The 71,510-nt window shown below is 45.4% G+C and overlaps 2 protein-coding genes across 2 annotated transcripts; one reads left to right on the top strand and one right to left on the bottom strand.

Moving 5' to 3' along the window:
* Window positions 1-22,985: 22,985 nt before the first annotated feature.
* LOC128974451 (homeobox protein NANOG-like) lies at window positions 22,986-28,971 on the top strand. The gene is made up of 4 exons (XM_054391087.1): window positions 22,986-23,166; window positions 26,228-26,502; window positions 27,902-27,991; window positions 28,609-28,971. Exons 1-4 carry the CDS (start codon window positions 22,986-22,988, stop codon window positions 28,969-28,971), a joined length of 909 nt encoding a protein of 302 aa, XP_054247062.1.
* Window positions 28,972-35,810: 6,839 nt separating this feature from the next.
* On the bottom strand, window positions 35,811-38,427 carry LOC128973534 (homeobox protein NANOG-like). Its single transcript, XM_054389871.1, has 4 exons — window positions 38,256-38,427; window positions 37,440-37,708; window positions 36,637-36,726; window positions 35,811-36,230 (listed from the first exon to the last, which is right to left on the bottom strand). Exons 1-4 carry the CDS (start codon window positions 38,425-38,427, stop codon window positions 35,811-35,813), a joined length of 951 nt encoding a protein of 316 aa, XP_054245846.1.
* Window positions 38,428-71,510: the final 33,083 nt, after the last annotated feature.

Here is a 71,510-nt window from a genome sequence, read left to right as displayed (position 1 = left end):
AGTGAGAGAAAGCTGTGAGAGAAATGCTTTCCACCTTCCTTATTTCATGCCACAGACAAAACCTTTGAAGACAAAAACAAATTAGCAAACTGAACCAAAAACAACCAACAAAAATTTAAAAAAACCCAAGAAGCTAAAGCAAAACAAACAAACTCCAAACGAACCAAATACAAGGATCTAGAAGCAGTGGTAGAGAGAGGGATATTTTTCCCTGCATGTTGAAATTCCACCTCCTCCTTGGCTATGTGTGTAAGGACAGAGTCACTGAAGCAGAGACGCTGACTGGCTAGAAATGAAGCTTTGGCAAAGACTCAATGTACAGTGGTGGGTCATGAAAAGGATTTCCTTTTTTTTCTCCTTGGCAGGGACTTAACCTTTTGTTAGATGAACTGAGCTGAGAAAGCATGGTTTCTCCTGAGAAGGAATGGTCAGGATGAATTAGTAACACTTTAAAAGCAGAGATGAGGAAATTCTAAAGCTTGTGGCAATCCTTAAAGACATAAACTCTGCTGAGAGGCTTGGTGGGATAGGAAAGTTGGGACTTATGCCTGGAAATGCTGGCAGCTCTTGATAGGCAGGGTTCTGTCACTGCACCCAGAACTGGGCTGGAATAGCAGGCAGGGCATGCCTAATTTTCTTGAGATCCTTTGCTGGACTGCAGGCCAGTATGGATACGGGAACAGTCACACCCAAATGCACTCTTTTGACACCAGACGCGCAGACACTGGGTGTACTTGCTTGTGCACTGCCCTAATATGAAGGAGTCTGTGCAGGTATACCATAACTTGTGGTTCATCATCCCCTTAGAGTCACAGAAGCATTAAGGTTGGAAAAGACCCCTAGGATCATCAAGTCCAACACCACCGTACTCAATAAACCATGTCCTAAATTGTCATGTCTATATGTCTTTCAAACTCCTCCAATGATGGTGACTCCACCATGCCCCTGGGCAGTCTGTTCCAATGCCTGGCCACTCTTTGAGTAACAAATTTTTTCCTGATATCCAGTCTAATCATCCCCTGGTGCAGCTTGGGGGCATTTGCTCTTAGCCTACCACTAATTACTTGGGAGAAGAAATCTACACCTGCCTCGCTGTAGTCTCTTTTCAGGGAGCTGTAGAGAGCAAAAAACTCTCCCTTTATGTTACCTGGCATGGAAGGGCATGATGGAGAAAGGGGCAGAAAGGAAGATTGTTGTATTGTCCCTGGTGCCAGTTCAAAGGGTTACAGAGGTGTTGGGTGATTGGGAAGATCTGGAAGCGGAGGTGTCCTGTTTCCTGGCTCTCACAACTGGGTGCTCCCAGCAAGGTTTGGAGCACAGCCATGAAAACTTCATGTTTGGTGTGGCTTCCCACCAATACTTCAAAACCCAGCTGAGGCTCATATTAGAGGCCAGGTCTTTCTTCTGAGATAGTTTTGTTATCTGATGTGTGGTTTGTGGGTGTGAACACTTTGGTTGCACACATATAGTGTGCTTGATTGCTCAAGGTAAGGCAACAAAAATGTAGACCAAGGTAGTTGGGACATAATAAGTTCCTGTGTTTCAATCAGACTTCCTCTCGCAGTTGCTTAAATAACATCATCTGAAGATATGTTCCTCTGTCTGCCTTTTTGATTCGCATTGAAACTTTGACAGATATATATGAAACATTTAGAAGTGGCTTTATCTCTTTTATTACTGAGCTCTGGACATTGGCAAGTGCTAAAATCCTCTTGGAGGAGGTCAAAGACATGCTGAGAGACACAAAGACCAGCTTCATGTATCCCATTACAATCCCTCCCAGCTTTAGTGCCAACAACACATTGTTAGGGTTCAGTGTTGCAGACGGCTGTGCTGTGACCAGTAGTCTCATGAGGAGAGAAGGACCCAGGGTGTGAGGAGGGACTGGACCTGAGTTCTTAGCAGCTAGGTCTGGTCATGAAGAAAAGTACTGTCTTTGGAAGGGAAGTTTAATGGACAGATCGTGGGGGTTTATTATTGAATTTTGGGAAGATCCTGATAGAAGGTCCTGAAGAAAAGGACTTCTGGTCCTGGTGCTGGTGGATGAGAAGCTCAATATGAGCCATCAGTGTGCACTTGCAGCCCAGAAAGCGAATCACATCTTGGGCTGCATCAAGAGAAGCATAGCCAGCAGGTCAAGGGAGGTGATTCTCCTGCTCTGCTCTGCTCTGGTGAGACCTCACGTGGAGTACTGCATCCACTTCTGGAGCCCCTGTTACAGGAAGGATCTGGATGTGCTGGAATGTGTCCAGACAAGGGCCATGAGGATGGTTAGAGGGCTGGAGCTCCTCTCCTGTGAGGACAGACTGAGGGAGTTGGGGTTGTTCAGTCTGGAGAAGAGAAGGCTCCGAGGAGACCTTATTGTAGCCTTCAATCTTAAGGGGGCCTACAAGAAAGCTGGGGAGGGACTTTTTAGGGTGTCAGGTAATGATAGGACTAGGAGGGATGGAAAAAATAGAAATGGATAGATTCAAATTGGATGTTAGGAAGAAGTTCTTCACCATGAGGGTGATGAGACGCTGGAACAGGTTGCCCAGGGAGGTAGTGGAAGCCCCATCCCTGGAGATTTTTAAGGCCAGGTTGGATGTGACTCTGAGCAACCTGATCTAGTGTGAGGTGTCCCTGCCCAGTGTTGCTGTGCTCTCTTCTGTTCTCTTGTCCTTGAGGGCCCTTTCCCAGAGGGTCCTACTGACTAATTCCTTGAAGACATAGAATTTTGCTTTCCTAAAATTCAGGGTCCTGTCTTTACATACATCCCTCAAGTCTGTGAACTTCACCAGTGTGTGATCACTGCAGCCCAGGCTGCCTCCAGTCTTGACATCACTGATTAGCTCACTTGCGTTGGAGACCATGAGAGCCAGCATCACATTCCCTGTGTTAGGGCTGGCTATTACCTGACTTAGGTAGTTATCCTTAGTGCCTTGAGGATAGCATGTTGCACTTCGCCTTTCAGCTTCACGCTGTCCGACCCACCTCTTCTAGTATTTCTCTAGCCTATTCCACGCCCCAGTACCCGGAAAAATTATGGTCAACCTGCATGGACTATCTTAGTTCCTACTTCTAAAGCATCCTGCTGATTGTCCTCCCATGTCCAGCACTGTACTAGAACAGGCTAGCAGTCCCAGCAACTTGTGCCTAAATAGATGCATTGTTGAATTTTTCTTAAGGAATAGCCTGTGACCATTATGCATGAGCTGAAACTAGTGTAAAGATTTTCTTCCTTGCTCTGTCTCCCTGGTTATGCATTCTCCACTGACATATCTTCTGGTCTCATGGAGCTGCCAAATGTTTCATGGGCAAATGCACCTCTACAATGACATGCTCAAGAAAAAGATAATTTAGTGGAGGTACATCAGCAGAACACCAGAAGTATGTGGTGACAAAAGATGTTAGATGCTTTCTCCATTTCAAGATATTGCTCATGAATAGGTTTGGGGAAAATTGCTAATATTTTGCCAGTTGATTATGACTTTGTATAGTCTACCTAGCTTTTCCTCTGTCTCCAGTTCAACCTCCAGTGCACAGAATATTTTGTTGGGCAATCAGCTGGTGTAAGGTGTTATGCTTAATCTTTTTGATGTGTCAGGATGTTGAAGAGTGTGATGGGTTGCTCAGGGCACTCTTTGGACAGCGTCACATTGCCAGGACACCAACATGGAATTAGGAAGAGCTAGTCATTCACCTTCACTGAGTGGTGGTGTCATTCACCTTCACTGGGATATTTTACATTTTCTTTTATCCCAGTATGGCAGTGCCATACTTTCTCCTCCTTCCAAAGAAGTATGATGTGTAAGACAGTCCCTAAAATGCACTCATGTCAAAGTACCTTACATCACCTGCTGTTCCCTAATCCATATAACCAGTCCTTCCATTTTAAAAGGCAGTTAGTTTGCCCTTGTTAAACCAGTAACAACTCTTCCTAATGGCACTCTTGTCCTCTACACATCTGGCACTGAGTGCCAAGAGGACATAGTACTAAGATAGAATGGTTGCTCTGGAGTTCCCGGAGTCATCCTGCTTGCTTTCTCTACAGCTAGATACAACCTTCCCCTTTTTTCCAGCTGTTGGGGGATGACAGATGAAAGACTTCAGTCTCACAGTCACATCAGCAGCGTTGGATGTATCATATCCACTGTGATGTATACAGCCTTTCTAAATAGTCCCAAGCCTGTTGCTAACCCACTCCTGGGTGTCCCTCAACTTTTCAAACCATTATGATACATTTGGTCATCTGGGAGCAGGCTCTGCCCCTACAGACTGTTGCAAAGAAGGCTTTGAATACCTCAGCCTCTTCTAAGGCATCTGTCACTGGGTTGTGCCCCATTCCTCAAGATATATGTATTTTCCCTGGAGTAGCTGATAGGATAATTACAGAATCCCTCTTCTCACTTCGTCCTATCCCCATGAAAATTTTTGCTCTAGCTGGATTCTGAGATCCCTTTCTGATTTTGTCCTTCAGTACCCAAGTGCTTTCCTCCTCCTCCATTACCTATTTTTTTCCCCCACCTCTTATATACATATAGAAATTTGAATTCACTGTGAAACTCCTTCCTTAGCCAGGATAGCTTTCATCCAAAATTCCCAGACTCCTTGCACAACAAAATGGTTTGGAGATGCTGGCTTTCATTGCCCATCTCCTTGTACCCACCAAGATCCTCCTAGATGCCATGTTGAGGCACATGGAGGACAGGGAGGTGATTCAAGACAGCCAGCATGGCTTTACTAGGGGCAGGTCCTGCCTGACTAACCTTGCAGCTTTCTATGACAAAGTGACTATGTCAGTAGATAAGGGACGACCTATGGATGTGATCTGTCTGCAAGGCCTTTGACACGGTCACCCACAACAAGTTGGAGAGATACAGACTTGATGGGTAGACTGTTCAGTGGATAAGGAATTGGCTGGATGGTCGCATTCAGAGGGTGGTGCTCAATGGCTTAAAGTCCAGAGCAGTGACAAGTGGTGTCTCTCAGGGGTCTGTACTGGGATCTGTACTGTTTAATATTTTTATCAATGACATAGACAGTGAGATTGAATGCACCATCAGCAAGTTTGCAGATGACACCAAGCTGTGTGGTGTTGTTGACACATCAGAGGGATGGGACCTCATCCAGAGGGACCTGGACAGGCTGGAGAGGTGGGCCCAAGTGAACCTCATGAAGTTCAACAAGAGCAAGTGCAAGGTTCTGTACTGGGCCAGAACAATCCTTGCTGTCAATACAGACTGGGGGATGGGGTGTTAGAAAACAGCCCTGTGGAAAAGGATTTGGGGGTGCTGGTGGAGGAGAAGCTGGACATGAGCAGGCAGTGTGAGCTTGCAGCCCAGAAGGCCAATCACATCCTGGGCTGCATCAAAAGAAGCGTTGCCAGCAGATCCAGAGAGGTGATTCTGACACTTTACTCTGCTTTTGTGAGACCTCACCCGGAGTACTGTGTACAGATCTGGAGCCCTCAATATAGGAAGGACATGGACTTGATGGAGAGGGTCCAGAGGAGGGCCACAAAAATGATCAGGGGGTTGGAGCACCTTTGCTATGAGGACAAGCTGAGGGAGCTGGGTTTGTTCAGCATGGAGAAGAGGAGGCTCTGAGGAGACCTGATAGCAGCCTTCCAGTACCTGAAGGGGGCCTACAGAAGGATGGAGAGAGGCTGTTTACAAAGACCTGCAGTGACAGGACAAGGGGCAATGGCTTCAAACTAGTGAAGGGCAGATTTAGATTGGATATGAGGAGCAAGTTCTCTACTATGAGGGTGGTGGAACAGTGGAACAGGTAGAGCAGAGAGGTGGTTGAGGCCCCTTCCCTGAAGATATTCAAGGTGAGGCTCAACGAGGCCCTGGGCAGCCTGGTCTAGTTTCAGATGTCACTGCTGACAGCGTGGAGGTTGTACTGGATGACCTTTGGAGATCCCTTCCAGCCTGGACCATTTGATGACTCTGAGATGTTATTCCAGGGCAAACAGTTGCTTATGCTTTGTCTCTGTCTTTATACAACTCTCTGATCCTGCAGATCTGTGGAAGAACAACTGACAGCACAACTGGAACTACAGATTTCTGGGACACTTAAAGGCACCAAGCAAAAACAGTTACATACTTTCCTTCTCTGGTGTTACATGCATGTGGACAAAAGGGAGGCTTTCCATTCTGGGGGATAACGCCTTCCCAAAGCCTAGCCAGCAATTTCTGCTGTCTCAAAGCAGCAAAAAGATACATTGGACTCAGAGAGACAGTACAGAACTGGTGGAGCAGTGGCAAGGTCGAAGTGAAACTGAAGGTGATAAGAGAACAGAACAAGAGGAAGCCAAGGAAGGATGGAACGGAGTGAATCATTGAGATCATGCAGCAGAAGACTTGGCAGAGACATCAAATGTCTCCAGAAGGGAGTACTATAGCAGGCAGGAGGTGGTTACTGTAGTGAACCAGCCAGAAGGATTATCATACACCTAGAGAATGTCTCTTGATGGTAGTATTTTCAGCAATTAAAGCTGGAGACAAGAGGAAGCTGTGTATGATAAGGAGAGAGCACAAGTATTAAGTGATGAATGGTCAGGTATTTGAAAGCAAAAGTGATCAAAAAGGCTTTATATGGGACAAACCTTGAAAGCAGTGTGGCTGTGGGGAAAGCTGAACAAAGTGAGGTGGAGTAGCTGCTAGGTAGTCCTAGGTGTTTCAGTAGCAGACCCTACTTTTTAGTCATGGGATCATAACTATAAGGTGGATTGGGAGCAGGCAGCTGCAAGGCGAAGGATATAAATAAACGGTAGTCTGTAACCTTCGAGAATGTGCAATTCAGCACTTGCTGCCCCCTAGAAATCTTCATCTTCTGGGTGCCATGCTTCATCCAAAACAATCTGTCATGGCCATTCACCAGTGCTCTGTGGGCACAAAGAAATGGCTGCCATGCACACTGAGGTGGTGAGAATGAACAAAGACATGCAGTCAGTTTCGGATTAAGGGGTATCCTGAAAGCTAATCTTGTTTTTCACAGCACCTAGAAACAGGACTTGGTGTGCTTCAGTCCTCTTTATCCTGTGGATAAAGTGGAGCCTGCCAGCAGTTCATAGGAAGAGTGTGAAATGCGTTGGCTATGCAAGTGTAGCATTGAGTCTGCTGGTTACAAGCAGACAGCAACAGTACATGACACAGCACTTGTCTAGAGTGTCTGTGCACTTCTGGCACCTTTGAGATGAGAGGCAAGGGAGGACAGGGAGTGGGCAGATGTAGATAAGGAGAGGAGTGGTGGCTAGGTATTTTGGGTATAGGAAAATATTGTGCCAATGTATGTTTTCCATTCTGGGCTTTTGATCCAAGCAACTTCATTGAACAAAGGAATAATCAGAGTGAAACTTTAGCAAACAGAACAAAGTAGATTGCTTAGGTCTTATTATGGTGTGGTGCTTGGCATGCAGAGATGGAAATGTAACTGCTGGCAGTGCCATCTCCTGGTCAGAGCAAGGCCATTGAGCTGAAAAGCTCTCATCTGGTGCTGCTGCTGCTGCTGGCCTGAGCCATCTTGAGCAAACCACTTCCCCTCCTTGCACTTAGGTATTTCATGAACAAAATGAGGGCCCTAAGGAAGTTGGTGAGCAAAGTTCATAGAATAATAGAATCGTTTCAGTTAGAAAAGACACCAAAGATCAAGTCCAAACATTAGCTAACATTACCAAGTCTGATGCTAAATCATAGAATCATTCAGGTTGGAAAAGACCCCTGGGATCATTGAGTCCAGCCATTGCCCTTAGTCTACAAAGTTCACCCCTAAACCATATCCCAAATCACCACATCTAAACAACCTTTAACCATGTCCCTCAGCACCATATCCCTGACTCTTTTAAACACCTTCAGGGACGGGGATTCAACCACCTCCCTGAGCAACCCGTTCCAGTGTTGGCAAACCCTTTCAGTGAAGATGGTTCTTCTAACATCCAACCTAAACTTCTCCTGGTGCAACTTGAGGCCATTTCCTCTCATCTCATCACTTGTTACTAGGGAGAAGAGAATGACACCCACCTCACTATAACCCCCTTTCAGGTACTTGTAGAGAGCAAGAAGATCTCCCCTCAGCCTCCTTTCCTCCAGGCTAAACAACCCCAGTTCCCTCAGCTTATCCTCACAAGACCTATTCTCCAGACCCTTCACCAGCTTTGTTGCTCCTCTCATGCTCGTCTAAATGAAAACGTGACATTGTCAAATAAAAGTGCAGTTACACATGGGTTGACAGTCTCTGCTGGAGGGAGGATAAAAAAGGCTAATATTGTCTGGGATTTTCCACGATGATGTTACTTAATTTCCACACAGAGGCACGACATATGTCTTGGCTGTGATTCTTTTTATATAGGGGCTTCTTAGTGGACCTGTCCTGCTCCTGTTCTCCAGCCACAGCTCAGTGGAGTTTGTCAGCATATTTGCATCATATTCCCACAGAAATTGTACTTGATTTGATAAATTCAGTACTGTCAAGTTTTGACAACCACTACTAACAAGGAAGCTGTATATGGGGGGAGATGATGGCCTTTAAAAATTTCTAAGCACATCATGGCTGTATTTTCACCAGGTTCTGAAAGCAACACCTTCAAGACTGTGTCTTACCACCCATGCAGTACAACTGCCACACTGGATATGAGCAATCAGCCTCTGCAGAAAGTTAGTCACATCCTGCAGACTAGAAATAAAGATGCCCGATTGTCTGCAGAATGAGATTTTTCACATGAACACAAAGAGAAACATGACCAAAATATACACTTTCCACAAAGCATCAGCTCCTGGAATTTATTGTCAGTTGCTGTTCAGAGCTACCTGCATAAAGGGCTCAGAGCAAATGAACAAATTCTCAGGAGCTCTTATGTGCCAAGGCCAGGGAAAACTGGTGGACACACAAAATCTGCTGGCTCAGCCAGACTGAGGTTACCAGAGTAGCATATCAGAAGTGGCATGTTCCTAACTGTGTCAGGTAGTGCAAGGTCCTGACAAACAATCAGTCAAGACCAATGCCAGCAAAGCCCAGTTTGGACAGATACCACTCCTGGACTGGAATCTACAGGGGCTCATTGATGTTAGAGAAATGACCAGTGCAGAAGCAGTGAGAGAAATGCTTTCCAGCTTCCTTATTTCATGCCACAGACAAAACCTTTGGGGAGAGATGGAGTAACATCACACAAACCTTTACTGCTTGATCTTTTCCTCATTCTTTCCCAAGAACAGTATTTGTGTGTAATGCTTTAGTCACAACAAGAAACAAGGTAATAACACTGTATTAGTATAAGGCTTCAATGTTTCCAAGCACATCACCTAGGTTAATTCTGCTGTGTGAGCAAGACGGATTTCTTTATCCAAGTTCAGTGGAAGAAAAACAAACAAACCCAAACCCCAAAACCAAACAACAACAACAACAATCAGCCAACTTGGCAAAGACTTAAAGTATGGTGGTGGGTCTTGGAAAGCAATTCCTTTTTTTCTGCCTTCATGTTAGCTGAACTGAGCTGAGAAAGCATGGTTTCTCCTGCGAAGGTCAGGATGAATTAGTAACACTTTAAAAGCAGAGATCAGGAAAATCGAAAGCTTGTGGGAAGCCTCAAAGGAGTAACACACACAAGGTAAATAGACACCAGGTGTATTTACTTGCACAGTGCCCTGACGTGAAGGAGATTGCGGAGGTAAAGCACAGCTTGTGGTTTACAGAATCACAGAATCATTTCAGTTGGAAAAGACCTTTAAGATTATCCAATCTAACCATTATCTAAATCTGCCAATCATGCATCATGCCCTTAAGTTACCTGGTATTGAAAGGCAAGGTGGAGAAAGAGGGGCAGAAAGGAAATGAGTTGTACTGTCCCTAGTGCCAATGCAAAGGGCTGCAGGAGCTGCTGGCTGACTGGGAAGATCTGGAGGCGACCTGTTCCTGGGCTCTGAGAGCTGGGTACTCCGAGAAAGTTTTTGGAGTGTAACTGTAATGACCATATACTTGGTATGGGATCTGTGGGTGTGAGCACTTTGGTTGCACACATGCATCATATTTGATTCTCCCCAGTAGTGTAATGAAAAGAGCAAAGTGTCTGCACACCCAGACATCTCTGGGGAGGCCTTTTGAGAGCCTTGATCACAGCTTGCAAAGCTGAATCACTGTAATCATACAGCCATGCACATATGCCTGGCTTTACAGCAGAGAGAATCAGGATTTTTGCTCAGTTCCAGTGGTTACATAGCCCTCATACCACACCCCTGAGGGGGGTCTCTGTGGCAAGGGTGCCACAAAATTGCAGCCAAGCCTGTAATTCACTTCTGATGTACACAGTGATTGCAGGAAGAGTGCAGTGCAGTGCCAGTGTCTGTCCCAGTAGAAACCTGTGCTACTAGAGTTGTAAACACTGCGTGCTCCTTGCTAACACTGTCTTAGGTGATTTGTCTTCATCAGAGATCACAGACAAAAAACCAAACCAAACCAACAAACAACAACAACAGCAACAAAAAAAAAAAAAAAGAGGGAGAAATAGCACAGTGAAGGTGGTGAAGGCTCTCCTACCATTCAGTGGAGCAGAGTCTTTTCTCCAACCTCACAAGCATTATCAGCGACACTATAATCTGAACATAATGCGTACTTCTTACCACCCCTTTCTCTCTTTTCCATGATCTTCCAGGGCCTTCAAATTAGCTAGAATTTTGCTAAACTACTCCAGTAGTGACTCTTCATGCTCCTGTCATGGGTTGAGTTGAATCTGCTATTGATATTCAATACCATGCTGTTCTCATAACAGTTTCAAAATGAAAGTGCTGGGTGGAGCAAAGTATCATGGGGCTTGAAGTTCAGATGGTAACATGAGAGGCTTTCTGTTCCAGTTGCTGCTTCCAGTTTCCAAATTTGGGGCACTGGTCTTTTCGCTGGGCTGGCTGCTGGTTGCTTTCTCTCACTGACTGTTTCTCTGCCATCCATGAGCCCCTGCACATTCCAGTCCAGGGGTGGCTTTGCTGACATTGTTCTTGGATGGTTGGTTGTCAGGACCTTGTCTTGAGCTACCTCACGCAGTTAGGAACATACCTCTGCTGTGGGTTTATGGAAATGCCACTTCTGATATGCTGCTCTGATAACTTCATTTTTAACACCCACCTTCAAGCAAGCAGAATTCAGACTTAGTGGATGAAGAAGTGAGGTCCCACTGCAAGGAATGCTGTAGCTCTGACAACTATTCGTTGCAGCTGCAGAGGTACTTATGAGTGCTCGTAGTGGAGGAGGCACCTGTATTTCCCTTTTCATCAAGAACCAAGGACATCTTTCTTGCCTGTGAGTCTGTGGCAGATGCAGCTGACCCCCTTTTAACCAAAGCAGCAGTTCGGCTACAGTTGTACCAGTTTGGTCCCAAAAGAGGTCAAGGCCTAAGTCAGAGCCAGGCCAAGAACTCCTCCAGCAAACCCACAAAGGAGCAGAGTGAACAAAGGCAGCTGTGGGTATAAGGACTCTCGTGAATGCCTCTCCCACCATATGGAGTCTGACTACCACCACTTCATCCCACAAAAAATGAAAGGCAAAGGAGCCTTTTCTGAGCTCTCCCAGCTTGGCAGCAGGGCTGCATGATGGTGATCTCTAGCAACAAGACCAATAGATGGCTGGATGAGCCCACTTGGAATTCCCCCAGAATGGCAACTGGACTGCCCACCAGGAAGCTCTTCCCTGAGCAGGGACACATCTCAGTGTTAAGAGATATTAGTCATTAAGCTTAAAAAGGTAAGCTGAAGGAATCACTTCAAGTTCTATGACTGATGTAGTGTACTGTATGCTGAGCTTCACTTACCCAGCATTAGCAACTCCATTTGCTGAAGCCTGAGGCCAGAAGCTGCAAATTTCCACTAGGATTTACTGACCACGTACCTGCTTTGACCAAACAGAAGCTGCTGCCTAAATCAGAAGGCTATGCCTCCAGCAGCAGGTACACCTGGACAAGACAACAGCATGTCTGGAGACAGTGATGAAATTCACCACGGAGTCAAAAGATGACACCAAAATAAGTTTTTGGACCCCATGAGAAACAAGTATACCCCAAATCCAACTATTACTGTTGAACCAAACTGTCATGTGAGGGGTGGGTGCCTCGTCTGTGAGGGATTGATTTGCCCAGATGGGACCTCTTTCTGGAAACTCCTGAGTGAGCTCACCCTGCTCTTCTAGCACTCCATTAAATAGTTCTTTTTATCAAATCCAGTGCCTGAGAGTCTGCTTTGGCAAACCCAGGATTTAAACTTCAGAGAAAACTACCTCCAAGCACCCAAACTGAAGAGTTCAAGCTTCAGAGAGAACTACCACAGTCACCTGGGTGGATGGTCAGTGATTTGGGAAATAGCATGCTGAAATTTTGACATCTGAGTTAAGTGATAGAAAGGACTGAGTGAACACATGGAATCCTTTGGCCTTAAACACATGATCCCTTAAATATAAACTGCTGCTCAAGCCTGGGACTAGGACTGGACCTGGACACATCTAGACTCCTCTCTGTGAAAGACTTTAAAAAGCAAGGGAGGGTGTCCCTTACCTTTTCACATCTCCAGTCTTTGCGTAAATCATTCCCAACTGCTTCTGACTTGATTTCCCCCTACGCATTTCCTCCATGCACTAAGTAGTGAGTGAATCTGTTAAGGTGTATGAAGTTACACTTTCACAAATTTTTTCAGTGATCTGAAACATCCATCAGTGACACTCCCCCAGACTGATTACCTTTGTGCCATTAATTGCTTCCTTGTTCCTGACATCTCTTATACATGCTGGAGCACAACACCCAGAGGAAAACACAGGATACCAAGTGCAACTTCACAGGAGGGTACTGGCTCTGCGCTATCCTATGCATAGCATGGAAACATGGAAACAGGCCTAGTCATGTGGCTATACATTAGCAGCATGGGTGGGTTTCCCAGGTGCCACATCGTTAGCAAGTAGTCCACATAGTTCTCATCTACTCCACCCCTTCCCTACACCCATTGGCCACCCCACAATTCTCCTTGCAAAACTTACAATATAATTATCTGCAATATAATTATCAGTAGCAACTTTTTAGAGCAACTGGTAGCTCATAGAAGTAAAACTGACATGCCAAAGCATGAGGCTATTCTGAAACCATGAACACCACACCAACCACTCCACAAGACAAGCAATCACTTCTCCTCCCCATTGCTTTCAAATCCCCAAACTCCAAAATCCAAACCAAACCAGACTGCAACTCAGCAACACTTCTGTGGCTCCTGATGTGCTCCTGAGTTACAGAATTCGAAGACTAACTCTCCTGCAGAGTTGACAGTCTTGCTTCTGGGGGAACCAGACCCATTAACATTGTTTATTAAGTTCCAGCAACGAACTTGGGTGAGAGGAAATGGCCTCAGGTTGTGCTGGGAAGGTTTAGATTGGATATCAGGAAAAAATTCTTTACTGAAAGAGTGATCAAACATTGGAACAGGCTGCCCAGGGAAGTGGTGAAGTCACCATCTCTGGAGGTGTTAAAAAATATGTAGATGCAACATTTTGGAATACTTTTTTTTCAGGCATTGTGGTGTTGGGTTGACAGCTAGACTTGATAATCTTAGAGGTCTTTTCTGATCTTAATGCTCCTATGATTCTAACAAGAAGTGGTGCTGAGGGACATGCACCAGACTTGATAGAGTTGGATGAACTTAATGCTCTTAAAGGCCTTTTCCAGCCAAAACAATTCTATGATGTGACTGATGGCTTCTTGAGGATCATCCCAACAATAACTGTTACTGATCACGATGAGGCAGAGAACCAGACCAACTTGGCCCTCTGGCTCCAGCCTGTTACAGAGTGGGATGATGCACAGGTGAGATGATTGTAAGGAACTGGTGGAGCTGAAGCTTTATTTACTTTCATCACAGCCCCATCTCTGGCATTGTGTCTGTGAGTTCATTCCTTACCTGCTTGGTGGCAAGGGCAAACTTGAGTGGAGCTGGCAGTGTAAATGCCTTCAGACAAGACAGGTATCCCCCTACATGTAAACAAAGATCAGATCCACTGATTGCTGAAAAACAGAAGATGAGATACTGCAATTCTGCTTTGATACTTGCTTGGGAGACAAAACTGCATTATAATACTCCTGTGCCTGCCACTCTTCCCTGCAGCCTTCCTCTCCTTCACTTACTCCCTGTTTTATAGGGCACACAAATCAAATGGAACCTTCTCTGCATAATCTCACCATAACTCTGCATAACAGTGCTCTTCAGCTCTAGGACACAAGATTTCTGTGTTGACAGCTTGGTGTTTCTGCCTAGCCAACCTGTGGCCAGTGCTGCGCAATAATAGATGATTCACAGAGCCCATGTGGTGCTTGTGTTTCTCCATCCACGAAAATGATGGATCTTCCTCAAGTGCTTGCATGCCTGAAAACAGTATTGCTGTTGCAGGAATTTGGTACACCTCAGACGGCAAACATACTTTTTTGTTTTGGTTTGGTTTTTTTTGTTTGTTTGTTTGTTTTCCTCCCCATGCTTTCTAGACATTTGCCTTTGATTACTTACCCTTGGGATTCTTTCTAGGTCCATGACTAGTCCCCATCTTTCCTTCTTCCTCCCTGCCCGAGCAAGATAGGTTCCTTTTGCATAACTTCTTTGTTCTTTGTGGTATTTGCAACACCCTCCCTGTCATGTATCACCTGTGAATTGCATTCCTCCTGGTTGTGTTTTCCCTGGCTTTGCAGTACCTAGAATGACCAAGCCTTTTGTACTGCTGTTGCTGCAATTGAACCTCATACTTGAAAGGAGGAGAAAAGGTTGGAATAAACTGCTCTGGTGATTCATCCCCGAGGCTGAAAGATTTGCTTCTCTGATATCAGTCCCTTGATCAGAGCTCTGCTATGTTATCTCTGTTTGTCTGAGGAGACTTAATTCCTGGCACATTTAGGGTGGTGGAATCCCAGATACCAGAGCATGTGACTGGAAAAGGAGCACACTGCATTCTTCTCCCTGTTTTAGATGTCAGAGAGTCTGAAAGGTTGATACAACTTTTGTCTGCATTTAATGTAACTGAGAAATCCCTAACTTTCTTCTACCTGCCAAAATGAATTATCTACTTATACCCCTGAAAAGGCGTCCCAACACAGTGTCCTTTTCTTCCTGCCTTGTTCTGTGGGCATATTTCCCTATCAACTCATCCTCTCCTTGTGTGCCACATGCTCACAAGATATTGGCAACCCTTCCACTATTCCTTTCTGAGACTGCACAGTGATCCACTTGTCATCAAGCAGGATGAGAGAAAACTATAAAAGGAGTGTGGAAAGGCTAGCTCGAGCTTTGTCTGCCTCAAATGTCTCAGTCAAAAGCTTAAGATCAAAAGAACGGTTGGGTAAGAATCATAGAATCATTAGGGTTGAAAAAGACCTTGAAGATCATCAAGCCCAACCATCAATCCAACACCACCAAGAAGGATGAATTCCCAGTTACTGGTAGTTGAGTTGCAAGAGGGGCCATGGAGACCCATAGTTTTGCTACCTGGTCTTAAGTGGGAATTCTTTGGAAGATTTGCCTAGGAATAAGCTGCAGGGGCATCACATGGGGACCACATCTCTGTAGGACCAAGTGAATTTTCTAGTGGAGGGAGCATGTTTCTATGTTTCCATTTTGGACAAAATGCTCTGCATTATATGATATGGTTAAACATAATTTGAGGTTTCATACCTCAGACAGTTTGGTGTCATGACAGTAACCATCATTCAAAAAAAAGAAAAAGTAAGCATTGGAAAATTCCTCATTCCTGCTCTTTGTAAGGAGCAAATATACCACAGATAACACTAACCACAGTTAAGATCCATTATTCTAGGAGAGTTAGTCATGACAGACCTGGAACATAGCCATGCAGTTACTTTATATGCAAACTTCTCTCTTCAATGATAAAACATGTGTTGAATAAGGAAAAGAAGATCACTGAAGAAGAAAAGTGAACCCTCCGTTTCTGATGGTGGTACACACATGGTGTGGACAAGCACTATGAGAACTGTGAAACACATAGCAGCATCAGGCTGACAGAGAATTTACTGTACTGTACTTCCACGCTACCCATAAGATTGTAACCGTACAGCCAGAGAAAGTGCTTTGGCCAGTAACCACAAATGCCTTTTAAACATGAAGTTAAGACAGAAGTTAGACTGAAAAAGCCTTGTGAAGGATGAATAAGAGCAGAGGAATCATCCATGATATTTCCAAAGATGTTGGAATGAGGCTAAATGTGGTAGATGTGGTGACACCGTTTGGGGCCTTCTGTCCTGCCTACTCTGATCACTTGTTTTAGCAGACTGGAGAAGTAAAATCCTAAAGGTGAGACTCAGGAGACTGTGGGAGTGATGCCAACACTGGCAGAGTTCTTCTGATTATACCTTCTTCTTGGCATCAGGGTCAAAACACTTCAAAGGACCTCATTGTGTGAAGGACTTCAGAAAGGCTGTATGAGCAGAAAAATATGGCAGAGTGTGTGCATATGTATATGTATATGTATAATCTGTGTGTGGGGCAGCACAGAGTTGCTGATTTCTCTCAAACATTTTGCACTGTGAAATAATATAGGCTTTTTTTACTCTGAACTATTTAAGAGAAGAGACCTCTGCAGACTTCATCAACCAAAACTGCTTAAAATGGGAAGCTGACTCCTAAATTACATTCATAGAAGAAAAAAATGAAAAGTAGCAAGGAAATCCTTCCCCTGGTCTTTTTTTTTAGGCAAATGTAATCTCTTACATCTTCCAGCCCTGAGAGGCCTTAACTTTTTGTATCTCTGGATGGTTGTTATGTACATTGAAGTACCATCTCGGGCCCTATTTGGGTCTAAGGCCTGAAGAGCCTAAGGAGAGAAAGGGAATCCTTTTCCTTTTTCATCACCCAACTGAAACTTGGATATATTCCCTCATTGGGAATGTATTTTTCTCCTGTCAGGATTTTTCAGCCCACCATCCCACACCTTATTTTTTGTGTTTTCCACTGCTTATCCTAATTACAGCAAAACTGTATGTGCTGGGAAAATAAAATAAAAAAAAAACAAAACACAACACTCCTTTTCTCTTACAGGCTGCTTAACAACATATGCAAGGAGGATGAGGCCATTGTGAGAGCAAGCAAACACATGTATCTGACTAGATTACAGAACAGCCTCACACCAAAGGAAAACGTATAGAAGAAAAACAAAGAAAAACATGTCAAAAAACAAAGAAAAACATGTAGAGAAAAGAAAAATTTTTGGAGAAAAATCTGGTGCTTCAGGAGGAGCAAATTCAGGTTCAAATTACAGCTAAAGAGTTAGTGGACTCATAGAACCATTAAAGTTGGAAAAGACCTCTAAGATCATCAAGTCCACCCATCAAACCAACACCACTATGCCCTCTAAACCATGTCCCAAAGTGCCATGTATACATGTTTTTTGAACACCTCCAAAGGTGGTGACTTCATCACTTCGCTGAGCAGCCTGTGCCAATGCTTGACCACTCTTTCAGTAAAGAAGTTAGTTAACATGTTGAACTAAGTGGTTAAAAGGGGATCAAGCGATGGAATGTTGCAGTGTGGAAATGTTTTAACTACTTTGCCTCATATCATTCAAGCTGGGTTTTTAACTTTTTCGCTTTTAAAAATGTCTTTTAGATGAAGCCATTACTATCAATGCCAATCCCAAAGCCCATATTTTTTTAAGTCTTCAAAGAAAGGAGAAATACTGTGAAACAAAATGATAAAAATCTTTTTCTTAAAATAATTGCAGTAACTAGCTTTAAACACTTAAACCAAACCACATTCATCCAAATTTGAGGATTAAAAGGCTTTTTTTTTTTTTTTAAGCCAGAATGTACAGAAAAAAAATGCTTGTTTGTCAATGTTAAAAGTCAGATGAAGCGACTGTAAGGAACCCAAAAAACCTTCAGAGGGTTATCAGGTTCTCACCTGCTAGCATATTCCTCTGGGGAAAGGTGCTTCCCATGCATCCCTTGAGTGGGGTCTGCTAAGGCCAAGCCTCCAAGGAACTTGGTGTTTTCCCAGTATAATGGTAGCAATAATTATTTCCAAACTGTTACAGTCCAAACTCAGGTCACACCAGGAGAGGCTTAGATTGGATATCAGAAGAAAATTCTTGACTGAAAGGGTTCTCAAACACCGGAACAGGCTCCCTGGGAAGGTGGTTGAATCTCCACCTCTGGAGGTGTTCGAAAGAGGCAGAGATATGGTGCTGAGGGACATGGTTTAGCACCAGATTTAGTAGATTTAGATAATGATTGGACACAGTGAGCCACAGAACTGCTAGCTAAACAGATGTAGCAATAGTCCTGTTGGTGGCACCTACACTGAAGAGGGTGTTGGGCAGAGCTACATCAAGAAGAGGGGAGCCATAAGGGCTCAAGCTGGGACTGAATATATAATTCTACTCAGGATACTGTCGGCTTTAACTTTTAGTTCTTGCTCTCTTATATCCACACTGTACACATTAAGCCTTGAGTGTTAGCTGTCATGGGACACTTTGCCAGAACACAAACATCTCAGAGTCAGGTCCGTCCAATCTCTTTAGCCAGATCTGAGCTTTCTATTTTGACTCTGTCTGATTCCTCCTTTAGGAGAAAAGAGCAGCAACTGTCAAATCAAGATGTCTGGAAGGTAATTTATTACCTATAACTTCAGTAAAAAGCAGACACAGAACTACCAAAGCCCCAAACCCCCAAAAGCTGTTGCCTGGAAGGACAATTTTGTTGAGGTCATCCATGAAAAGTTGTAGGAGTTGTTGAAGCAGTGATCAAACATGGCTAGGCAGAGATTATCATAAGAAAATAAGGTTGCCAGGACTGTATAGACCATGCCAGGGGAGGGACCTAGTCACAGAAATTACTTCCATGAGCATGTTCTCCATCTTCTGCTCTGCTTGAGCACCTCTTGAATGATGCCCCTAATTCCAGTGCAGTTTTGAAGGCTGTTTTTTAAGCCTCTTCTGCCTTTCCTGTCACTTGATTTACCTTGCCAGGACCACCTTTGTTCTCTACTTTGTGGCTACCTTGGGCAATTCAGCATGAGTTACATCCACATCATGGAGGGTATGTGGGACAGAGAATGAGGAGTTTTCCACTTTCCTCCTGGTTTCTTTAGCTATTAGTCTTATCTTACTTCCTTTATGAAAGTAACCTGGTTATTTACAGGCTCCTGTTTCATTGTTGTGACTGTTGCAGAGTTATAATAATAGAATAGTAGAATCATTAAGGTTGGAAAAAACCTCTAATATCATCAAGTCCAACCATCAATCCAACACCACCATGCCCACTAAACCATGTCCCACAGTGCCATGTCTACACATTTTTTGAACACCTCCAGGGATGGTGACTCTGCTACCTCCCTAGGCAGTCTGTTTCAACCTCCTTGGGCAGTCTGTTCCAGTGTCTGACCACACTTTCAGTAGATAATTTTTTCCTGATATTGAATCTAAACCTCCCCTGGCACAGAGGACTCAATGCCACTTCAGATAAAGCAAAGGATGTGGCTGCTGCTGCAAGTTAATGTTATTATCATGCCTCTGAAGCATTTATCCTCTTTTTATTTGTGTTTGATTTCAGCTTCATGGTATAGAAGAGCATGAACCTGGAAAGGTTTTCTGTGGAGATCATTGTGAGATAAGAGCAAGCATTTGGGCCCAGCATGGAATAACACAGTACCAGCCTGATGCCAAGCCACATCTGTCAGCTGCCTGCAGTGCTGTATTTAGGAAGCTGCTGCCTGTGCCACAGGAAAGATAAATTGCTCTCTGAGAGGTAGGTCTGCTCTGAAATCATGGAGCCTGAGGCCCTGAGGCTCCTTCAGCTCCTCTGACTCTCAGTTCCCTTCCCACCTACAAGGAGGTGAGTCTCTCTGTGCTGCACCACTCACTGGCCCAGATGAGCAGGTGGCTTTGCTCCCAGGAGCAGCACCTCCTCCCCAGCTTCTGCCCAGAGGGACTTTGTAGTGCAGGTGACTGTGCTAGTTTGTCATGGCCTCTGGGTACTTTGCAAGATCCCAGACACCTTCAGAAGTAGCTGAAATAAAGGACATCAAGTGTGAAGTGCTCAGTCAATGAGACTCCCAAGAAGTACAAAGATACCCACTGCCACTAATGCAAGCACTATATGCCATGTTTTCTGCCAGTTCTTCAGATTAAACAGTTTTAGGAGATGTGTTGATATTCTCCAGGTCTGCTACCTTGGTTTCTTTTTCTGACAGCAACTAAGGTCATGAAAACTTGAACACCAACTTATGGTAACAGGTTGGACATGGATAAGGATGATGTTATCACAGAATCATAAAATGGTGGGGGTTGGAAATGGCATCTGGAGATCATATGGTCCACTCCCCCTGCAAAAGCAGGTTCACCTAGAGCAGGCTGTACAGGATTGCAATGTCCAGGTGGGTTTTGAAAGTCTCTGGAGAAGAAGACTTCACAACCTTTCTGGGCAGCCCGGTCCAGTGCTCCAGCACTCTCAGTAAAAAGTTTTGGGTTTTTTTCCTTATGTTCAAGTGAAACCTCCTGTTTGTGCCTATTGCCATTGTCCTGTCTCTGGGCACCACTGAAAAAAGCCTAGTCCCATCCTCATGATGTCCACCCCTTAGATATTAATATCCCTAACTGGTCGCACTTGAGCTGCTCAGAGGCACCCCAAGCACTGTACAGCTCACTTCATTGCTGTCTGTCCCTTTTGCTTAGTCAGCTAGGGCCTGAGGACAAATAATGAGGGATGCTGATAGCAGCTCTTGTGGCACTGCAGCTCTGAAATGTGGAATGAGGAATGATTGAGAAGTGAGGTATGACCCAAAACCATCGTGTAGAGGCTGTTGCAGAGGAATTGCCATATGGAGGATGTTCTTGGGCTTCTAGCAGGCTAGATGTGCTCAAAAACCCTCTTTTTGTCTTTACATTTTTCCTTCTAGTATCATATTTAAAACTACATTTCTTATGCAGAGACATGTCAGTCCTCTCAGCTTGCAGGCACAGAAATGTGCTTTCTGCAAACAGGAGACATCGTATTAAACGTCAAGTCAAAGAGAGCATATCCAGACCCTTAGTGCCCACCAGTCTGCACCTCATGGAAAAGTGGATAGTCCTGAGACAGCAGAATCAAGCTGTAACGTGGGAGGTGAGTTGAATGGTCTGCCTATGATGGCTCAGGATTGATTTACAGGTCCACCCACAGCCCACTCCTGCAGTTCTTTTTGATTTCCATGCAGGCATCTCAGAAGGCTCCCAAGCTGCCCCTGCTCTGCTGACAAGGAAGCTGGGACTAGTAACTTGCCATAGGACAGAGCAGTGGCAGAGGTATTGCTAGAATTGGTGTTCTACATCCTTTTAAGCCGAACTAATTCCCATGTCTTGCTCATTTCTACATATTTCTTCTCTCTGCTGACACTTGAAAACTCCTATAGCAAGCAGGTTCTGTCCTCTGGCCTGCTGGGCAGGTAGTATAGCACTGTCTTGGGAAGAAGGCTATGACAAGCACCTGTGGAGCAATGAGGTTCAGAGGGGTGCAAGCATGGTTCAGGTTAAATCCACTTCTGTGGATCTGCACCCTCAGCTTTGAGCTTCTAATATGAGTCATAAACACATTACAGTGTAAAGGCAGGGCTGGCTTTAGGAGGAAACATGTGAGTGAAGTCTGTCTGTGCATTGAGAGCTACAGGTGTTAGCTGCAGATTTGTAGTGTCTTTTAAGATTAAATTAATAGAATCTCCCTAAATGTAGGCAGTGAAAAACCTCCTTAGGAGAAGAAACTGGAGCATGCCAGTAATGCAGGCCAACCTGCAGGTCCACACCTCCGTTCTGTGGCTCACACACTTACCTCTAGTTATTTAATGAACATCTCTGCAGGTGTCTGCCCCCCTTGGCTTGGCCATATGTCAAGCAAACATCAGCTAGTCCTAACTTAAAGGAAATTCTTCATTCTCTTTATTCCAAACAGCCTGTGACACCCTAGCAAAGGCCACAGCCAAGACTGCACAAATGAAAGGATGTGCCTTTGAAAGGCCATGGGGAGAGCAAATCTTTCAGCTGTGGACCTCATGTGTACTAAATCTTTTCCTTCCTCCATGGTGAAAATGTCTCTGCTGATTGTCCTTCTGTATACCAGCCAGCTGAGATTTCTGAGTCTGCTCTGCAAAATGACATTTGGTGTTAGACATGACATGGCCAGTGAGTTTGGGCTGGCACAGTCATGTGGAAGATGGGAAAGACATCTTTGGGGCTGGCTCCCTCAAATAGCTATATGAAGGAAGTTCCTTCTCAGTTTCTAGCCCCCATGTCTGATCCTTGCTTGTTTTTACCCTTTTCTCCATTTCTGACTTCTACACCATGAATATTGCAAGTGCTGCCAGGTCAGGAAAGTGTGCATGTATATGCATGGGTCTTGTGGGGATGTCAATACTACACAAGCCACAAAGCAATGGTCTCAGAACCCTCTCCCTGGAACCCAGGGCTTAGGTTTGCCTGGCATGGTAGTGAGCAGCTCAGTGCCACTACCATGTCTACTTCCATGTGGTGGAAATGGGTTGGGATTTTTCTCAATGCAGTGAACATCTGTCTTTTACAGAACATGCTCATGGCCTCATTGAGCCCAAATAAGAAAGCAGGAGGAGGTTGTCTTCAGCTCTGGATCAGACCACTGCTCAGGCGTGACTGTGGAACCTGCAGAATGGGAGGAATTCAGGGGGGATGTATTTTAGAATTGATGCTATGTGTGGTTTTCCCTTCCCCCTCCCTCCCTCCCCTCCCCCCCCTCCCCCCCACTTCCCCCCCCCCCCCCCCCCCCCCCCCCGCTCCACCCTGCTCTGTCCCCACCCCACCAATCAGCCTCTTTAACATGACAAAGAGCCTCCAAGACCAGACGATGGTGAATATTGCAGTCCCAGGCAGGGCAAAGTCAGGTATAAAGGCCTGTCTTCATTTCGGGGCTATCTCAGCTTGCTGGTGAGACCTGCCTCCAAGGAAAGGTAGCATTTAGTAAAAGGTGTGGAACCACCTTGTGTCCTACCATGAGCGCACACTTGGCTCTGCCTTCCTACCAGACTTACCCCAGTGGGACTGGCATGGGGTACCTGGAGTTTTACTGGAACTCAGCAGGCGAGGTAGGACATCCCTCCACTTCAGCTGGGCCAGCAGCAGTCACCAGTGCCACTTTGTCTCCAGAGGCAGGAAGGAAGAGGCAAACGATTGGTAAGATATTTCAGCTAAGTTCTAGACATGATCCCCTGAATGCTTCTGGGCCCAGGTCAGCCACTTGCTTAACAATCTTGAGCAATTTTTTCTCTCTCCCTTCCTTTGTTTCTAATATGTGAGCTGGGAAAAGGAGGATGTGGTAGCAAAGGAGGATGAGAAACCTTGGGGCAAGAAAGCTGGTGAAGGGTCTGGAGAACAGGTTTTGTGAGAGAGTGGCTGAGGGAACTGGGGTTGCTCAACATGGAGAAAAGGAGGCTGAGGGGAGACCTTCTTGCTTTCTATGACTACCTGAAAGGAGGTTGTAGTGAGGTGGGTGTTGGTCTCTTCTCTCTAGTAACAAGCGATAGGATGAGAGGAAATGGCCTCAAGTTGCACATGGGGAGGTTTAGGTTGGGTATTAAAAGAAACCTCTTGACTGAAAGGGTTCTCACACACTGGAATAGGCTCCCTTGGGAGGCAGTTGAATCCCTGTCGTTGGAGGTGTTTAAAAGAGGCAGAGATGTGCCAAGGAATGTGTTTGTGATAAACTATGTGCTACCAGACTTGGCAGAGAGAAATAATGGCTAGACGTGATGATTTTAAAGATCTTTTCCAACTAAAACAATTCTATGATTCGATGACTCTATCTTTCCATGCTAGTATACTGTGTGAACAGTTTTCCTAAATTTCAACAGGGCCTGTGATAGTCCATGGCACAGGCCAGTGTGTGCTGCAGGCTGAAGGTGACAGCACAGTGTTATGGAAGCTCATGGTCCCCTGGGTAGGAATGTAATTATAAAATCATGGAATTGTTCTGGCTGAAAAAGACCTTTAAGATCATGATATTTGTGCCACCTTTTAATAAAATATTGTCACATCTGCTATGGAGAGAAACAAATCCTGAAGGTAATTCAGGGATGCTTGTGGCATCATCCCTTTTACTCTTGCAAACTCCTTGCACCCTTCATGTGCTCATTCCACTTCAGCCAAGATGTGCTGTGAACCACTGGGAAATCTGATCCTTTTAAGTTCAACTTTATTACTCTTTGCTTCTTGTAGTTTGACATCTTCCTCCCTCTATTTCCCTCTCCTTTCCATGCTCTATTTTCTTTGCCTTTCCTTCTTGGCAAAAAAAGAGCCCCAGGACTCACTACTGGCATTCCCTCTCCCTGTGATTACTCTCTCACCCCAGTGAATGGCAATAGTTGACGAAAGCAGGTTTTTGCCCAGTGCAAGGTATGGTCAGCAAGGTAACACTCTTGTGAGGATGATGGGGTAGGAGGAGAGTGAGCTTTAGGGGTGCTGGTTTCAAACTGTCAGATGCTATAGAGAGTTACAGGCTCAGGCAGAGTGACTAGTAGCCACTTGCCATGAGGCTACTTGCCACATAGTTTGGAGAAAGGCTAAAGCTCTCTGCATGCTGCCTGGATTAGGCTCATTTGTGTCCCCAGTGGGTCTGGTATATAGACTTGAAACCCATCTTCAAACACTCTCCTCTGGTACAGATCTCTACAGAAAAAGCCCAGTTGTGATAGCAGAGGCATACAGAGGCTTGTGGAAGTGAGTTTCATGTTTATGTCTATTGCGCTTCTGGCTGTGTTTTTTGCTTTTTCTTTCCCTCACTCTCTAAATATGGAAAAAGGAGTACCTTTGTCTTGAACTTCTCCTACAGGTGGGAGATTACATAGCAGTTTTGGATGACAGGCCATGATGAAAGAACTTGCAGGAGCTTTTGCTCTGGTTCCTGTCTAACACTTCCCTGTTTTCCAAGCTTTTGCTGCACAGCCTGCAGAAGCCAACTGTCCTATGGTCCCATATGAAATTTTAGTTTCCCATACATCTATGTCACACACGTTCAGTTTTCTAAGGCTCTGCAGCCTTGCTTCATGCACATAACATCTAACAAGAGGTCCTTGCACCTCTTCTATTGACAACTCCTTTCTCCTTGTAGGAGGAATCTCTTTGTAGTCCTCATGGTCCTGGTCCCCAGTACCAGAAACCTGCCTTACTACACACTTGTCTCTTCTCACAGCTTGGTGGTTATCATTTCCTAGGGATAGGAAATAGCCAAGTGCAAGTAACCCTAGAGTGGCAGGCAGCATTAGAGTGGCAGTACCTCTGTAAGGAGTGTAACAAGGGAAAAGATACTGCAGGCATGGCCAGCTTTCTGATACACAGGATTAACTTAAGGCTTTGGAGTGGATTGCTTAGTAGTGTTTCAGTTTAGGGTAGAAGAAGGAAGGGTTCCTCAGAAAGGCATTGGTAATTTGCATTGGACATGCATTTGGGAAGGTGTCTCAGTGGGCTTCAGTCATAATTCTCAGGGTGACTAGCAAGGATATTAGGAGCTATTGTTTGGGCTCAGTAGTCAGAGGATGTGCACCAAAAATGGCACTGTTACATTCACTGTGCCATGCCTCTCCTGAAAAGTCAGTAGTGGAGCAGCTGGAGGAAGGAGGGATGGTGTAGGGGGGAGACTGCTATCACAGCCTGTTAATCAGGGTCTCAACCTCTCTTGCAAATCCCAGCAAGAAGGCATCTGGCAGAAAGGTGCTGGGGTAATCTCTCTCTTTAGCATTTCCCTATTCAGGCAGCCTGAATGCCTTTGCATCTTGGCAGCTTTTGTCTGGACTAGTAGCCCAGATTGTTTAGGAAGTTTTTTCTTTAGATCTTTATCTTATCCTTAACAGACATCCCTTAAGTTATGTACCAGGAGAAAGGACTTGGACATCTTCCTTTGCACTCTTGAATTTTGTCCCCCATGTCTCAGGTACACCTGTCCCACACATCGACCTTTCTTCTCTCCCTCCCGACTTCAACATCAAATTTCTCTTCTTGATTCTTCTATCACCAGAAGCCCCCCTCAGAGAGATAGGTGCCTCCATTGGTACACGTGTTTCTGTCAGCAGATTTGTCTATGCTCACAGATCCATGAAGAAAGGAGGGTGGCATAAGCTTTTGCTTCCAGAAAGCCCCTGTCTGGAAGGCAAAGAGAACCACAGCAGGCAGGGAGCATGCTCATACCTCTACAGCTGTGCATTGTGTCTTGTATAACTTTTCTGGTTGTCTTTATTTCTAGAAGTATCCCCTGTTTCATCCAGTTCTGGGAACTTCAGCCACTTCACACCAGATTCAGCTACCAGTCCACATTCAGCATCCTCATCTCCACAGCCCACAGTTAAGTCCCAAAAGGGCGGAGAAGATGGCATGGAGGGGGTGAGGAAAGCCAAGAGCCGCACAGCCTTCTCCAAGGAGCAGCTGCAAACCCTGCACCAGCGGTTCCAGAGCCAGAAGTACCTCAGCCCCCAGCAGATCCGAGAGCTGGCTGCTGTCCTGGGGCTTACCTACAAGCAGGTGAACATGGGGACTTTGACCCATACCTGTCCCATAGTGACTGAGTGGTCACATAAGGCAGTGACAGAATGGCAAGATGAGTTCCAAGTAGAGCACACAGACAAAGGTGCCAGCTAACAGTTGCTCCTTTGCCTCTTCATGGCCAGAGATCAGAAGGACTTCTTGGGGAAAGTCAGTGGCACTTCACTGCTGCCTCTCCAGTGAGGGGTGAGTTAAGGGTACTGCTGCTAACACTTGTAGTAGAATTGCAAACACAGTGATGAATACGCTGCTTGCTACAAACAGCCTGTACCCTGGGCTTGGCAGCACTTCACAGACTCTTTCAATACACTTAAGGAACTTCACAGAACCATAGAATCGTTTTGGTTGGAAAAGACCTTTAAGATCACAAAGTCTGTCAACCTAACACCATCATGGTCATTAAGCCATGACCAAAGTGCCATGCATCAACCCTGGCATGCACCAGTTTTCTGAATCCCAGGACTGCAAGATGCTGAAAGCTATTTCAAGTAGTTCCCATGGCTAACCTTGCCCAATATCTAGTAACATCCCACATTCAGAAATGTCTGGCTGCTTGACACTTACTCCCCACTCCACATGAGTACTGATAGGTTCAGACATGGCAGCTGGTCATGGTCTCTGCTGATCTCTAGGTTGGTTTGTGTAATAAATTTGTTCTGTCTTAAAGGATGCCTTCCTAAAGCAGTGGAGGCTGGGCAACAGGGCACAAGTGTTTGCAGTTACAAGTCCAAAATCAGCCTGTAATTTGGATCTCAGAAGCAGGGCATAATGGCCTGGATGCCCCATGCACCCTGGGGGTAAAAATGTTATATATGCATTGTAGGTGCGCACAATGAAACTGGTTCAGTCAGGAATAAGAACAGTGTGACAATCTGCTCTTTCCTTCAATCCACATCCCTGCAAAGGTTGCTCAGACAGAGCCCTGGGGGGAAACAGCTCTGGAATTCACCTCAGCAAGGAGCTTTGAATTTAGGAACTGCAGGGTACAAGGAGTAAGCCTTTCTCTTCTCCAGTCATGAGTGTGCATAAAGAGTGTCTTAGAAGTTTGCATGTACCACAGGGGCTTGTCAAGATCTTGGTGGGTCAAATTTGCACCAAGTAATTAATTTTCATGATTGAAATGAATCAATTTGTGCAGATAGAACTACCATGTGGATATAACACTGCCTTCTCCCCCCACCATGCAGATGAACCAGCCACCTGCTGAGGCTGCCAGACAGATATCTCCCCTTGGCAACAACCCCAGGGAGCTTTTCAAAGCTTTTATCTACTGCTGCCCATGTATCTATGCCATCTGGTCACTCTCCCCCTGGTTCTTCCTGCTTCTGAATCTGATAACATTTGCTGATGGCTTCTCTGCTCTCCTTTCCCTATTCAGGTGAAGACATGGTTCCAGAACCGGAGGATGAAGCTGAAAAGGTGCCAGAAGCTCAGCCTGTGGACTGAACGGGCTCAATGCCTCATGCAAGTAAGAACACAGCTCACCATAACCTTTCACAGAATCACAGAATAGTAGGGGCTGGATGGGACCTCAGGATATCATCTAGTCCAATCCTCCTGCTAAAGCAACTTCACCTACATTAGGGTGCACATGAACACGTCCAGGCAGGTTTTGAAAGTCTCTGGAGGAGGAGACTCCATAATCTCTCTGGGCAGCCTGGTCCAGTGCTCCAGCACCCTCACAAGAAAGAAGCTTTTCCCTATGTTCAGATGGAATCTCTTGGGCAGATAAGCCCAGTGATCCTCCAATGGGGCAAATTAAGTATACAAGTATCAGTGCACTCTGCCTTCTCCTTTGTTCAGTGCAGAGGCACAGGTGTGGCAAAATCCTCCATCTTCTGGAGGTGGCATAGCTGACTATGCCACTGAAACGCTTCCAAAGAAAAACTCTTTTCCCTATATATATACATGACTGCATACCCTTCCCTGAGCTATGGGGATGGAAGTGATTCTTCCTTCACTCCCATGTCATTGCTGCTGATCAAAAGACAGTATGAAATGTGATGGAACAGAGCCTCAATATATGTCAGGCCTGTGGACACCAGTGCAGAAGCTATGTTCTGACTCACTGTCTTTCCCTTGCAGAGTGGCTTCCAGCCAAGTACTTATCATAATGTGCATTCTAAATTCCATCAGGGCTACCCAATCCCAGCAGCCAGCAACATCCAAACAGTGCCTCCTCCCAGCCAGCGCTACGGAGCAGGACAGAATGCTTACACAATCATGACCAGTGAGGATGGAGGAGTCTTTGGCAAAGGTGGGGACACCTGCAGCGTCCAGCAGACAGCGGGCTTCATTTCCCAGCACAAAGTAGACTTTTATCACAGCTGTCCTGGCAGTGTGGAATACCCAGGCACAAAGACAGGTGACAGCTGTAATTTCCACCATTCAACCACCATGGGGACTCCTTTCCCAACCACTGCTGGCCACCATCTCTATCATTCCTAAGCACTGTGGATGTGGAGTACTCAGGCAGCTGAGAATCAAATCTTATTCCCATCTCTCCCTTTGTTATTCCTGTGACCTCCAGTTCAAGGGCACCATGTAGCTAGAACCTGTTTCAGCATCCAAATGTGTGCCTGAAAGCAACACTGGAGTAAAGCTGGGCCTTTGCTTGTGTACTCTTACATATGCACACACCATACTTCCCCTTCTTTATTGGCACAAGCAACTAAGTTCTAAGCAAGAACCAACATCTGGCTACCTAGGTTATGCCCTGGATCTTCTAAACTATGGATCCTGTAACTTGTCTCAGAGGAGGCACAGTTTGCCTTGGTAATCTCATTTATACACATCATTGTACAGTTGTGTACAATGCAAGGTATGGAGAGCTGCTGGTGACATACCATTCTTTGAAATTAGAGAAGTTATTGTCATATGCCAGACATCCATTTGATGGTTAGACCACTAGTTCTGTAGGTCATCTATAAGGTATAGAATCATAGAATTTTTGTGGTTGGAAAAGACATCTAATATTGAATCCAACCATTCTCTAAGTCTACCAAGTCTGGTGCTAAACCATGTCCACAACTTTGCTTATTTCAGCATTGATTAAGTGTCCAGCAAAGGGAAATGTGTCAACCAGCTTGCAGGAAGGCTGGTAAGATGGTCTTATAAGCATCACAATGACAAGTAACTGCTTTGTTGTAGTCCTTCTATTTCTGTGCCTCCCCTCAAGAAAGCCAAACAGTGCATTTGGCAAATAAAAAATATTTTTGGGATGGATTATGTATTTTTCTGTATCTTTTTTGCACTATAGTAGAGCATTGCAGTATCAAATCCAGATGGTGCATACTGCATGTGAAACAGTACTTTGGGAAGATTTCTGTGTTTGTTTTTTTTCCTTTTATCCTTGTTTGAAAGAAACAAAAAAAGATTGCTGCAGTTGAAATTGTGTGGAGAAGGCATAAAATAAATTACCACGGTCAAAAGATTATAGGCAACCAGTCCCTTCTGAGGTGAAACCTGCAACTGGGGTTCACAACAATGCTGTGCAATGCTGTAAGACTGGGGAAGTGGCTAGAAATCTGCCCTGTGGAAATGGTCCTGAGAGTATTGGTCAACAACCAGCATGTGGCCAAGGAGGTCAACAACATTCAGGCTTGGGTCAGCAATAGTGTGGCTAGCACGAGTAAGGCACTGATAGGCCACACCCTAGGTGCTCTGTTCAGTTTTGGGCCCCTCACTACAAAAAGGACATTGTGAAGCTGGATTGTATCCAAAGAAGGGTAATGAAGGTGAAGAGACTAGAGCACAAGTCTGAGAGGGATCTAGTGGAAGGTATCCCTGACCATGGCAGGGGTGTTGGAACTAGATGATCTTTAAGGTCCCTTCCAACCTAAACCATTCTATGAATCCATAAATAACCATAGCAACCATATGCTATTGTTATTAGTCATTTGACTGTGAAACTATAAAGTGAGATTTTTCTGTGTTAATTTATCAGCTTTATGGCTCTTGGCAATGCCAGATATCTAGAGTCTGAAGACCAAATGAGTAACTATCACCCACCTAAAGAATTTCCTTCACCCTACAATGTTTAATACTAGGACTGAATAAAACACAGAGGTATCATAATTTCTAAACTTAGTAGTAATATAAATACCTAAAATCAGGTGTGTGTATCAAAGTACATTTAATAACAGAAAAATTATGACTCAGGGAGCTGGGCCTCTCCTGCTTTTTGATGACTGTGACTATCTTAATGATAGAACAATTGATGTCTGCAACTGGTGTAATAATGGCCATGGTCTTCTGTTGACAGAGCTGGTTTATATCCTGGCATTTGGTCTTATAAAAATCCACACAATTGAAACTCATGCTCTTAGCCCATTGATCTAGCCTGTCTAGATCCCACTGCAGAGGCTCAATGCCCTCAAGCAGATCAACACTTCCATCCAGCTTGGTGTCATCTTCAAACCTACTAAGAGTGCACTCAATCTCCTGATTCAGATCATTGATAAAGGTGTTAAACAGGACCAGACCCAGTACTGAGTGCTAGGGAACACCACCACCACTCCTGTCTGGCCACCAACAGGACTTCATTCACCACCACTCTTTGGGCTCAGCTGTCCAGCCAGTTTTTCACCCAGCTGAGTACACCCATCCAAGCTCTGGGCAGACAGTTTCTCCAGGAGAATGCTGTGGGAAATAGCATCAAAGGCTTTACACTAAACTCCAGAGAGACAACATCCACAGCACTTCCCTCATCCACTAAGCAGGTGACCATATTGTGGGAGGAGATCAGACTAGTCAAGTAGGACCTGCCTTTCATAAACACATGCGGATGAGGCCTGATCATCTGATTGTCCTGTATGTGCCACATGATGGTAGTCAGGATGATCTGCTCCATCAGCTTCCCCACTACCAAAGTTAAATTGACAGGCCTGTAGTCCTTGATCTTCTGGCTCTTCTCATAGATGGGTATCACTTTAGCTAGCTTCCAGTCTGCCAGGACCTCACTGGTCAGCCATGACTGCTGAAAAATGGCTTAGTGAGCACCTCTGCCAGCTCACTCAGAATCCTTGGGTGAATTCCATCTGGTCCCATAGATTTGCATACATCTGTGTGGTGCAGCAGGTTGCTGACCTTCTCTTCCTGGGTTTTTGCAGGGGGTGGGGGGGAAGGGAAGATTCTGCTCCTGGTCTCTGTCTACTAGTTCAGGGGGCTCAATTCCCATAATATAACTGGCCCTATTACAAAGTCTGAGGCAAAGGTAGCATTAAGCAACTCAGCCTTTTCCTCATCCTGTATCACTATGCTTCCTCCTGCATTTAATAGATGCACATAAAGCATCAGTTCCAGTGTTACAATCCGTAAAAGACCTACTGATATGGACACAGCCCAGCTGCTAGAGACACAGCCTGTCTGTGAGCAGATGGGCTTCCATTATATGTCAGAAATTAATTCTATGCTGGTTATGAAAGATACTCACAGATGTGATCTGAGGATGCTCTTCAAATCTTTGGACAGCATGAAACTAATATGGTCTTCCCAAGAAAAAAACGAACAAAATCACCAAGACCCAACAACAACTTTCTTTTTGTCTAAGACCAATGTCATGATTTTCCACCTTTCATACACCTTTTGACTGCCTGGCATCAGCCAAGATGCAATTGGCTTCTGATGATAGCCAAGAAATGTGTGGCAGTTCTGCTGAAAATTTCCAAATCTCTGTTAGCTCAACATTTTAAGCCACACAGTGTAGTTCACACATGCCTGTAGGGAAAAGCCTATTAAAGCAAAGATCATACTTTTATCTGCTCTGGAGATAAAACTGGGGCTGTGAGCCCCTGCTCATGGGCCACTCAGAACAAACACGTAGCTTGTAAAACATCACTGCAGGCCATGCTGACACTGAGAGCAAGGAATGAGGTTGCTTGCAACACTCTGCTTGCCTGGTATTTCGACTATGGGACAGCAAAGGCTGGAACTCAGTAAATTAGTGAGTAAAACGCTGGTCTGCCTCATCTATATTAGATCTAACTACTTCTGTTTGAGTGGAATTCTTGCACCACTGCAGCTATATCTTACAGAGCAGGGTCAAAAGAAGCAACAGTTTTAATAGAGATGTAACATGTCCCAGTAGAGAGGGCTTTTGCTGACTGACACATACTTCCTCCAAGGAACTGATCTAAATATCCTTGCGGAGGTATGAGCCTCTAGGGGTTTGTTGCATGTCCATCAGTTTCAGTGGTACTGCTGTGATTACCTGTGCAGCTGTTTCACACAGTGATGTGACTTAGGCATGACAAGATAACAAGAAGAGATCTCCAGCACTGTGGAAAGATAGAATCCCACTCAATTGCATACCTAAAAATCTTTTGAGCTACTAGCAGTCACTTCCAGCCTACCTGCTAAAAATCCCACAGCAGCCACTCGGCCCATTCCCTACAGTCCTACAGCTCCATGTGCTTGACAGAACATGTGTGCAACTCAGGCTGAGCAACCAGGGCAATAACACACACCCTTGAAGGCATGCTCCATTCCTGCAGAACATAGTGAATACAGTTAACATAAGCCACAATCTGCAGAGAAGCCCATCTCAGCCCTAGTGCTATTTTAGCAACAGTATCTGATTCTGCATGAGGAGGGTATCTGCTATTAAAGTTCTGACTACATATTTAACCTTGTGGGATTAAAAAAAAAAAAACACAACCCACAAACAAAAAAAGAAGAAAGAAACATAGCAAGCAACACCAGTTATTCCATCAAGCATCCTCTGCAACTATTTGCAAAACCCCTGTGTATTTCTGTAGAGTTTAAGTTTGCATCCTAAAGAAATCATTAAATACATGAAAAGAAGCTGCTATTTTGAAAACTGAAACACATGGCTATATTACAGAACTTTTATAGGTGCTTTGTGTTTTGTTTGGTTTTTTTTTTTTTTTCCAAGGGAATTGTTGAAATGAACACAACTAAGAGCATTACCAGAATTCATTCAAACTGATGCTGGAACATGAGCCTCAGGTGAGGATGAGAAATCTATTCTGTAACACAGGAAATCATGAGAGTTCAAAGTTCAGGTGTTCAAAGTGAGAGGTACATAAAGAAGGTAAGGCTCTGACAAACCAAAGCTCACTGGGCAGAAATAGGTTCATCAAGTCTCTGAAGTGGTGGCTGCTGACGCACTGCTTTAGTACCAATGAGCATGTCACATTTCAGTACCTTTTAAATATTGCTTCCAGGTGCTAAAGGAAGATAAATGCAGTTTTGAAACAATACAGGGGACAAATGAGATTTGATTTCAGTGCTGGAGGCAAGATTTAACTATTTAGAAACTTCTGCTGCCATCTGAGGTTAGCAAAAGAACCCCAGGAGAGCTGCAGCCTCAATGAGGCAGGACCTTCCAGGCCTCTAACTGTGACCTGGAACAGCAACAGGTGGCCAAACAATTTCAAAATATGCTCTTGTCCTCATACTAAAAGAGTTATCTTGAAGCATTGACATTTAAGGACCAATACAACCATATTACAGGGCTGCAAATCAGCAATAGCAGCCCACTTGCCCACCCTGGAGGCCCTCATTTCCCCACCTTGCAGTAGGCAACAAACCTGCACATTGAAACCAATTCCAATGGACTTCTGCCACCTACTCCTTTTAAAAAGTTTCTTGATCCTACTTCTGGGAGAAACAGTAGAATTACACTATTTCCTCCTTTCCCCAGTGCCCTGTGTAAAGTGACTGTTTTCATTGCGGGCTGTTTCAATGCAAGCTGGCAAGACCATTTCAACATTAAAATAAAGTAATTTATTTTTAATCCAAACAAGTCTAAGAACATTAAACAAAGTAATAAAAGACAACATGAACATAAAATGAAACATGCTCAAGATCGCTGCAAGAAAATACACTTTAAGAAAAAACAGCATGAACAACAAATGTTTGCGTCCTCTGCAGCAAAAAAATTTAACACACAACCCTTGTGCAGACATTAGAGGACAGGGTTGCAGTAAAAACTGTGCAGTGACCACAAAAAATCCCAAACTTCTCACCTGCCCCAGAACTTGGAGACTTATGTCAGTTGAGGCAGCCTTTCAGCAGAGTAATGCAGAATCCAACTAAGCCTTAAGGAAGGGACAAAAATCCTTTTAGCATACATTCTTAAAACTGAGATTAGACAAGAGAATGAGGATCCATCCTGCTCTTGCCCCTTAGATGACAACTCCAGTCAGACCCAACAGGATTCCCTGCCCCAAACATCCAGGTTCCAGGATAAGTGACATTAACCTTTAAAACAACTTTTAAGGTTGTTTTAAAACAGCTTTAAAACAACAGGTCCTTTACCTAGATGCCCACTTCCACCCCAGAGAAAGCCACACTGCAGTAATGCTGTGTTTATGAAGTGCTAGGGGACCATCGTGTGCAGATAAACAGACTGTTCTCATCACATCAAAGATGGCTACACACAGCTGCTCCTCACAACCTCCAACAGCGGCACTTTGGGCTACCCTCTGCTGCAATGTGCAGTCTGGGACAAGCCATCAGTCTCTCAGCAGAGAGATGTAGAAGGGCAAGATGTAAACTGAGTGGGGACAGTCCCAGAGACACCATCCTAAATAAGCTGATAGCCACAAGTAAGTTAGCAGCCTTAGAATCCAAGAAAGAAATTTGAAGGTGACATGCATTACTGCTCTTCCCCTCCTCTCAACGGCCCCCTGAGAGCAGCAGGCAAGAGGTAGGCATGTGCTGACCCCTCCAAGCAGAGCTACTGAGAGTAATTGGACAACATAATCTGAAATCAAATGCTCTCATGTAGTCATTTCCTGAAGGAGGAGAGAATGCAGATGAAGAACCTATTAGCAGTTAGCTAACTGAAGTAGTAACATGATGAGGCAAGACAGTAGGAAAGATTCTGGGCTAGAACAAGGTATTTCCAGAAAAAAATGCTGAAGTACAGGGTCTTCTGCAGCAAAGCTCTGCTGCAAGACACAGGGAAAGACTCACAGATCACCTGATAAAGAGGCAGCAGAAGAGGGCAAGAATTTTGACAGCAAAGAGATTTTCACTGCTTCTATTGCTCCTGATTGTGGCATTGCACATTCTCCTCCATGAATGAGGTTACCTATCCACACACAAATCACTCTTGTGCCAAGGGTTAGCTATGAACAGAAAGCTGTCTTTAAAATAAAAGCTAGCCCAAGGAAGGAGAGCGCTGAACTCCACTAATAGTTAAAACAGAAGTAGGGAGGAGAGACAAGTGAGAAAGGAGTGGAAACTGGATCCCTGACTCAAAATTCTAGAAACCCCATGATAAAATAGAAGGGAGAAAAACCCCCAGCATCTTAGACCTAAGACTCATAACCACTCTGGGTTCCCAGAGGATGCCAAGGGGCTTGGTACTGATGCCGTACAGGAGAGCCTGAGAACGGTGCAATGTTGTCAGAGGTGCTCTGGAAGCCATAGGTAACTTCTGACTCCAGGTTGACATAATCCGTATCAGTAGAGTAGCCATGATAGAAGTTCATCTGCTGGGTTAGTAAGCCCATGGCTTGCTGTGTATTGCAGCTTGTTCCACCTTTTCCACCAAAAAGCCCCTCATCCTCCACAGCCATGAACGAGTACAGGCTCTGCCCATTCCCATAAGTCTGGTCACTGCTGTAAGCCTGATGCATGTTGGTCACAGCCTGAAGGTTTCTGCTGGCACTGACAGGGAAGCCCTGGTGAAAATTCGAAGTTACATCCAGGTATGCAGCCTGATGAAATCCCTGCTAGGAGAGACAAGAAAAGGCTGTTCAGTAACAGAACTGTGCCCACCTGTTTGGATGGGACCTCCTTCCTTGGCCACTCCCTTTCCCAAGCCCAACAGTAGTGGTCCTTGCCATGGACTAATAAAAGCAGAGATGGTAAACTCTTAAACTCAACTTGTAATCAAAGTGTCTGGGAACACCATGCTGAGAAGACAACCAGCATGATTAGCCTTGCTGACCTCTCTGGCTATTTTGTTTTCTATTTAGTCTCAACTGGGAAATAAACAGACTGGAAATAAAACCCTTGTTACAAGAAATACAGCTGGCTTAGTAATATACAGTCCCATGGCATTGTTCCAGTGAGCAGGTTGGACAAGAAACACTTCTTCCCAGACTGGAGATGACAATGGTGGGGGAATTCTCTCACCTGTGATAAATACACCCCTTTTTCCACCCACTGGCTTTCCTTCTGGCAACGTTTAAACTTCATCCGTTGGTTCTGGAACCACGTTTTCACCTAGAAGTGATTGGGAAAGGACATAGGACATTAGAAATTCGTTCTTGGGAGCTTACCACACATCCTAATGATGTTTTGCCTTCTACTACAATCCATTTTCTGCTTTGCTCCTAATACCATACACAATTTCAGCAGTTAAGAATATGCATCAGATCCAGGTAGATGTAGCATCATAAATCTGAACCTGGAGAACTAACACTTAACTCTTCAGATCACTGTGGGATCTTTCACAGGCCTGAAAAACAGGCCAAAACAGCTGCATCACCTCACCACTGTGCTAAGATTAGCACTGACTCAGCAGTGAGTCATTCCTTCAGTCAGACACAAGTAGCTTGTGGGGCAAGGACCTTTCCTCTAGGGAGAGACCCCGTGCTGTTCTGACTAAGAAAGACACTTTGCAGAGCAGCGTAAGGACCTGACTTTTCATGTTCTGAAACAACACATGTCCACACCGAACAGTAACCTGACTCTGCATAGTCCTGCTTTCTATGAACTTTCAAACACCTGCGTGGAGGGGGTGGATGGTGCTGGAACCAAATATAAGAGGAACACTGAGTCATAAATTTTCACACACTCTACTCACTCATGTAAGCAATGGTATAAACAAGACCGTGAAAGAAACTCTAAAAGAAAAGTGTCCCAACCCAGACCCTGCTCAGAGGATCATATCATGCCCAGGATGCAACTCTTGCTGCTCAGAGCAAGATGTTCACCTGCTTGTAGGTAAGCCCCAGGACAGCAGCCAGCTCTCGGATCTGCTGGGGGCTGAGGTACTTCTGGCTCTGGAACCGCTGGTGCAGGATTTGCAGCTGCTCCTGGGAGAAGGCTGTGCGGCTCTTGGCCTTCTTCAACACACCCTCACTTTCCTCCTTGACCTTCTGGGAAGAGGGATGGGGAGATGGATGCTCTGCAGTGGGGCTAGTGGCAGAGTCAGGGGTGTCCTGGGTAAGCATCCCAGAGCTAGAGGAAGCTGGAGAAACACCTGAGAAGAGAGATCTGGTGTTAGAGATGTCCGTGTGGAAAAGACTCAAGACTTCAAAGCGCAGTTTCTCTGGAGATGTTGTGACTGGGTGCCTTGGGGACTTACAGGGGCTCCGCAGACAGAGCAGAAAATCGTTCTGGTTCGAAAAGACCTTTAAGATCATCGAGTCCAACCGTTACCTAACCGTACCAAAGCTAGTGCTTCGCCATATCCTCAGCACCACATCCCTGTCTCTTTTAAAGACGTCCAAGGATGGAGAGTCAAACACTCCCCTGGGCAGCCTGTTCCAATGTTTGAGAACGCTTCCAGTGAAGAAGTTTCTAATATCCAACCTAAACCTCCCCTGGTGCAACTGGAGGCCTTTTCACTCGTCCCGTCCCTTGTTACTAGGGAAATGGGCACAGGTACCCTTGGGGCAGCGAAGCTGAGACCTCTCTTCTGCTCCCACCCCTGCCCCGTCCCTCCTGGTCGCTGGTGGTTCGCCCCCAGTTTCCCCCCCGCCAAAACCGCGGGCAGCCTGGTCGCTACGCCGGACTCAGGCGCGTACCTGGGTGGCTGGGTGTCTTCTCCGGTGCAAGGCAAGGGACGGTGTCCACCGGCGGAGCCTCCTCGGCGGGCTCACTGCTGTCCATGCTCCCTGGGGAGAGCCAGTAATAGTCGCCATACCTGAGGGCGCCGGGATAGGGCAGGTAGGGTGGCATGGCTAGGTGGGTGCTCATGGCCGGGCCTCCAGCCCCTAGCTGGCGGTGGGTTGTGCAGCAGGCAGCCCGCGGGCAGGTACCCCATTAGACGGAGGAGGGGGTGCGGGGGGATGCTTTATGTCCTTCCCAGCCTGGCCTGGGCTAGAAGGGATTGTCATGGCCATTGTCATGTTAAAAGTGGGTTGATTGGAGGGGAGGGGCTTTCGGGGGTATTCAGAGGGTGGAGGAGGGCTTGGCTCACCATGTCCCGCATCCCACTCGTCTTTCAGGTGCCTGCACTGCCAGGACACCCCCTCCCTGCTGAGGGGTGGGAGGAAGACTCTTTTTTCCCCCACCCTTCCAGGGGCCAGAAGGCCTGGGCAGAGCCGTTCGGGGAGTGGGCCAAGGCTTAGCAGACATCTCCTGCCTCATCGCCACAATTAACACTCTTTGTCCCCCACCTCCGCCTCCTCACCAGTCACCGCCCAAATGCAGAGAATGGGAAGGAGCCTGCCCCGGGGCATGCAAGAGCTTATGCGTGTCTGCATTGCAGATCGCAACCATCCTAGCAAACAGAGAAGCCCTCCACCCTACTCCCCCAGCTAGTGAATATAGGCTGGGTGGGGGAAGGAAAACCGTTGCAGAGCAGTGTCTATTGTGGAGAAAGGGTTCAAAGCCACACAAGCTGCTTGTTTCTTCAGCAGACAAGACTTAAACCAGGCAGGTCTGTTTTGCAGAGGCATAAAGAAATGGCATCCCACCTTTTCCAAGCTCCTTTCCTCAGGCATTTGACATTTTTGACCTTCGTTGGTTTTTGACCTGGTTGGGTTTTTTGTTTGTTTCGTTGTTGGGTTTGTTTTTTTTTTTTTTACTTTTTAGTTTGTTTTTAAAGAAGTTATATCTTTAAAATAAATTATAATTTTGTTTGTTTGTTTTGCTATGCATTGGGAATCACTCAGTCAATTTTAAAGAGGGCAGTACAGATATAAAAGATTCTTACATGAAGCCAGAGTCTACAGTCTGCTTGGGAAAGAAAATACTCCTTCCCTTTCACCTTCTATTTCCACAGATTCACAGAATAGTGAGGGCTGGAAGGGACTTCTGAAGATTATCTAAGTCTAACTCTCTGCTAAAGTAGCACCACAGGCAGGTTTGGAATGCCTCCAGAGATGGAGGCTCTGCTCTAGGCAACCTGTTCCAGTGCTCTGCCACCCTCAATGTGAAGAAAGTTTTCCTTACGTGTATGTAGAACCTCCTATGTTCTCATTTGCAAATTACAGCTTTCTTTAAAGAAATAAAAAATGTATCAAGAACATCTCACAGCCCATGAGTAACAAAAAATAGAAAACCACTTGGCAGAAGTACAAATTATAGCATATGACAAAATAAGCCAATTCCCCACCTCCCCCAAAGCAAGGAAACAGGCACCTACCGGTATACAAAGGCAGGAGAGTAGGTACTAACATGTCATACTGTTAAAGGTCTGTTGGCAATAACAGAGAGGGGTCTTCCCTGACTTCCATATATTTCCTCCACTCCTCTTGATGAGAAACAAGCACCAGCTGGTGCCTGGATTTACACGGGAATGCTGCTCACCTGGAGGGGTTCTTCTCTGGCCCACCTTTCATCACTTCCTAATTAACTGCGATTTTGGGTCTCAGTATCTGAACAGGGTCCAGGTGGAGAGATTATAAGGAACATGGGAGAAAAGGGTTATAATCAGATGAAGGGGGTGAAATATAAAGTCTGCTTCTAGCACTGTGGTAGAAAGTGCTACTGATGCAGGTGTGGAAAGGGATTTGCTCTTGGACAAGAAGCTCTTGTATTATCCATTATGGGATGAAGGCTCCAGGAAGCACTGCTGACTGTCCCATAAAATGCAATAAAATTCTGCATAAAATTCTGCAAGCCATCCATCAGAAGGGATGTGGCTTATGAGTAGCATGTGAGGCAGAGGGACCCTCACTTTAGAGTCAGAGTAACACCAACCATACCAGAAAATCCTCCCTTGTGAAATTGTGTGTGTGTGTTTGGCAATGCAACAAAACGTTTGTGATTTTCACACATATATCAGTTTCACATACAGACCAGATTCTTCCTCATAGACAGTCCTGCTCTGCAGTATCCATGGTATGGTTTCTCACTCCTCTTTCTTCTCTCCTTTCTCTTCTCTGTCCATATTTAGATTTTCTCATTTCACTTGATTTCCATCTTCTTTGTTTTTTTGCTTTAACGACCAAATATATTTTCTTTTTCATGCATCACCTTATAGTGCAGATAATTTGCTGCCTCTCAGCAACCATACCTCTAACTGGGTGACCAAACACATATTTTTTTAATGTCTTTGTACGAGAAACAAGACTTGTGTGAGTGTATAGAACCATAGCATCTGAAATCAGAATTTATTTAAGAAAAGAAATCCAGTTATTTCCCCTCCAATAAAAGATACACTGAAAGGCATACAGGGAATGTACAGTCCTGCAGGCATGGAAAGCAATGGAAAGCAAAATGTAGAAGTTTGAGAGGCTTCCAGGATGCTAGGTGTGGGACACCTACTTAAGGCACCACCAGCCTGTGACCTGGATATACTGTCCATGAATGTCTGAAGCCGATGTGATTTTAAAATATACCTGTTAGGAATAATTCATAGAGCAGATCTATGGAGCAGATCTATCTTTCCTTTGGAGATGTTTTTAGCAGTCATGCCAACATAGTTCAGATCTAGCTCAGTCCTGCTCCCAAATTATTGCTGCTGTTTGGTCCTGAGGGCCAAACAGCAGCAATAATTTGGGGTTTTGACTCAAGGTTGTATCCCACTCTCTGGTCATGCTGTGGCCACCATCCCTTTTGCAGTTCTCAATTGATTATGTGCCTAATACTGTGAAGCATTAGTCAGGTGAGTAAGAATAAGTTGGTTCATGAAGTGTGTGGAAGTAAATGTCACCACTCTCTGGACTGAAACATATGCTAACAAGCTTTTTCCATAGTCCTTTAAGAGCTCAGGTCTAAAAGCAGTCTTTGCCTCCTGGCCTGAGCACAGGTCAGACAGGACCATGTCTGGAAGATGTTTTCACCCAGCAAGCTCCCTCTGCAAAGCATTCCCTCTTAAGTGTCAGTCAGGTCACTATCTTCAGACAGCTGGAGCTCAGCCTTACACTGAAGTGATTCAAACACATCAGTTTACATAGAGTGGAGCCGAGGAAGCAGCGGTTCACTGATACTGTAAATTCAGCTCTGGAGATCATATCACTGGGGCAGAAATGCTATCTATGGATTCCTACCCCAGAGCATTGCTAAACTCCTCTTAATATGCAGGTTAATGTTATACCCCTGTTAAAGTTATACTGGTAGACGTTGTCTTAAATTTTGTGTAGATTAAGTGTTCTTCTGCCTCCCTGTAGCTATCTCAAATGTGTCATTTGTGTTTTGGTGAATGCTGTGAAGGTCACTGAGTGTCCCTGTGCCATTCTGCTCATGTCCATGGGGATGCATGCTTGGTATTCATGAACAAGGAATCATGCCCAGAGCCCCATTCCCCTCAAAGATTTTCCTGGAAGCTATAGCCCTCCATCAGGGGTGTGCGTGTTTCGGGAAGGCAGGTAGAAATCCCTCCCTTGTATACTGCTGAGTTTTTCTGGCTTTACTGCCAAACAATATTTGATTTAATTTTTAAAATTTAATTTTAAAATGGAACATTCCTCAAGTTAGGCATATGCAGCCTTCACCCAGCACTTGGCTCTGGATAGCTGGCCCCCTGTAGGTTGGTCACAGCTCCCAGTCTGGACCCAAGACGCCATGTTTGTGTCAAGAAAGAATAACAAAAATTACTGTTTTCTTTTTTCTTGTCTCTTAAGCAGAGCAGGTCTAGAAAAGGTCAAAGCTTCTCCCTCCCTTTAACGACCCAGCTTCTCAATCACCTGAGAATTACTGGATGATGTGGCCCTTTGTTAGCAGCGGGACAGAGGAGCCCTGGCATAAAACCAGGACTCCCTGAAAAGGCAGGAAAGCTAAGTGTCAAACAAACAGGTGAGAAGCAGACTACTGAGGCAACCCAAATTTCTAGGATTTGATGGGTCCTTTCTTTCATTAGCAGCCCTCATCCATGCTTGCCACATAGGCGACACCGGAGTGCTGTAGTTATAAGCACTCATCTCAAGATGCATTCCCTATCAGTGCCCATCAGCTGGAATATGGAATAGTCTCTCCAAGGAAAGGCATGCAAACAGCACAGGCTGGAGCCAGGGCTGTGCAAAGTCCTGGGGAACATGGAGAGATCACACAGAGGGCAAAACCCTTCCAAGAGTACTTTCTGCTTGAATTCTGACCCTTTACTCATAGTGTGTTTATTTCTATGGGCTTAGTTAGATGTCCTCTTATGAAAAACAAACATCATGGATGTAGCTGTGTTGAGATGTTTTCTGTGGTTTCCACCATCAAGAAGAGAATAGCAAATCCTGTGTTTCTCAAGGTAGGAAGGCCCTGTGTAGCTCAAAATGTGCCACGTCTCACACTCTCTTTCCAAAGGATGCACTCTATCAGGCAGTATGCCTTTTGTTTCCCAAGCACACACCACTTAGGAACTTTGAAATGAAACTCAAGCTCTTTTTTCCTGATGCTTCTTTTTTTGTTTTCCCCATTCTGATGTGGGACAGTTTCCTACAACTCACCCAGTGGGAAAAGTCTGCAAAACCCATATTTCTGTCAGCCTTTGGATTAAATGGGGCACTGAGTTGGTAGCTAGATTCCCTGTGTCTGGAAGGCTCCCAAGTTCACTGTGTAATGTGGCACCCACTTTCTTCCACATCTCTCATCTGAAGCTGATTCCATGTATTTTACCATAATTACTGCACATCAGGACAGAGGTAATAAGGATTATGTGCCAGGTGGATGACTGTAATTACACTTGTGCAGGTCATCAGTAGACATGCAGCCTGCAAATGCTGCTAACCAAGCTCTTCTAAGTTAGTACCTACTTTCCAGGCAGTTGGTTTTTGTTTGTTTGTTTTTTTTTCTCCCCCAATCTCAAGAAATTCCCCATAAGAACAGATCACCTGTGAGGCAAGTTAGAGGGAAGGCTGGGGTCAGGGAAAAGGGTACTTACTTGTCTTCCAAACCCATCAGGGGTTGAGTCAGGCCCTGCCTGGCTCTTACCCCCCCTTGTCCACCCTCTCATCTCCATTTCTCCAAGGCTGGCTCTTGCACATGCATTCATGAGCGATTAGCAAGTGTTAGAGTGTGAGGCTCCCTAGCTGGCACCTGCTCTACATCTGAATGGTACAGCCGGTGAAGCCCAGGGCTGTGGAATGGGATCTGCAAGTGGATGCTGTCTGGGACTGAGGAAGAAAAGGTTTACCTGCATTTGTCTAACAATAATTAGATGACTGACTTGGCTGAGATGGAAAGAAAAAGAGACAAAGGAGAAGCCAACGCTAAGAAGCTTTAACTTGTTAAACTGGATGTAATTTTCTAGGAACTGAATCCAATGAAGAGTGGAGGCTGGGGAGGGGCATGTGGCATTGACATCAGCTAGTGGTGTAAACGCAAAAATTATCTGCACTTCATCTGCTTCAGACTGTTCATGGAGAACCAGCTCGTATTAAGATGTGAAACCACATGTTTTGGGGCAGTAGAAAAAAAACAAACCAAAACAATCAAAGAGATTTAATTATTAATTGCATCGCTTCCCAGACTGCAAGGTCAGGAAAATCCACAACTCCAGACCCCCAGACTCTGCTATGACAAAATAAAAATGCTTCCCCAGCACATCTTAATCATGAAGGAGAAGGGAGCATCCATGTCTGTGTTAGGAACAACATCTTGCTACAAATTACTGTTTTATCCCCATTTGTTTCCTCCATGCATACTTTGGGTCTAAGCCAAGCCTGAGAACACCTTCTCCTAACCCCACTTATGACTAAGTTGCTTTACTAATCATAGAATTATAGAATTGTTACGGTTGGAAGGGACCTCAAGGATCATCTAGTTCCAAACCCCCTGCCATGGACAGGGACACCTCACACTAGATCAGGTTGCTCAGATCCACATCCAGCCTGGCTTCTATCAACTCCCTGGGCAACCTGTTCCAGTGTCTCACCACCCTCATGGTGTAAAACTTCTTCCTAACATTCAGTCTGAATCTACCCACTTCTAGATTTGCTCCATTCCTCCTAGTCCTGTAGCTACCTGACATCCTAAAAAGTCCTTCCCCAGCTTTCTTGTAGGCCCCCTTATAATAGTGTCAAAGTTCCTGCAGATGCAAAGTAAGCTTGCAGCATGTTGCATGGCTTTGGTGCAAAGATGTAGGTGTTGACTTTTGATTTATCAGGGCCCTCTGACATGGTAGCACCTCAGCTCTCTCTTCTACACTTACTGCGCCCATGAGACTTCCTCACTTCTGCAGCAGAAATGGTCAGGTCCACAGACCCTCCTCAGTCACAGCAGTTCACAGGCAGCATGCTTACACAAACTGCTTTCGATTTCTATCACTACCCATCTGCTCTGTGCAGACATGTGCTGGCCCCAGCTGGAGGTCTGATCTCTGATCTGGCCACTAGCTGCACCCATTGTGAAGTCAAAGCAGCAGCATTGCCCTGCAGCCAAAGCAGGCTGTTGAACAACATGTTTGCAAGCACAATTCCGGTGATGAAGGCCAGCCCCTGTTGTGCTCCTCTTCTGTGATGTGATGTGATGTGATGTGATGCTCTGAGAACACATCTACATTAGTCATGCAATTCAATACCTGTCCCCTGCTTGTGTCCTTCATGTTATGACGTTCCAGTGTCTTAAGAGAGCTGCCTGGAGCACCTGAAGCTGTCCCTTGCATCCCTGAATGATGCAGTCATGGAAATGCCAAGGGCTGCTGGTAGCCTGCTTAACAGCAATCTGCTATGGTACCAAGAAACAGGAGGAAAAGAAAAGGCTCAGAATCAAGCTGTTCTGTGCAACATTCTCCTCCTAGCTTTAAAACCTTCCCTGTGGTGAAACACATGGACATGTGGTTTCAACCTCCTGAAGTTAAGGTTAAAAGAGAGGGAATTAGCCCAGAGGGCCACATGCTGACTTCTCTTCCCTCTATGTAACCAGGAGAATTCCTCAGCAGGGATGGATTATGCTCTCATGACAGTCAAAGACAGTTTCAAGCCAGTCAGGATGATACTGAGGTTTGAAATTCTTCTGGGCTTGTAGCAGTGCACCTGAGTGCCAAATCTCACCCTTTTTTAAGATGTGGCAACACATAGATTCCTGAACAAAGAAATAAAGATAGACACAGGGAGAAAAATGTAGGCCACATTAATAGAGATAAGGAAAAAGGGAACAGAAAACTTGTCTGTTCCATCTAGCTTACTAGATTCCCCTCATTGTTTTGGTGTCTGAGCATTTTCTGGTGGAGTACTCAGTACCCTTGACTCAGACCTGCTACATGTGGTTCTTTGTCTTTTTCTCATCCTCTCTGCAGGGAGAGAATTGCACGTGTAATTTCAGTTTGGGTTAGCTGGCTTGGTGTATGTTCATCAGGCGCTCATGGATGTTCGTTTTTGAGGTGTGTGTTGGACAAGTGTACCTTCTACTTGGAAAGAAAAGCAGTGAGGTAGGGTATGTTGCAGAATCACAGAAAGACAGAATGGTAAGGGATGGAAGGGACCTCAGGAGATCATCTATTCCAACCCCTACTAAAGCAGGTTTGCCTACATGAGGTTGCACAGGAATGCATTCAGGTGGGTCTTGAAAGTCTCTAGAGGAGATTCCACAACCTCTCTGGGAAGCCTGGCCCAGTGCTCTGACACCCTCAAAGAATTTTTTTCCTCATGTTCAAGTGAAACTTCCTGTGTTCTAGTTTGTACCCAGTGCCCCTTGTCCTGGAAACAGGCCAGCCCCACCTTCTTGACTTCTACCCTTTAGAAATTGATCAGCATTTAGAAGATCCCCTCTCAGTCTCCTCTTTTCCAGGCTAACCAGTTCCAGGTTTCTCATGAGGCCTGTCCTCATAAGAGAGATGCATCCTCAGCATCTTTGTGGTCCTCCACTGGACTCTCTTCTATAGTTCCCTGCCTGTCTTGAATTGGGCCAGACTTCAGGTCTGGAACTTCAGGCCAGGGAACAGCAGAGGGAAAGGAGAACTTCCCTGAATCTGCTGGCCACACTCTTTGTAATGCACCACAGAATACTGTTGGCCTTGGCCATGAGGGCATACTGCTAGCATGGTGAACTTGTTGTGCACCAGGACGCCCAGGTCTTCCTCCACAGATCTGCTTATAGCAGTTCAACCCCTAACCTGTACATGACCTATGAGACAACTTTGCCACCTACTTAGATTAGATTTTCATAGTGATAAGAGAGATCCCCTGCTGCAGTAAAGAGAAACTGCTGACACTAGTAGATGGCAGCTGTTGGTTTGAGAGTCTCAAAGGAATCTCTATGTGCTGGTGTGAGGCTGCTGGGTTCCTGAACTGGGCATTTGGGTAAGTAGGGAGCAGCTTCAGAAAACATGGGTCAGATACAAAGAATATGAGGTCGACAGAGGTAGGGGACCCCTCCCCCCCTGCCCCAGCCCTGTCTTTGTGCTGTAGTCCATTGACCCTGAAGGCTGCCAGCACTGCTTGTCAATTGATGCTGGGAGGAGAAAAGAGTTTCTCTTTGTACAAGTTGTCATAAGAAGGATAACTGACCAACTGGCCTGATCTGATATTTCAGGAAGTGGTGTACTTAGAATAATGCCCAGGCTAAATGAGGGATGTCCACCATCCCGCTGTGCTGGGTCCATCACAAATCCATGTTCTTCAGCAGACTCAGCTCCAATCAGCTTATCTCATCACAGGAACCACTGTTCTAGGTTACATCTCCAAGCCAGCACTTAACTCTGTGACTTGGTCATGGATAGTGATGGAGTTTGGACAGTTGGAAGCTAAAAAGCTGCAAAACTCAGCTGAGATGCTGGTTAGACAGATACTCTGGCAGTGACCTGAAGGAATAGTGTCCAAACTGCAAGCAAATGGAAGGGAATTACATTGGGTAGTTCTGTGGCAAAATTCATGGCCTGGTCTGGCATGATCTAAATTATCAGGTTAGGGGAAAGACTGAAAATCATCATCTCCTCACTATGGCTGACAGAAGGAAAATACAGTTCTAAGTAATCACTTCCCACAAACAGGTCACTACCCATTTCCTCAGACCACCCAATAGCAGTGGGTAACTGCTACTGCTTTTTTGTTTGATTGTTTTCCCAACTTGCCAGGAAACTGAGGCACAAAGTTTTGTGGTGGTCCTGCTAGGCCTGGAGCAAGACATCGGGTGATTCATGTCTTTGACACCTTGCAGTCCTAGGCTGAGAAGAGGTGAAGATCTTGATGTGCTCCTGCCTTGTCCTGCTGTCCAGGGAGACTGGCTTCCTGGTCTTAATTGGGCTGGGGCACTGCAGCATTCGAATTCCTCCAAACCTCCTAAGGGAATGCCATTTCTGTCAGAGAGCGAGTCACTTCACATTAGTCCAAATAACTGCACTGAACTGAGCAAGCACCTCCTGAGGGGTTTCTGCTTTATGTAGTCAGTGTCATCTCACGCTCAAAGACAAGGTGCAGCCTTGTCCACAGACCAGCCCTGAAGCTTGGGGCTTACCCAAACTCCGTGACTTTGGCCCAGATATGAGTGAGGGAGAGCTGGTTCTGGGATGGGGAATATGTGAAGAAGGTCCACGAGGTCAGCATTTTGCAGTCAGGTTGCTTCGGGGAAGGTGGAGCGTTTGCTAGCCCAAGGACAGCAGGTTTCTGGGATGGAGGCCCTCACTACAAGAAACACATTGAAGTCCTGGAGAGGGTCCAAAGAAGGGTAACAAAGCTGATGAAGGCTCTGAAGAACAGGTCTTGTGAGGTGCAGCTGAGGGACCTGGGTTTGTTTAGTCTGGAGAAGAGGAGGCTGAGGGAAAACCTTCTCACACTCTACAGCTCCTTGAAAGGAAGCTGGAGTAAGGTGAATGCTGGTCTCCTCTCCCTAGTAACAAATGACAGAACAAGAGGAAATGGCCTCACGTTGCATCAGGGGAGGTTTAGGTTGAATAGCACAAGAATTGTTTTGACTGAAAGGGTTCTCAAAGACTGGAACAGGCTCCCCAGGGAGGGATTTCAAAGACACAGAGACGTGGTACTGAGGGACATGGTTTCAAGGACTTGGTAGAGTTAGATAATAGTTGGACTTGATAACCTTTTGGTATTGATGGTCTTTTCCAACCGATACGTTTCCATAACTCTGTGATGGCGAGTTGGCTGAACTCGGGGTCCACGACATGGGAGTTCCCAGGGCTCTCCCCTGTTTCACCCTCAGGCCGCCACTGAGGGGCAGCAGAGAGTCGCGGCGGCGGGAGCGGAAGGAAGGCTCCAGTGCCCCTGACCCCCGGCCCTGGCGCTGGACATCCCACATCGCTGGCTGTTGGAGTGTGTTCGTTCTCCGGGCTGCCTTGACCCCCACAGACCCTTCGAGGGCGTTTTTAGCACCTCTGTCGCCTTTGTCATATGGGAAGTGAGGCGGCTCTTTGAAACGCAGGGCTGAAAAAAACTGGGGGCGTTTCCCCTGTCTCGCTTTCCCCCATTTCTCAATGGCAGTCTCTAGGAGATCTCTAACTGGCAGCTTCAGAAGGAGAAACTACTCCCTGCCTCAGCGAGTGAGAAATTCTTCTTGGTCACTGCCTTGCAATGAGCACCACAACCAGGCATCATGTAACAGATCACCTCCATAGTGGCTGCTCCATGCATAGGGCGAGACAGGCTTGAACTGCAGAGGTCTTATACAAATGTCAGCCTCGTTTCCCACACACAAATGACACCTTCAGGCTCAAAACAAGAGCTGACCTGCAGCTGAGGAACAGAGAAATATAATCACATAATCATAGCATCATTTCAGTTGGAAAAGACCTTTAAGATCATCAAGTCCAACCACTATCTAAAAAGTCTGGTGCTAAATCATGTCCCTCTGCCTCTTTGAAGCACCTCCAGGGGTAGGGACTCAACCATCTCCCTGGGCAGCCTGTTCCAGTTTTTGAGAACCCTTCCAGTGAAGAAGTTCCTTCTGCTATCCAACCTAAACCTCCCCTGGTACATCTTAAGGCCATTTCCTCCTCTCCTCTCACTTGTTACTAAGGAGAACAGACTGGTTCCCACCTCACTACAACCTCCTTTCAGGGAATTGTAGAGAGGGAGGTCTCCCCTCAGCCTCCTTTTCTCCAGACTAAACACCTCAGTTCCCTCAACCACCCTCAGAAGACCTGTTCTCCAGACCCTTCACCAGCTTCATTGCCCAATGGGGAAACATCATTCCCATGAAGAAGTCCTTCTCCTCAGAAGGGCAAATGCTGTGCATTTTCTCCCATAGTATTGTCCACTACTATCACTATGAGGGATGTAGTGATTTGAGGTCTCTTCCTTTATTATCCTCTTGTTTTGTCTATTCATTCATAACAAGATTGGCTCCTGAAGTCTGCTCCTGAGAGGACAATTTCAAGTACCTTCACAGTGCATCCAGATGCATTTACAATGCTGTGAACCTTAACAGGATACACAGTGATATCAGGTGTTACAGCATGTAAACCCAGGAAATTCTATTTACTCATTTTGCATCCAAAATAAAAGCTTGAAAAACAGCTTTCCCGTCTGCCCCCAACATTTCCTGTCTCTTCCTCTGCTTGATTTCTCTTCTTCAAGCTCACAGCACTCACATGCACCTTTGTTTTGGACACGATTTTTGTGGCTGGCAGCAAGTCCCAGACACAGACACAAACTCTATAAATTGGCATTGGCATTGGCATCAGCTTAACTGTCTCAGTTGATGCAAAATGGACATCATAGAATCATAGAATTGTTTCAGTTTGAAATGACCTTTAAGATCATTGAGTCCAACCATCAACTTAACACCACCATGGCCATTAAATCATGTACTGAATACCATGTCTACAATTTTTTTTAAATACCTCCAGGGATGGTGACTCCACTAGCTCCCCGGGCAGCCTGTGCCAATACCCGACCACTCTTTACATAAAGAATTTTTTCCTAATATCTTGTCTAAACCTTCCCTGGCACAATTTGAGGCCATTTCCTCCCATCCTATCACTTGTTACATGGGAGAAGATACTAACACCCACCTCACTACAACCTCCTTTAAGAGAGTTGTGAAAAAGACTTCCCTAGCCTCCTCTTTTTGGAATTAAACAACCCTGTTGCTTTAGCTGCTCCTCATGTGAAATCTCACAAAGGTTTTGTGTTTTCAGTAGCTGCTGAGACTTACTACTCTTCTGTTTCTTTTGGCGTGACACAGTTACCAGCTGCTTTGCTGCAGGGAATTCATATTCTCCTTGAGTCCTGTTTTTTGCTGCCTGTGCTGCAGGCAAGTGACTCATGCACTAGACTTCTCTCTAGATAGATACCTGTATGATAACTGGGGGAAATTTCCTGTGCAAATAAGCCCTTTGGCTAAAATGGTTTCTGAAGATCTTAATCTGCAGGATAAACCCTGAGGGAAGGGTATGGTGGCCTGAGCTCCTGGAGGACTCATTATCCTGGGAATCAAGCCAGCTGTATGAAATTAGGCTGAACTTCCCCTGCTTTAGGATAATGTTTTGCTAACAGTTCCCAGCAGAGCTGAGGCATATACCAGAAGCCAGACTGGCAAAGATTAAAGGCTTCAGTGGAGCTAGGAGAAGCATTTCCTTTTCCTTCATCACGTGTCACGCTCTTCTGGTCTTTCTCTGTGCAAAGGATGAGCTAGCCTTAGAATCATAGAATCATAGAATCATAGAATCATAGAATCAGTCAGGGTTGGAAGGGACCACAAGGATCATCTAGTTCCAACCCCCCTGCCATCTAGTTCCAACCCCCCTGCCATCCAATCACACTAGATCAGGCTGGCCAGAGCCTCATCCAGCCTGGTCTTAAACACCTCCAGGGATGGGGCCTCAACCATCTCCTTGGGCAACCCATTCCAGGCTCTCACCACTCTCATGGTGAAGAACTTCTTCCTCATGTCCAATCTGAATCTCCCCACTTCCACCTTTATTCCATTCCCCCTAGTCCTGTCACTACCTGATATCCTAAAAAGTTCCTCCCCAGCTTTCTTGTAGGCCCCCTTCAGATATTGAAAAGCCACAATAAGGTCTCCTCAGAGCCTTCTCTTCTCCAGACTGAACAGCCCCAACTCTTTCAGTCTCTCCTCATAGGAGAGGTGCTTCAGCCCTCTGATCATCCTGGTGGCCCTTCTCTGGACACGTTCCAGCATGTCCATATCCTTCTTGTAATAGGGGCTCCAGAACTGAACACAGTACTCCAGGTGGGGTCTCACCAGAGCTGAGTAGAGGGGGAGAATCACCTCCCTTGACCTGCTGGCCACACTTCTCTTGATGCAGCCCAGGATTTGGTTGGCTTTCTGGGCTGCAAGTGCACATTGACAGCTCATGTTGAGCTTCTCATCCACCAGCACCCTCAAGTCCCTCTCCTCAGGGCTGCTTTCCAGCCACTCACTGCCCAGCCTGGATTTGTGCTTGGGATTGCCTCAACTCAGATGCAGGACCCTACACTTGGTCTTGTTGAACCTCATGAGGTTGGCTTGTGCCCTCCTCTCCAGCCTGTCAAGGTCCCTCTGGATGGCATCCCTTCCCTCCAGCGTGTCTGCTGCACCACACAGCTTGGTGTCATCAGCAAACTTGCTGAGGGTGCACTCAATGCCACTGTCCATGGCACCAACAAAGATGTTGAACAAGACTGGTCCCAGGACTGATCCCTGAGGGACTCCACTTGGACATGGACACATTGACAGCCACTCTTTGGGTGCAGCCATCAAGCCAGTTCTTTATCCATCTCGTGGTCCACCCATCAAACCCATGTGTCACCAGTTTGGAGACCAGGAGGTGGTGTGGGACAGTGTGGAAGGCTTTCCTCGGGTCCAGGTAAATGACATCAGTTGCTCTCCCCTCATCTATTAATGTTGTGACCTTGTCATAGAAGGCCACCAGGTTTGTCAGGCAGGATTTGCCCTCAGTGAAGCCATGCTGACTGTACCAAATCACCTCTTCACTATTCTTCTGTCTCAGTAGTGCCTCCAGGAGAATCTGCTCCATGATCTTACCAGGCACAGAGGTGAGACTGACTGGCCTGTAGTTCCCTGGTTCTTTCTTCTTACCCTTTTTGAAAACGGGAGTTATGTTTCCCCTTTTCCAGTCAGTGGGGACTTCCCCAGACTGCCAGGACTTTTGGAATATAATAGAGAGGGGTTTAGCAACCTCATCTGCCAGTTCTCTCAGTACCCCTGGGTGTATCCCATCGGGTCCCATGGACTTGAACACTTTCAGGTTCTTCAGGTGATCATGAACCTGATCTTCACTTATGATGGGCAGATCTTCCTCCCAGTCCCTGCCATTAGCTTCCATGACTATTCCAGGAGTGTGGCTGGAGGCCCTTGCAGTGAAGGCTGAGGTAAAGAAGTCATTGAGAACCTCAGCCTTTTCCAGGTCACTTGTGACCATTTCACCTGTTTCCTTTCTGAGGGGGCCCACACCTTCCCTAGTCTTCTTTTTACCATTAATATACCTGTAGAAATTCTTGTTGTTCCCTTTGACCTCCCTGGCTAGATTCAATTCAAACTGTGCTTTGGCTTTCCTAACCAGGTCTCTTGCTGCTCAGGCAGCTTCCTTACATACCCCCCATTCCAGCTGTCCTTTCCTCCACTCCTTGTAGAGCTTCCTCTTAAGTGATAGTGTGTCCAGCAGCTCCTTGCTCATCCAGGCAGGCCTCCTAGCATTCTTCCCTGCTTTTCTCTTTGTTGGTATACATTGCTCCTGGACACATAGGAGGTGGTCCTTGAATACTGACCAGCTGTCCTGGGCCCCTCTTCCCTCTAGGGCTTTGTCCCACGACACTTTGGACAGCAGATCCCTGAAGTGATCAAAGTCTGCATGCCTAAAGTCCAGGGTCGTAAGCTTAGAATATGTCCTCCTGGTTGCCCTGAGGATCTTAAATTCAACTGCTTCATGGTCACTGCAGCCAAGGCTGTCTCTGAGCCTCACATTGGTCACCAGCCCTTCCCTGTTGGTGAGAACAAGGTCCAGCATAGCACCTTTTCTTGTTGGTTCCTCTACCCTTTGGAGGAGGAAGTTGTCATCTATGCAATCCAGGAACATCCTGGATTGCTGGTGCCTTGCTGTGTTGTCCCTCCAGCAGATGTCAGGGTGGTTGAAATCACCCATGAGGACCAGGGCTTGTGACCTGGAAGCCACTTCTATTTGCCTGTGGAGGGCCTCATCTGCTTGGTTCTTCTGGTCAGGTGGCCTGTAGCAGACCCCTACAGTAACATCTCCCTCCCCTGTCTTGCCTTGTAGCATGGTATCTTCTTGGTGATCTTGGAGGCCTTTTCCAATCCTAATGGTTCTATGATTCTTTTCCTTGCGCAGACAAGACGAAAGTCTGGCATTCTAAGAGAATCTTCTGTGCCTGGCCCATCTCTGATCTCCTTTCAGATTTTTCTGCTTTTTTTTGCTCTGTTTCTTATTTTGTTCTCTCTTGTTTGATTTTATTTCTCTTCTGAATCTTATTTACCCTGTTCATTTTGTTCTTCAGATGGCCCGCCATTTTAAATTCTTCTCTTTCTGATTTTTTCCCCCTCATGACTCTGTTTCTCCTTGCTCTGTTTTCTTGCTTCTGAGTGAGACGTAACAGTCTCTGGCTGGTAACCAAAACAGACTTATCTGAAGACATACATATCTGCTGGTAGAATTGAAGGCAGTAACCTAAGGGAAAGGAGGGAGTGGAGGCAAGTCCGTGGTCAAGGCAGTAAACAAAGTTCTGCCTTGCCCATCTCCCACCTCCCTCCTCCCCCTCAACAGGGAGGAATGGCAACAAGTTCCTGTCTGGCATGGCAGGAGTGTTGTTTCAGTTATTCCCTCAGCTCCCCAGGTGCCCTTGCAGAACAGGTATGATGTCCTTCAAGTGCAGCCAGACAATGAGAAAAATGAACCATCTGTCTTGGATGTATTTCCAAGACTAAGGAAGCCAAGGCCTGGCATACAAACATCTTCTATCAAAAAAGAAGAAGAGTCATTGTTCTAGGTGACTCCCTTCTGATGGGAACCCAAGGCCCAATATGCAGACCTGACCCACTTCAAAGGAAAGCTGCTGTCTCCCTAGGGCCCAGGTTAAGGATGTGATAAGGCGGCTTCCTACTCTGGCATAACCTTCAAGATAGATAATGACAACCTTGAAAAAAGGAAGCTGAGGGCTATCAAAAGAGACTTCAGGGCCTTGGGTCAACTGGTCAAGGGAGTGGGTGCACAAGTAGTGTTCTTCTCTATCCTCCCAATTGCAGGGACCAACCCAGAAAGACTGAGGAGGACTTACCAGCTCAATTCTTGGCTTTGAGCCTGGTGCTTCCAACAGGACTTTGGGTTTTTGACCATGAGTCATGTCACAGGATGCCAGATCTGCTGGCAGCAGATGAGGTGCATCTCTCTCAAAGGGGGGAAGGTTTATATTGCAGGGGTTGGCTGGGCTCATTAATCAAACTTTAAACTAGATTCGAAGAAGGGAAGGGGAAAAACCAGGCTCTCTGAAAACAAGCCTGGGATGCTTGAGAGGTGGTGTGCCAGCTCCACTGCTGCTTGAGGGGAGGTAAGGGATAATGAGCCATGTGTTAGGGAAGATACAAGACCAAAAAGGAAACACCTGCACATGCAAGGCTCACTGGTGGCCATGGAGGTGGCCAGGAGTGGTGGGACAACAGGAGTGAAAACTAATGGATTAGCTCCCTCTCTGAAATGCTTATGTACCAATGCACAGAGCATGGGGAATAAGCAGGAGGAGTTGGAGGTCCGTGTTCGGTTGCGTGACTATGACATAATTGGAATCACTGAAATATGGTGGTATGGCTCCCATGACTGGAGTGTTATCATGGATGGCTAGGTACTGTTCAGGAAAGATAGACCAACAAGGCGAGGTGGTTATTGCTCTTTATGTGCAGGAGCAACTGGAATGTGTCGAGTTCCACCCAGGGTGGGAGGTAGAACACGTGGGAAGCTTGTAGGTAAGAATTAAGGGATGTGGAAAGGTAGCTGGAACTGTTGAGGGATCTGCTATAGACAACCAAATCAAGCAGAAGATGCTGATTAGACCTTCTGCAGTCAGCTGGAGGCGGCCTCTAATACAGACTCCTTAGTACTCATGGGTGACTTCAATCACCCTGACATTTGCTGGAAAACCCACACAACCAGGCTGGTTTGAGCTTTACCTGGAGTCCAAAAGCCCAAATGGAAACAGATTTAGATTCCTACCTATTCTTCCTTCTTCCCAGTAAGGTAAAGCAAATTAGGCAGGAGAAAGAAGAGATAAAAATCATGAAAGAAAATGGTCTGGAATTGGCTTGGAAGAAAGTAATTTTTTAACAAAATACATATATATAGCAGTAACAGGGAAGGTTACAAAGGTAAAGGGTAAGGATAAATAGGAAAACATACAAAAACAGGCCCAGTTGGCACTGGATTCCCTGGATGCAAGTGGATGCAGTCCTTTGGAAGTGTGAACGCAGTCCTTTAGAAATGTGGGTGCAGCTTGGAAAGTAGGCCCCACCATGTGGTTGATGCAGGAAGCAAGAGGGACCCTTCTGTTGAGCAGGTGATGTGCAGGGGAAAGAGAAAGAACCAAAATATGTTCACCTTTAAATAGGCTTGCTGGACAGGAAGGGGGAGTGGAATAGACCACCCTTGATCCAGGGGGACCCTTCCTCCTGCGAGGGGAAAATGAAGTCTCTCTCTCTGGCCACCTGGATCAGGTCTCTTTTGTCCACCTGGGGGCCGGGTTCTTTTCAGCCCCCATCAAGGATGTGCCCCGGCACACACAGCCAGTCCAAAAGGCTCTTACAGCCTTCTTGATGTAGGTAGTGGAGGAGCCAACAAGGAGAGGCACACTGCTGGACCTTGTATTAACTAATAAAGAACGACTGGTTGGGGACATTAAGGTCGGGAACAGCCTTGGTGACAGTGATCATGACATGGTGGCGTTTAGTATTATACAAGGTAGAAACAGGGCAGGAAGTAAGATTGCAGCCCTGGACTTCCATAGGGCTAACTTTGTACTCCTCAGCGATATACTTGCAGGAATCCCATGGGCTAAGACTCTGGAAGGTAAAGGAGCCCAAGAAATTTGGACAATTTTTAAATGCCACTTCTTCCAAGTCAAGGATAGGTGTGTTCCCTTGAGTGAAAAAATGGGGTAGATGTGCCAGGAGACCTGCATGGATGAGCAAGGAGCTTCTGAAGGAAATGTCATGGAAGAAAGATTTCATGTTCATGGAACAGTTCATGTTTTTCAGTTCATGGAAGAAGGAACTTGTTACATGGGAAAACTACAGAGTAGTTGCTAGGGCATGTAGGAAAGCAACAAGGAAAGCCAAAGCCCTCTTGGAACTAAAACACAGGAAGTAAAAGAGAACAAAGAGGTCTTCTTCAAATATATCACTAGGAAAAGGAAGAATAGGGAAGGTGTGGGCCCACTGCTGAACAAGGGTAGCCCTGATAATTGAAGATGCAGAGAAGGCAGAGTTGCTGAATGCCTTCTGTGTTCAGTCTCTACTCCTAAAACTGAACTCCCCTATAAAGTCCAGATCCTGGATGAAGGAGAAGACTGGAGGAGGGAGGACCTTTCACTAGTCAGTGAAGACTAGGCTAGGGATCAGTTACACAAACTGAATATTCAGAAGTCCCTGGGGCCTGATGAGATGCACCCAAGAGTGTTGAGAGAACTGGCTGATGTTGTCACTTGACCACTTTCCATCATCTTTGCAAAATCCTGGCAGACAGGAGAGGTGCCTGAGGACTGGAGGATAGCCAATGTCACTCCAGTCTTCAAAAAGGGCAAGAAAGAGGTTCCAGGAAACTACAGACCAGTAAGCCTCACCTCCATTCCTGGAAAAATGATAGAGCAGCTCATTCTGGAGGGCATCTCTAGGCACTTGGAAGAGAAGAAGATGATCAGGAGTAGTCAGCATGGATTTTCCAAGAGGAAATGATGCTTGACTAATCCGGTAGCCTTCTATGATGTCACAACTGAATGGGTAGATGCAGGGAGACCAGTAGATGTAGTCTACCTTGACCCTTGCAGAGCGACTGTTTACAAAGGCCTGTAGCAATAGGATGAAGGGCAATGGTTTCAAACTAGATTGGATGTTAAGAACAAGTGGTGGAACACTGGAACAGTTTAAGGACTGTTCCTTTAAGTCTGAAGCCTTTCAAGCTGGTTTCTGTCTTGGAAATGCAGAAGTGCATGCAGGAATGAGAGTTGAGCTGGCCAGGATTGTCTGGCTTTCTTAGGAAAACGTTGCTTGGACAGAACTGAAGTTTCTGTGGAAAGCTTTTGGTTTTCAATTTTATTTTTATATATATTTTTTGTTTTATTTTTTTATTTTTTAAAATTTGGGCAGGATTCTTCAGGCTGACACGAATGAGATCAACTGAGCAGCCACTCCTGGGTGAGACTAGGGTTTGTATGCCTTTTAAAACCTATATCTGTGGCTTCATGCCAGAGATTGTAGGCTGTTTCAGAGAACAGCACAGTATGTGGGTGAGAAGCCAGTGAGACTGAGAGGCAGGGAGGGACTCTGTTTGTGTTGTGAGTCAGAATAAGAGCATCTCATCTGGGTGATGCTTTTTAGGAAACAGAACTGCTGATTTCTGGCCAGCTGTCTTCAAGCTTGGCTGAAATCAGTCAATAAAGGTATTTCTGGGAAAACGAGATTTCCAAGTTTGTGATATGTCTTGTTTCATATCACATTGCAGCTTTCCAGTTTGGTTTGCTGGTGTGCCTGCTTATTTTCGGCCAAAATCCATCTGTTCCTTCACAGAACTGCTCTCAAAGCTCTTTTACTGCCTCTCACAGAGCTGACTGGATTAGAATTAAACACAAAAAAAACATCTATGGCGGAGACCATGCATCCTGTCCTTCCCAACAACACAACTGCAAGGGTGGTAACTGGCAGCAGAAGAGCAATAGTGAACAACCAGGCATAGTCTTGCTGCAGCTCTGTGAACGATTTGTGTTGTAGTAAGTGGAGCTATCCTACTTCAAACCATCTGCAAAGATATGAGGCAAGCCAAATGAAGCAACTTTAGCTGTTGTTTTGGGATCTGGATTTGAGCAGATTTCAGAGCTCACCCTGCTCCTTTTCCTTTAGGCAGAGCTATGAAATCCTGGCATAGACACAGTCTGTTACTTGAAGTTAAGATAAAGTTGTTCTGGCTTATGTCATGTCCTTCTAAGGCTAAAGACCTGGGACAAACATGATCCAGAAAGAAGAAAATGAAGTTTGCCTCTTTCCTTTTTTCATGGTAGGTTTCACCTGAACTGGGATTTTTTTCCCTTGCCATGGATTTTTTTCAAAACTCTTGGCCCTACTACCCCTGCACAGCCACCATGCCCTTAAAGAACCTCTTTATCCCCTTCTCTCCTTTTACTGCCCATTGCTGCAGCTTGAATATTGCTTCTGAAGATTCAAGAGATTAGATGGGCTCAGGGCTGACTTGAAGACAGAGTTCAGAAACAAATTTCAATGTGTAGCTCCATTGCCTCTGTGATGTTTGTGGCTGGTGTCTGAAAAGAAGCCTGTGGACATTAGGGTTGAACTAGTGAATCTACAGGGTTTTCCCAGAGTTACCAGAGCAGCAAAGGACTGTCCATAGGCTGGAAGGAAATGGGGCACAAGTTGCTGTCCAGAGAAGGGCAGTGAAGCTGGTGAAGGGTCTGGAGAACACATCTTGTGAGGAGCAGCTGAGGAACCTGGGGTTGTTTAGTTTCAAGAAGACGAGGCTTAGGGGAGACCTGAGTTGCTCCCTACAACTCCCTAAAAGGAGGATGGAGTGAGGTGGGAACTGGTCACAGACAATAGCAGGGGCCAATCCTACCCAAGTGTCCTCAACTCTGCTGGCTCATCCTTCATGCTGCTGTGCCACCAATAGGTAGGTAGCTGCTTGCTACTTCTGAGGTGGCACAGAGGAAGCTGAGTAATGCCTATGGGTAGACTGGCTTCTGTTAGCACATAAGGTAATGGAAGGGCATTGCAAATGGACAGTTAGAGCTGCACAGAGAACTGTTACATCCCAGCCTGGCTTTGTCTGACTCCTGTTCCCACTCTATGGAAAGAGCTTCCATTGTCAACTAATTGAAGTGGAGCAACTGAACAGCAGTGTCATCATTCAGGGCAGACTCTTGGCAGTGAGAAATGTCTGCATGGCACATGGATTATGCAGAGATCTCCTTTCTAAAGAGGGAAATACTTTATGCTATTGCGCTGCTCAGGCAGACTTTTCCCATTCCCTTTATTCTTTTTGCAAACACCAGCTTTCAAACCAGAAGCTATTTCACTGTGTCCCCTCATTACCATCCAATTCTTTGAAATTCTTTAGGCCAGAAGGTGCCTTGCAAAGCAAGGAAACAAGCTTAATAACAGGGATCAGGAATTTTTCTGGGGTATTTTTTTGGCTCTTCGTTTTTTGAGCTCTAAACTCTCCCTCCTTTTCTTTGTCCCAAAGGCCTGGACAAAATATGTAATGTCAGATTAATGGCTCTGACAGAGGTCTGAGGCTAGGGGGGCTGAGATACAGGGCATGCTGTAGTTTTTGGTGACAACTGGCTCCTATAAACCTCCTGATGTATGTGTATTCTCCTATCCTATTCAACTCTGGGAGATGATAAAGGCTTCTTAACAAGATCACAAAGAGATGTGGGGGACAGAATGACCCGGCTGTTGAGGGACCAACATCCAATTTGTGCATAGGAAATGCTCCCTAATAATCTACATGCTTTTAGAAGAGGAAAACTAATCACAAAAATGCAGTTCCACTGTGGTTTCTATTTCATAACAATGATAAATCTGAAGAGCAGCATATTGAATGAGATAAGTTGAACTGAAACATTATGACTCATAAAGTACCATGACTGAGCTGTCAGAACAAGATGTTTTGTATTCCTGGTTGAGTTACCTGCCTGTTGATGATCTCACATTGTGTTTTTCATTGACTCTTTCACTGAAATAACAAATATGGGCAAAGTGTTCAAAAGGCAAAATGACTGTGGACACATTGATCAAAGTAATCTGTTACCTTCTTTTCTTCACTGGGTGTCTACCAATCAGGTTACCTAACTTCCTTCCTCTATAACCCCATCGGAACCCTGTGATTAATAATATTATTAAAGACCTGATAGACCCCTGCCCATTAATGCCAGACCCAGGCAGTGCTACTGCTTATAGATAGGTGCTGCCAGTTTGTTCTAGCTCTGGTGTAGGCCTACAGCCACATTCTGCTGTGATGTTGTGGCATCACATGCCCTGCATGTGTGAAACTGGTGCTCCAGGTGGTACTGAGCATGACTCAAGCTGTGCATCACAGTGATGCTTTGGATTGCCCCAACTCAGATACAGACCCTGCACTTGGTCTTGTTGAACCTCATGAGGTTGGCTTGTGCCCACCTCTCCAGCCTGTCAAGGTCCTTCTGGATGACATCCTTTCCCTCCAGCGTGTCTGCTGCACCACACAGCTTGGTGTCATCAGCAAACCTGCTGAGGGTGCACTCAATGCCACTGTCCATGTCACTGACAAAGATGTTAAACAAGACTGGTCCCAGGACTGATCCCTGAGGGACTCCGCTTGTCACTGGCCTCCTTATGGGTACATAAATTATGGATTACATTAGGAACATACGGGCTTCTCAGTCCCTAAACACAAGCCCCATAAGAGCAGACATGGCCTGTTGGAAATCATCTTCAATGCCTTACCTTCTACAAGGCTCCAAATACATTGTCTCTTCTCTTCTTCCTTAGAAGAAGTGCCCGTGTACTCAGCATTGGTTAGGCCACACCTTGAGTACTGAGTCCAGTTCTGGGCCCCTCAGTTCAAGAAAGATGTTGAGTTGCTCAAATGTGTCCAGAGGGGGGCAACAAAGCTCCTGAGGGGTCTGGAGCACAAACCCTATTAGGAGAGGTTGAGGGAGCTGGTGGTGCTTAGCCTGAAGAAGAGGAGGCTCAGAGGAGACCTTATTGCCATCTAAAACTACCTGAAGGGATGTTGTAGCCAGGTGGAGGGTGGTCTCTTCTCCCAGGCAACCAGTGGTAGAATGAGAGGACACAGTCCCAAGCTGCACCAGGGAAGGTTTAGGCTGGATGTTAGGAAGAAATTCTTCACAGAAAAAGTGATTTGCCTTTGGAATGGGCTGCCCAGGGAGGTGGTGGAGTCACCATCCCTGGAAGTGTTTAAGAAAAGACTGGATGAGGAACTTAGTGCCATGGTTTAGTTGATTAGGTGTTGGCTGACAGGTTGGACTTGACGATCTCAAAGGTCTTTTCCAACCTGGTTAATTCTGTGATTCTGTGATTCAGTGGGATGTGTGTAAGAACAAGGAAATGAAATACAGAATGCTGTACCTAATATAAAAGTAAACATAACCAAATGACACCCAATAGGCCAAATATCAGTGATGAAGGTGAGCAGTGTTTCTCAATAACAACTTAGAATCATAGAATTACCGAAGCTGGAAAAGACCTCTAAGATCATCAAGCCTAATTGTCAACCCAACACACCATGTTCCAGAACGCTATGTCTGCATGTTTGTTGAACACCTCTAGGGATGGTGACTATGCCACCTCACTGGGTAGACTGTCTGAATGCTTGACCACTCTTTTAGTAAAGAAATTCTTCCTACTATCCAACTCAAATCTCCCTTGGTGCACCTTGAGGACATTTCCTCTCCAAATCAGAAGCTGTTTCTCTTGAACTGGCAGGTGCAAAAACCAAGTCACGAAACAGAAAAACACTCTTGTTCCTACCATAGCTGGCTGGAGCACTGCCATTTAACCATATGCTACATACATATGAGGCTGAGATAAATATCTGGGAGCTAAGAGGTGATGCTCTGTGCTTGAATGTCTTGTAGTTCTCACGTACAGAGAAATAGAAAGGCCTGAATCTACTCCCAAGTGGCACCACTGTAGTCACTGGTAGTCCGTTAGGCACTGTGACCTTTCTGTTCCCTGCTTGAGGCATGTGATATTTTAGTCTTCTATGGACTGAAATTGGTGCTTAAATTCAGACACTTAGAGGTTATGGATGATATGTAGAGTAAGGCCTCATCCAGCACTCCATTCTGGCTACCTGGTCTGTTCACATCTTCTCCACCTCCAGCCCAAGCTCATGTCCTGCCACATGGTGTCATGACTGCTCTCCTCACAGTATGTTTCCCTACTGGACAAAGGTGTTTCTTACTAGCAGCATCTGTGTTGAGGCTCAGATCTGTCAGACACTGAAGGGATTGGAGCTCTGTCACTGGTTCTCCTGGATTTTTCTTTTAGCAGATCAGAGCTCCTATGTCAACATGCTCTCTGTATGTGCTACCCCATCTGTGCATCTGGATGGTCTCTTGATGGCATTTCAAAGTTTTGAAAGAGCCAGGGAGCAGTCAGAGCTTTAATCTTCCCACAATGGCTCTGGGAGCCTGGGCTCAGCTCTGCTTCCTTATCTGCAGTCCCAGAGAATCGCTGTAGAGTCCCAAAGCTTTGCACTGGTGTTGCCTTGTTGGCACTGCAACTGTTGCTACCTACCATGGGTCTTGTTAAACCAAGACCATTTTTCCTGCCAAATGAAGTCCCTCTTCATCCTTGAACTTTAGCCATGTGGTGGGAGTCTAAGTGTCTCAGTTTAAGGGAAGGTGGATTGTGCACTGGGCAGTAGGCTATGGCAAAGGAGGTGCAGATGGATGCTGCCTCTCCTGCAGCCTGTCTTATGGGACAAGAAATAATAGTGTTACCCTCCAAATTTGCAACCTGTATTAGCTGTAGTAGTGATATCTGGCAGGGCTTCCCTGTTAGCATCATGCATGATTTTTCTAAAACAGGAACATTGACAGGGCAGATTACTGAGACATGGTATTCCAACTTCCCTCTGCTTCCAACTTCTATTTGGATTATTGGTCTATCCCATAGTTAGGGCTTTCCACAGCAGCCTCCAGAGCAGAGAATGCCTAATTCCTATCACCAGGGCCAAGACTGGGTAGTTGGAGATGATTTCCAGGCCTCTTTCATAGGTAGGTCAGATGAGCATTTACAGTTGACCCCACTGTGTTAGCTGGATTTTTGGATATAAGGCCTGCCCTTCTACTGTCACCATTCCCTGCTGCATCTTGATTTCCACTTCTGCCATCTGCTGCTCACAAACACTGCTTAGCCCCATACCTACTTTTTAATCCCTCACTTAAGGTCTACTTAGATGCAATGAACATGATCCATAATCATCACGATCCATAAACATCACTGCAGCAGGTGTGGCTCCTTCTTGTGCTGCTGACTGGCAAAAGCAGCATGGCTTCAAGCTGGGAAAAGGTATCTGGGACCCACCACTTCAGTTGCATTCCCCAAATCTCTTCCCTTGAAGGGGTACCTTGCATCTGTCCTCTGCCATGATTGAGTTCAAAGCTACCAAAACTACTGATATATAGTCCCCTGATGGGTGTCCTGCCTGTGCTATGAGAAATATCATAAAGCACACACTGCTCATTAAACACACAGGTTCGTATCTCACAGTCCTTCTCCACACCAGTGACAGGAGAAGAACTGTTAGTTGTTATGGAGAGACTATTTATATAGTAATATAGAGCCTGAATAATGAAGATCCTGGCAGAGCAACCTCATAACTCTGGAGCCTTCTGAAGACTTCTTATGAGACCCATTTAGCAGTTTACCTGTGAATATCTAAATAGAGTGGATTTCTAGCCTACCTGAGGACATGATACAGTGAAGTGGGTTGACCCTGTCAGGCAGATAAGCACCACATAGGTGCTTGATCTCACCTCTCCCCATGCCATGGAATGGGGGAGAGATGTGAAAGATCAAAAGTGAGAAAACTTGTGCATCAGCGTTGAGAGAGTTTAATAAGTGAAGGTGAAAAAAAAAAACACACCCTAAAAGATGCAGGGTCAGATAGACCCTCACCATCAGCACAGTGATGACCAGAGTGTCAAGCAACAGCCACATCAGAAGAAGTTTTATTGGTAAGCATACTGTTAAATGACATGAAAGTTCTGTGTGGTCAGTTTGGGTCAGTTTCCCGGCTGTGTTCCTTCCCATCATCTTGCCCATCTCCAGCCTACTCATTTAGAATCGTAGAATCACAGAATCGTTTCACTTCACCTTTATGATTACCAAGTCCCACCATTATCTAACTCTACCAAGTCTGGTGCTAAAGCATGTCCCTCAGCATCACATCTCTGCCTCATTTAAACACTTCCAAGGATGGGGATTGAACTACCTCCCTGGGGAGCTTATTCCAGCATTTGAGAATCCTTTCAGTGAAGGAGTTTCTTCTGCTATCCAAATTAAACCTCCCATGTCCAATTTGAGGCCATTTCCTCTCGTTCTATCACCTGCTACTAAGGAAAAGAGGCCTGGTTCCAATGTCCTTTCAGGAGAGAGCAAGAAGGTCTCCCTTCAGCTTCCTTTTCTCCAAACTAAACAACCCCACTTCCCTCAGCTGCTCCTCACCAGATCTGTTCTCTAGACCCTTCACCAGCTTCTTTGCCCCTCTCTGGACCTGCTCCAACACCTCAATGTCTTTCAGCCAGGATGCTGTTTGCTGTCCTGGCCACCTGGGCTGGATCATATTCAGCAGACTGTCAACCAGGCAAAGTCAGAAACAGAGAAGGCCTTGATGCTGTGTAAGTGCTTTTCAATAGTGATAGTAATAGCTAAAACGTTGATCTGCTATCAATACTGCATTGGTCACCAGGCTAAACCACAGTACTATATGGTTTACTATGAAGAAAATTAATTCCATCCTTGATGGTTCCAAATAGTTGTAATACTGACTTTGGGTGGACATTCTGTGTTTTTGATGGAGGTTTTACTTCTCATGAGCTGCTCTGAACACTGTGTTGGTATGACTGATAAGAAAGGAACAGATAATTCATCCCTTTCTCTCATGTGAAGTCCACCTGGTTTTGTACTTCCACTTGTTATTTAAAATCCTGTTGTGTGATGACTATATGCCAGACTCAGCCCCTCAAGGGGACTATGGACGCTCTGATGTCCACTGGGCTTGGGGCACCTACTGTTCTGCTAAATGCAGATCTGCTTCAGCACCTCAATGTCTTTTTCTTAATGAGAGCCCTAAAACTGAATCCAAGACCTAAGTTGCGTCCTCACCAGTGCTGAGTACAGGGGGACAATCACTTCACTGGTCCTGGTGGTCACACTATTCCTGATACAGGCCAAGAAGTTGTTTGCCTTCTTGACCACCTGGGCACACTGCTGGCTCATGTTCAGCTGGCTGTCAATGAACACCCCCAGGTCTTTCACTACTGGGCAGCTTTCCAGCCACTCTTCCCCAAGTCTGGCGTGTTCATGGGGCTGTTGTGACCCAAGTGCAAGACCCAGCACTTGGCCACATTGAATCTGTAGAAGGACTGCTTAGAGTAGAAAGTCATGGCCAAAATACAGATATGTTCACTTGCAGCTTATCTTTTTTCACACTGACTCCTTGTGAAATATATTTGATCCACTTCTCTGATTTCTATAGCTTCACCAGCTAATGTGAAAGAATTATATTACAAGGATATTGGGATGTTTTGTTTAGCTAAGGATAGTTGAATAGTAATAAAAAAGACATACTGAACTAAGTGTACAGGTCAGTCCTGACTAACAATCTCCACCCTGCCTGGATCAGGCACTTTGGGCTGGTCACCATTCCACTTCTTTGTTCAGAATCAGATTCATAAAACTCACCCAGTACCCAGTCACAGCAAGGCATCACTAATTATCTTAATGTCTTATCTTTCAGTTTCCATTCATGGAAATTGAACAGGAGTTTCAGTAAAGTTTGCCAGCTCACTGCAGGAGGGTTGGACAAGATGACCTTTGAGAGTCCCTTCCAACCCAATGCAATTTGTGAGTCTGTGATGATGCTGTGTAACCTGCTGAGAAAATGTGGGTGTGCTAACTGATTTGAGTTGTAATTTCATATGTTGCTAAGGTTTTGTATTTGTGTCTCTACAAGCTTAGTTTTATATGCATTATTGTATATAGCCTTGTTCCCATTTTTATTTCTATGATGTCTGATCTAACTTTCATTCTTCTGTGCTCCTCTTTTTTTTCTCTTACTTGTCTGACTTTCCTGATTTCTTCATGTTTCTATTTCTACAGCTTCTACTTTAGTCCAAATTTGTGGTTTACATTGAATAATTTTTTTCAGTGCAGTGCTGGAGTTGATGCTACAAAATGTGCATCTTTGGGTTTCAAGTGCTAGAGAAGCCAAAAGACATTTGAGAAGAGATGCAAACTGCGTACATGTTCTGAATAAAATACTTGAGGGGAGTGGCACATTCAGTAGACACTTCTATTGCAATACCATCATGCTGCAGGACTGTTTCCTGGAAGACCTCTGTAGGGAGCTAGCTCCTTGTTGCTCTGTTCTCCTCTCTATAACCTAGTGTATATCAGATAAATGACAGCATGAGGCATAGAAAAGTATTTTGGTCACAGCTGTTTGAATAATATGTGTTCCCATCCATGTATATGACCCCTGCTACAGACATGTAGCAACTTCAAGATTTACTGCTGTATTCTCCTAAGAACTTTCTACCCAGACATATGATCCTTCTGGAGGTTATCATCATCCTCTGAAGCACTGCAGTTTGATCCCTGTACACAGGATGTGCAAGTTCTTCCAGAAGCAGGAAAATTAATTTGTGTGGTAACCTTGCCATTCCGCTTTCGTTAGGGTTAAAATGACAGCCAGATTTGGAAGGGATTCATCTCCTCACATTAGGCTGTCAGGAAAAACAGAACAATTTATATTTTTTTCCATAAAGCATATTGATCTTCCTGAAGATACCTGGAAATGTTGCATTGCAATTTCCCTGCATCTGCTTGCACTCCTTTTTTCTTGCCCTGCATTCTGTGGCACATTGCTGGGTTTATGCCAGGAACTATTGCTACTGAGCACCGCCGGTCAAGTAATTTCTTGCAAATCAGACTACGCATCTCAAAGTCTAATTTACAGCTGTGTATTTGTAAATATTTGCTGCAGAGAGAAGGGAATGAAGAGATGGAGAGGTGGGCAGAGGTGAACCTCATGAAATTCAATGAGAGAACTGTAGAATTCTAAACCTGGGGAGAAATAACTCCCTGCACCAGTACAGGTTAGGGGTTGACCTGATGGAAAAGCTCTGTGGAGAAGTACCTGGGAGTCCTGGTGGACAACAAATTCACCATGAGGCAGTGATGTGCCCTCATGGCCAAAAAGGCCAATGGTCCCCTGGGGTGCATTTAGAAGAGTGTGACCAGAAGGTCAAGGGAGGTTCTCCTCCCCACCTACTCTGCCCTAGACCACACCTGGAGTATTGTTTCTATTTCTGGGCTCCCCAGTTCAAGAGAGACAGGGAACTACTGGGGGGAGTCCAACAGAGGGCCATGAAGATGATGAAGGAACTGGAGTGTTTCTCTGAGGAGAGGCTGAGACACCTGGTGCTGTTTAGCCTGGAAAAAAGGAGACTGAGAGAGGACCTTATTAATACTGATCAATACCTGAAGGGTGGAAGTCAAGAGGATGGGCTGGGCTCTTTTCAGTGGTACCCAGTGATAAGACAAGGGGCAACAGGTATGGAGTAGAACACAGGAGGTTCCACCTAAACATAAGGAAAAACTTTGCTTTGAGGGTGCCAGAGAGCTGGACCAGGCTGCCCAGAAAAGTTGCAGTTTCATCCCCTGGAGGGTTTCAAAACCTGCCTGGACACTTTCCTGTGCAATCTGCTCCAGGCAAATCTGCATTAGCAGACTAGATGATCTCCAGAGGTCTCTTCCAATGCCTTCAAGTCTGTTTCTGTGAAGGGAATAGTGTAGTAGGGCCACCTCTGGTCTTCCTAAGTGCCATATCTGTGAACTCCAAAACACAGTCAAAGGCTTTTTTGTTTCAAGGAGTCTTTGAGTGTTTGAGATGATCCCTTTCACTCTTCTTAAGGTATGAATTAATGCACCACCCACTAAGGAACAATTCTGTGCTGTGAAATGAATGGTGACCTTGCAGCAAAAGAGGTTTTGAAGGCAGATGCCGTGTTGGCACTGTACTGCCTGATAATCTGCTGACTAGACAGTGGGTCCTACCAGTGTCTGAATCCATTCTCCTTCTGTATTCCACTGCTCATGATCACTTCTGTTGTTCTGCTCTTGAAAGAAACTAAATAGTTTTTGACAATAGCATATTGAGGGGCTGGCCTCAGAGAATATAAATAAACCACTCCCCTAGTTTTACAATCCATCAGACTCATTGTTGAGGAATGCAATGGCTTTGTCCTCAGGGAGTGCACATTACTTGGATGATAGCTCACCAAAAATCCATTTCTGTAGCTTGCATCAGAATTTCTTCTTTGCTTCAGTCTTTGCTGCTAAGGCTGGCCCTCAGTCTCTGGAGGTAAGAGAGAAAGTCTGGAGGAAGACTCTCCCTTAGTTCAGGAGGACTCATTTAGAGATCACCTATACAAGCTGTACACCTACAAATCTGTAGGATACACTCACTAGTGCTGAAGGAGCTGGCTAAGGTTATTGCTAAGCTGCTCTCCTTTATTTCTCTAAGGTCATGAAGAACAGGAGAGATGCTAGAGGGCTAGAGCACAGCCAGTGCCACTCTAATCTTCAAAGAGGGCAAGAAGGAGGACCCAGGAAACTACAGGCCAGTCAGCTTCACCTTCATCCCCAGAAAGGGGACGGGACAGCTCATTCTGGAGGTCATCTCTGAGCATGTGGAAGAAAATAAGATTATCAGGAGTAGTCAGCATGGATTCATGAAGGGGAAATCATGCTTAGCCCATATCATAGCCTTCTATGATGGTGTGAGCAGTTGGATGTTGTCTACCTCAGCTTCAGCAAGGCTTTTGACACTGGGAAGTGTGGGTTAGATGAGCGGACAGAGAGGTGGATCCAGAACTGTCTGAAGGACAGAGCACAAATAGTTGTGATCAATGGCTCAGGGTCTTGTTGGAGACCTATGGCTGGTGGGGTTCCCCAGGGATCAGTACTAGGTACAGTCTTGTTCAATATGTCCGCCAGTGACCTGGATGAAGGGACAGAGTGTACTTTCAGCAATCTTTCTGATGATAAAAACTGGCTACAGAATAATTGTGCCATAAAACCGGAGAAAACTGTGATAGACACTGACCAGCAGAGTCATTTCTAACTAAGCCATGTAGAATCATAGAGTCATTAAGTTTGGAAAAGCCCTCTTAAGATCATCAAGTCCACCATCAGTCCAACACCACCCGCTTACTCAGCCATGTCCCAAAGTGTCATGTCTATTGCATTTTTTAAACACTTCCAGGGATGGTGACTCCACCACTTCCTTGAGAATGAATGTGAAGAATTCTTTGAGATCTCTTTGCTCTGAAAGCCAGTTTTGGGGGTGTCAGTCAGAGGCAAGCTTCTCACCAGCAACTAGCATTGCTTCACTCAGTTTTCAGATGGGGAATATTTTTTGCTGCATCTTGTGCGAGTTACAGAACAGATCACAAGAAGGTGATGCTCAGCTTGTGCTGAGCTGTGTGCAGATGAAGTCTTCTGTATCCTTCTCTCCACTGGGTTCTGCTAAGATAGTATATGGGTGCCAGAAAACTATCTGCCATGCCACAGCTATGTGACTTGATTCTGTTTGTGTAGATATTCTTTCTCTTGGTGCATTGGGGTGACTAGAGAAGAACTGTTTTTCAGTTCTGGGGCTGGTGATACTAAAAACATACCACTTCTGTTTTGCACTGTAAAAAAAGAGGATCACCTGTTAATTCTGGCTTCTGGAAGGCAACCTGATCTACACCTCCAGATCCATGCCTGAATGAGACTCACCCTCTTTTGCAGTCTGTGGTGCAAGGAACTTGCTTTCAGTTTCTCCCAGTGGGTTGGTTTCCTTGCATAAGGCAGTCTCTGAGAGGAAATGTTCACTCGATAAAGTCCAAGGTTCAGCCTTCAAGAACAGAAACTGAAAGTCCTGTAAGACTAATAGAAGGATATCCATCACCCCACAGAGATCCAGAAATATCCATGGCTGCTGTCACAGAGAGAGGTAAGCTTGTGTATATGAAAAGCAGGTCTATTTTTCCATATTAAGTGAAGATATTTACTGTTGTTGTATCTAAGGAACTGAGTAGTGCAAATGTGTGTGTTGGCACACAAAGATACACAGGAAACACTTGTGGATTTGTGTGTGTTTTGTCTCTGAATGTATTATTATATCTTGGATCTCAGGTCCAGTTTCAAAACAGTGATAGAATTTTCTTAACCCTGATGTGAGGTTAAGACAGGAAGTAGAAGCTATGATAGGAAGAATTAAAATTTTAGAAGACTTCTTAACATGGAAAGAGATCTCAGAGGTGATTAAGAATGGAGCTAATTAGTTGCCTTACTCTTTACCTATTTAATTTTCAGTGCAATAAACCCTATTAAAGAATTAGTACATTAAGGCTGTGGAAGGACTTGATCAGGTCTCTGTTGCTGTGGAAGACTATTTTGCTCTTGCTGAAATGTAATTTCACTGTTTATCTCACAATTCCTTGTATTAAAGTCTCAAGAGCTATGCAAAGGTGCCTTTAGTATTTTAATTCTAAATATTAGAATTATTTTGTCAAACAGTAATTTTTATTTGATAAAAAAGGGGTTCTTAGCTCCTTAAATTTGCTATGGATGAACTTTTATAAAAGAAGTGGCTAGCCCTGATCACCTACAATCATTTTCATTTAGATCCTCATCTGGGAAGGGATGAATGAGTCACAAGGTCAAACTTCGACACCACAAGAGACAAAATGTATATAATCAGGCAGGTCTGTGGTGCAACACTGTAAATATTCACTAGTCAGAAATCACTTTCCTTTTATGTACTGATGTTTTCTCCTTGGCACTGATATTTTTTCATCTTTTGAAACACTTTCATGCTAAGAAAAGAAAGGACCATTGGTTGTGATAGTGTCTTTGTCTAGATTCACATTTAAGTACCAACAGGAAAATGGCTCAAGTTTTGCCTCATAGAAGTGGTTTGGAGGATAGAAAGGGATAAGAGATTAGATTTTCCTTTTCAATTAGTGAGGGGAAAG

This window comes from Indicator indicator, chromosome 1 (assembly GCF_027791375.1).
Source record: "Indicator indicator isolate 239-I01 chromosome 1, UM_Iind_1.1, whole genome shotgun sequence".
NCBI classification, from domain to species: domain Eukaryota; kingdom Metazoa; phylum Chordata; class Aves; order Piciformes; family Indicatoridae; genus Indicator; species Indicator indicator.
This window is presented reverse-complemented; position numbering and strand designations above follow the sequence as displayed.

Bases quoted from the DNA above. Each gene is read 5' to 3' on its own strand.
- LOC128974451 (XM_054391087.1), top strand. From the start codon at position 22,986: ATGAGCGCACACTTGGCTCTGCCTTCCTACCAGACTTACCCCAGTGGG. The intron at 26,503-27,901 runs GTGAACATGGGG...TTCCCTATTCAG, and splicing joins TGGGGCTTACCTACAAGCAG to GTGAAGACATGGTTCCAGAA. The intron at 27,992-28,608 runs GTAAGAACACAG...TTTCCCTTGCAG, and splicing joins GGGCTCAATGCCTCATGCAA to AGTGGCTTCCAGCCAAGTAC.
- LOC128973534 (XM_054389871.1), bottom strand. From the start codon at position 38,427: ATGAGCACCCACCTAGCCATGCCACCCTACCTGCCCTATCCCGGCGCC. The intron at 37,709-38,255 runs GTACGCGCCTGA...CTCTCTTCTCAG, and splicing joins GAAGACACCCAGCCACCCAG to GTGTTTCTCCAGCTTCCTCT. The intron at 36,231-36,636 runs GTGAGAGAATTC...TGTCTCTCCTAG, and splicing joins AAGGGGTGTATTTATCACAG to CAGGGATTTCATCAGGCTGC.